Source organism: Azolla caroliniana, unplaced genomic scaffold (assembly GCF_043228905.1).
Source record: "Azolla caroliniana isolate FFs.n. ecotype wild unplaced genomic scaffold, voAzoCaro1.0.p SCAF_11, whole genome shotgun sequence".
In the NCBI taxonomy this organism is placed as follows: domain Eukaryota; kingdom Viridiplantae; phylum Streptophyta; class Polypodiopsida; order Salviniales; family Salviniaceae; genus Azolla; species Azolla caroliniana.
This window is the reverse complement of record NW_028230446.1, coordinates 13,502,319-13,574,407: the sequence shown is the minus strand read 5'-3', so window position 1 is coordinate 13,574,407 and position 72,089 is coordinate 13,502,319. Positions and strand designations below refer to the sequence as shown.

The 72,089-nt window shown below is 46.0% G+C and overlaps 1 protein-coding gene across 2 annotated transcripts; it reads right to left on the bottom strand.

Annotated features, from left to right (window-relative positions):
- Positions 1–19,936: 19,936 nt before the first annotated feature.
- On the bottom strand, positions 19,937–23,039 carry LOC147857843 (uncharacterized). 2 transcript variants are annotated; one of them, XM_087327941.1, is made up of 4 exons: positions 21,490–23,031; positions 21,101–21,322; positions 20,735–20,905; positions 19,937–20,239 (listed from the first exon to the last, which is right to left on the bottom strand). In XM_087327941.1, the coding sequence occupies exons 1-4, from the start codon at positions 22,981–22,983 to the stop codon at positions 20,156–20,158; spliced, it is 1,971 nt and encodes a 656-aa protein (XP_087184067.1). In that variant the 5' UTR covers positions 22,984–23,031; the 3' UTR covers positions 19,937–20,155. The 2 variants fall into 2 exon arrangements, with proteins under 2 accessions (XP_087184067.1, XP_087184068.1); XM_087327942.1 differs by lacking the exon at positions 19,937–20,239 and having other exon boundaries at positions 20,738–20,901; positions 21,490–23,039.
- Positions 23,040–72,089: the final 49,050 nt, after the last annotated feature.

Below are 72,089 nucleotides of genomic sequence, written 5' to 3'. Positions count from 1 at the left end.
GAAAAGGTGACTTGTCCCACACCTTCCCCGTAATGGCACCATCGTACCGAATCCGGACCCCTCACGGTCTCCTCATTATTCAGCATTCGTCGAGAAGGCGGCTTCCTTCTCGACCTCTATTTGCCTCTTCGACCATCCATGCCCGTGCATCTTTGATAACTCCCTCAAAGGACCCCAAACCGTGACCTTCTTGAAGCTCTTTGTCCTCTTCATGCCATACGGCTACCACCACCCGACAAACAATTTAGCCTCGTTGCCTCTCATACATCTCCTCATTGCCTCTCAATCCGAGCATCGTGGGATTTAAAATTTTTGGGACCCCGTCCCCACTTCAATGGTCAACTTCTTCGACTGCACCCTCGACGGCTTCCAAACCATTTCTTGTCCACCCTTCTTCCGTGTATGTTCATCATTGCCTTCGACATTGCCTTCACCATGAAGCCTTCTTAATCCACCTCCATTCTCCCTTGCCATCGTTCACATCGGGTTCACTAAAGATGTCGCGGTTTTCCGCGGGTACGTGTAGGATCTTAGGCGGGACCATGGGGGTCTTGGACTAGGGACACAGATGGTGGAGTCCTTAAGCTTTGTGGGCTTCGGTCCGGGATCGGCTTCCGGCTCCAACGAATGTAGGGTTTCACAAAAAGACAGTTCACCGCAAAATATGGACCCAACTCAAATATGTTACAAGGAAGATAGATATAAGCTAACATGAATATATATAACAATAATTTTACAACAAGACGTTTACATGCCCCGAACCTGGTGGCTATTACAAAACATCAAGAGAAGAATGGGGACCGGCGACGGCGAGTCAAGTGGGCCGCCGAGACCGCGACGTCCACCCTTGGTCATGCCCCGAAGACAGTGGAATGTTCCCGTGCCACTTCGCCCTCCCTTCTTGAACCAACTGCCATGGGAAACACTCTCCATCCCGAACCTCCAAGAGCCGCCACCAGAATGCCAAAAGCCGTTGTTGTTGAATCCCCAAAATAGTCCAAACTCTCACACGAAGAAAGAGACTAACACCTTAAGACCCCAAATGCATAAACCCTAACTCTCACAAACTCTCACAAGAAGAAGAACCTAAACGGAGTACTAACCTCCGTTCAAAGAATGAACCAAACCACGAGACAATGAAGAAGACCAAAGTAAAACCCTAAAACGAAATAGAGTGAAAAGACAAAAGTAGAAACCCTAAGGGAACAAGAATAAGATCAAGAGGAAGAACACTACCAAACCCTAGACCTAAGTGGTATACCTTCCTAACTCAAAATGGGCAACCCCTCTACAAGGGACCCTCCCTTTCATTTGTAGAACAAGGAGAGGGAGGCGTTACAATGTGGGATAAATCCCTTATTACATGGGATTCTCTGTCCCGACTTAACTCCTACTCAACACCATAAAGGCACCCATATTACCTACACCATTTGTACAAGGGTGAGTGGACATGCTCCACCCCGCCTATTCTTCTGATATTCCCCGGTTTCTCACCATGGCCCAGAATCTTCACGATACCGGAATTCCCTGGGCTGTTTCGACCTTCTTGTTGCTTGGAATTAAACTGTTGTGGACGACGTCCACCTCTTCCTCGGCCATTCCTCCTCCGATTTCCACGACCATGATCGTGACCTCAACCGAGATCATCATGTGTATATAGCACCTGCCCATCAGATGTCGTGCTTTTCGACCGTGTATGGCTCCTCAACCATTAGCATGGATTGCAATTCGAAAAAGCTTGGGGGGTTCTCCCTTGTTGTTATGGCGGTTCGTGTCATGATATAGCAAGACTCGAACCCATGACCTTATGTTATATAGGTCGAGCTCTTGACCATTATACCATCTATTGTAATACGTAGAATATTATTTTCATTTAAGTTTTATTATAGGAAATTAATGTATATTCTAGATTTCTCTGGAACATTCTAGAAGCTTCAGGATTACTCCTGAGAACACTATAAAAGAAGGCACTAGGCATTATGTTGAACCAAATTGGTTCAACTCCAGTCTTAAGCCTCTTAGCCGTTTTGTACTTATCCTTCACATAATATATTAGTTGTTATCATCATCTCTCTCTCTCTCTCTCTCTCTCTCTCTATCTATCTATCTATCTATGTCAGGAATCTTACGCGATCCCGTCCTCTTAGTACTAATAGTACTTCTCTTCTTTAGTACTAATTCTCTCTATGCTTTAGTACTATTCTTGACAGTTTGAACCAAATTTCTCCTCCAGTCTACTTGTCGTTCTCCCTCATCCTCCTACCCTTTTCCCTATACTATGGCTACTGTTAGCGCCCAAGAATATCAATCCGTTTTCTCCGAGCTACAGTGCCTAAAAGAAAAATTTGTTGCCCTTGAACAAGAAAACCAACGGCTCATAGGGGATCTGCAACAAATCGCTCTAGAAAAACAACAAACGTAGCAACAACATGGGGAGTTAGCATTACGGGTACAACAACTCGAAGCAGCATTGCAACAACAAGGATCAAGTCTCCAAGGATTTCATAAAGAGTCAAAGATTGGACTTCCTATGAAATTTGATGGAACGCTGTCGTAGTGTGAATCACACACTACGTGAAACGTACCAAAGTCTCGGTGGTTCCCACCCGATTCACACAACGATTCGGAACCGGTAAGGACGACACCGGTGAGAACTGGAAGGAGGAATCGGTAAGGAAGAACCGGTGAGAACCGGATGAAGAGACAAATTTGTAAATAGAAGAAAAGATTGTTACATTCATAGGGCAGGATTCAAACCTTATACCTCCATGTTAACGATTTTTAAGCCTTACCATTATACTAGCATATTATGAATTTCAAAGTTATACTAAACTTTATCCCATGTAAATATTCTAGACATGCATAGTACAAAAAGTTATTCATGCATAGACACTTGAGTTAAAAGAAAAGATGAGATAGAAAGCTAATCATGCACATGTAGTGTGCATGAAACTAAAGATAGGAAAAGCATGATGCTTGCATGTGATAAACTTAGACTCTTCCAACACTATATAAGGAAGAGAGAAAGATGTATAGAGGTTGTTGATTATTTTACAAGGGTTGATTAATATAATATAATCGTGGGATCCACGAGTTTGCTAACTATTTTTCTCTCTTAATTTGAGTACTCACTAATACACTATACTCATGGGATTCACGAGTTTTTCATATCTTTCTTTCTTACAATAATTTCATATTCTTAATTGCCTTAGAATTTTCTTTCCTCCTAGTCCAAAACCCCAGCGGTTCCCACCCGACTCACGCAACGATCCGGAGCCGAAAGGCACAACAACGCGATCGCAATTCAAGGGATTCCTTAATCAGGTACAATTAGTTATCCAAATGCATCCTTCCCGATACCCCACTGATGCATCCCGAGTCGGCCTAATAGGCACGTTGCTTAGCGGCTCAGCCTTAGCATGGTTTGCTCCGCTTCTAGAAAAACAATCGTCCTTGCTTAATAACTTTGAAGATTTTATTAGTGAGTTTAAATCCTGCTTTGGAGACACCGACAGCATCAGGATGATGATCAACAAGATCCAACAATTGCGTCAAGGCGATTGTCCAGCCTCTGCCTATGCAACGGATTTCCGTCTACTCACCTCCGATATTCCCTGGGATGGTCAAGCACTAATGGAGCAGTTTCGCTACGGCCTGCGAAACGATGTAAAAGATTTATTTTTAACCTTCCTCGAAGAACCAAAATCTCTTACGGAGGCAATCAGTCGAGCGGTCCAATGTGACAACCGCCTTTTCGAACAGCATTCCGAACGTCAATTACAAATACCACGCTCTAGGCCGGAGCCCACATACGCCTCAGTCGCGGCTAAAGCGTTCACACGTAACGTACCTCAAGCAAATACTTCGACACTGATGGAGATCGACGCCATGCGTCGATGTGGCCCGTTATCGGAAGAAGAAAAGCAACGACGCCGTGCAAATCGATTATGTCTTTATTGCGGTGGACCAGGGCATATCGCAATCAATTGTCCCCATAGCCCAAGAAGATAGGTAAATCAAATCGTAGCATGTACTAAACCCGAGTCAATTTTTCCCTTAGGAGTATCTGATAGTATTAATAGTACTAATAGAGTGTCTGATAGTATTAATAGTACTAATAGCCCAAGTATCTCAAACAAATTTGAAATCCTTAGTCAATTAGATGAAGAGTTAAACGATTTAGTCCAGTCAAAATAGGAGCCATTTGGTTGGACAGCCCTAGATCTGTACAGCCCATTAGTGGTTCCATTCCCTCCAAGAAAGTTAGCAATGTGTTCCTAGCCCAAGTCATGGTTAGTACTAAAAGTACTCCCCCAGCACAAGTCCTAGCACTTTTAGATTCCGGAGCCAAATCCTGTTTCATGGATCGAAATTTTGCCCAAGCTTCTTAGATATCCTTAAGAAAACTTCCTTGCCCCGCATTTGTAGTAGTCATTGATGGTCATCCCATTGTTTCCGGGAATATTGTAGAAGAGTTCGAACCCATTCAAGTTGTCCTAGGTAGTTTTGTGTGTGTAGTATCATTTAATATAATTAGTAGTCCAGAGCATCCCATTGTCCTAGGATTAACTTGGTTTGAACTACATAATCCAGACATAGATTGGAGAACAAGAGAAGTCTGATATCGACAACCCCAAGAATCTACTCATCGAGTTTCGACCATTTCATTACGTCAACTACGTGAAGAAGGACAGAAGGAGGCAATGTTCCTATTTGCCATATCAGTACATCCTTCCAACAATATTAAGGAGGAATCCTTAGTGCAACTTCCGGCGAAATATCATCCTTATGCCAACGTATTTGACAAGGTAAAAGCCGGTACTCTTCCTCATCATCGTCCCTACAATTGTCCCATCGATTTACAACCAGGAGCAGAGCCACCATGGGGACCAATCTACAACTTGTCACCCACCGAGTTAGAAGTCCTTCGAGCCTACATAGAGGAGAACTTGGCAAGCAGGTTTATTTGTCATTCGAAATCTCCGGCCAGAGCACCCATCTTCTTTGTCAAGAAGAAAGATGGCTCACTTCGTCTTGTCGTTGATTACCGCAGCTTAAATAAGGTCACCATCCGGAATAGGTATGCACTTCCTCTTATATCAAGTCTTTTAGAGCAAGTTAATGGTGCCAAGTTTTTTACAAAAATCGATTTACGAGGAGCGTATAACCTCGTGTGGATCCGACCGGGAGATGAATGGAAGACTGCCTTTCGCACGCGGTATGGGCATTTCGAATATATTGTTATGTCGTTCGGTCTAACCAATGCACCTGCAGTCTTCCAACACATGGCAAATGATATATTCAGAGACCTCTTGGATATCTATTTGATCATCTATCTGGATGATCTATTGATTTATTCGAAGACCCAGGAAGAGCACGATTCTCATGTACTATTAGTACTAAACCGACTCCGCGAGAATGGTCTTTATGCCAAGCTAGAAAAATGTAGCTTTGACTGCAAGCAAGTGGAATTTCTAGGCTACGTTATCTTCTCAAAGGGCATCTCCATGGATCTAGCTAAAGTCCAAATTGTGCTAGAGTGGCAAATTCCACGGTCAGTACGAGATGTACAATGTTTTCTAGGTTTTGCTAACTTCTACTTCAAGTTTATACAGGATTACTCGAAGATTATTTTACCTCTCACACAACTTACGAAGAAGGGACAAGCATTTCTTTGGTCCAATGAAGCGGACATGGCTTTTCGGCATCTTAAGAAAGCCTTTACATTAGCACCTATTCTAGCCCATGTGGATACAAGCAAACCATTCATCATGGAGGCCGACGCATCAGATTTCGCCCTCGGTAGCATCCTTTCTCAACAAGGAGATAAAGAAGAGTTACATCCTGTGGCTTTCCATTCGTGCAAATTCAATGCTACGGAAATAAACTACGAAATACATGACAAGGAGTTATTAGCCATCGTGGATTCATTTGTGCAATGGCGGCATTTTTTGGAGGGCTCTCCACATCAGGTCATCATCTTCAGTGATCACAAGAATCTTTCTTATTTCCAGAACGCTCGTGTGCTAAATCGACGGCAAGCTAGGTGGGCTCAATTCCTCACACGTTTTGATTTCAAAATCGCATATCGAGCAGAGAAGCAGCAAGGAAAGGCAAATGCACTATAACGGCGTTCATATCTTGCACCTCGTCCTGGTGATCCCGTGTTCGATAATCAAAAGCAAGTAATCTTGGGACCAACACGATTGCACACAACGCGGATTTTTCACACCCCAATGGATTCCTAGATTATCGACACCATACGTGCGAATTTGAAGACGGACAATTTTGCTCAAGACATTCTGGCGCACATTGATACCTCTCGGGCATCCTGTTCTCAGTCTCAGCAACCAGGTATGGACTACCGACAATTCGAATATCATGATGGTTTGTTATTCTTTAAAAAGCTTGTATATGTCCCCAATTGCTCCTATCGCCTTCAAATCGTCCAAAGTTGTCACGACACCCATATGTTGGGAATCGAACCTTCTATTCACCTTCTTCAGTCGGCCACAACCGATTAATCGCGGGTCAATGGAGCAGAAAATAGGAACCACACGTAGAAACAAAATAAAACGCGAGTACACAGGGATTAACGTGGAAAACCCTAGACGGGAAAAACCACGGGAGTACAAGACTCCAAACCAAACACTATACAGAGAAGTATACAATGGCGAGCTGCAAGGCGACGACCTTGAGCTCGCTGTCCTCGCCACAGGCGGCGGAAATACACAGAGGCGTCTACCTCTTCGTCTCTCGCGCTCTATCTCTCTCTCTCTCTCTCGCGGCTGCTCTCGCTTCACTCCCCTTGAGTGGAAAAACAGAAAAATAAGCAGCAACTCTAAAACTATTTGCCCTAAGTCATATTTATACTTATATGACTTTGGGCTATTTACAACTATAGCCTCAGGGGCCCATAGCGAACATATTCACGGATATGTCCCTGCATCCGGAACGCTCTCTGGGTACATCCGTCATCCGGCACCGAAGCCGGGGTCTTCATCATCCGGATCCGAAACCGAAACCGGGCTCGTCGGCATTGACATCCGACCATCCCATCCGAAAGGGACCGTAATTCCAACAAACTCCCCCTTCACTTCGGCATGGGATGTCTTTCCAATCCGATCCTCTTCCGGCATGCTTCCAGCTTGTCGGGTGTGAGGACCTTGGTCAGCATATCCGACCCGTTCTCGTCCGTGTGGATCTTTGTCAGCACGAACTCCTTGTCTTCTATCCTTTCCCGGATCCAGTGATATCTTCGCTGGATGTGCTTCGTCCGGGAGTGATAGGCCGCGTTCTTCGCAAGGTGGATTGCACTCTGACTGTCGCAGTAGAGTCGGTACTCCTCCTGCTGGATACCGAGCTCTCTGATGAAGTCCTTCATCCATATTATTTCCTTGCCGGCTTCAACAGCTGCCATGTACTCCGCCTCCGTGGTTGACAATGCAACCGTCTTCTGCAGCCTCGACTGCCACAAAACGGCTCCCCCTACATACGTCATCACATACCCTGATGTGGACCGGCTGGTATCTGCATCAGCCGACATATCCGAATCGGTGAAGCCGTCGAGTTCGGGCTTACCGGAGCCGAATCGGAGGCACACGTTTGCCGTGCCTTTCAGGTATCGGAGTATCCACTTGGCCGCGTTCCAATGCTCTTTGCCGGGATTGCTCATGTACCGGCTCACCACTCCGACTGCATATCCTATGTCCGGTCTCGTACACACCATGGCGTACATCAAGCTCCCGACGGCTGAGGCATACGGCACTTTCATCATATCCTCCTTTTCAGCCTTTGTCTTGGGACTTTGCTTGCTGGACAGCTTGCAGTTTGCCGGGAGGGTCGATCCGACCGGTCTTGCTTCCGACATGTTGAACCGGTGAAGCACCTTTGTCACGTACTTCTCCTGTGACAACCACAACCGCTTCTTCTTCCGGTCCCGGATGATGTGCATCCCTAGTATCTGTCTCGCCGGACCCAAGTCCTTCATTGAGAAGGTTCGGTAAAGAGCCTTCTTCAGCATCCGTATCTTGACCTGGTCCCGTCCGACGATCAACATGTCGTCCACGTACAGGAGGAGTATTAGAAAGTCTCCTCCTTCGAACTTCTTCACAAACACGCAGTGGTCGGACTGCGTTTTGAGGTACCCTTCGTCGGTCATGAAGGAGTCGAACTTCCGGTACCATTGCCGGGGAGCCTGCTTCAGTCCATAAAGGCTCTTCTTCAACCGGCATACCAGGTGCTCCTTCCCTTTCTTCTCGAATCCTTCCGGTTGCTGCATGTAGATCTCTTCATCGAGGTCACCGTGAAGGAATGCCGTCTTCACGTCCATCTGTTCTACCTCGAGGTCCATGCTTGCCGCTATGCTCAGCACCGTCCGGATGGAGGTCATCTTCACTACCGGGGCAAATATCTCGTCGAAGTCGACGCCCTTCTTCTGCTGAAACCCCTTCACCACGATCCTGGCTTTGTATCTCGGGGGGTTTCCGGCATCTCCCGGTTTCAGCTTGAACACCCACTTGTTTCGAAGTGCCCGCTTTCCTTTCGGCAACTCCACAAGTTCATATGTGTGGTTCTCATGCAGGGAATCCATCTCGTCCTGCATGGCACTCAACCACCTGCGGCTCTGGGTGTCATGTTTTGCTTCTTCAAAGCTCTCCGGCTCCCCCTCGTCGGTTAGCAGCACGTGCTCTGGTTCCGGAAATCTCCGGGGGGCCCTTCTCTCTCTTAGAGGATATCTCCGTTCCGGAGCTTCGGTAACCGGTTCTTCTGATTCTTCTTCATCCGAATCCATTTCGGGATCGGGGCCGGTTCCGGTATCATTTTCATCTTCTTCGGCCGGTTCTGTTTCTACACCGTCTTCGGCCGGATCCTCGAGTGCTAACCGGTCCCTTGCCGGTCGGGACTGCTCCTCGTAGAGTTGATCCTCACCGGTCGACTTGGAGCTCTTCATCTTCTTCTCCGACTCCCAGTCGGCGAGTGTCTTGTCCTCCATGAAGATGATGTCTCGACTCCTGAATATCTTCTTGTCGACCGGGTCCCATACTCGGTAGCCGAACTCGTCGTCGCCGTAACCGAGGAATATGCATGGCCGGGTCTTTGGATCTAGCTTTCCTCTCCGGTCCTTTGCCACATGCACGTATGCGAGACACCCGAACACCTTCAGATGCCGGTAGGACACTTCCTTACCGGTCCACACTTTCTGCGGCGTGTCTCCGTCCAGAGGTACTGAGGGTGATCTGTTTATCACGTATGTCGCCGTCGACATTGCCTCAGCCCAAAACCCCTTGGGTAATTTCGCATGCGCCAGCATACTCCGGACCCTCTCCATTATGGTCCGGTTCATCCTCTCGGCCAGCCCGTTCAGTTCCGGCGTCTTCGGCACAGTAAACTCGAGCCGGATTCCCTTCGAGCGACAGTACTCCTGGAACTGCCCCCGGTATTCCCCTCCGTTATCCGCTCGTATCGCTTTCAGCTTCTTGCCGGATTCCCTTTCCACTCTCGCGTGGAGTTCTTTGAAGACAGACAATACTTGGTCCTTTGTCTTCAACGGTGCCGTCCACAGCTTCCGGCTATGGTCATCTATGAATGTTACGAAGTACTGGGCTCCGCCATGTGACTTCGTCTCTACCTGACACACGTCAGTGTGCACCAACTCCAATGGTGCGCTACGTCTCGTCGGTGGCCTTGAGTGGAAGGAGGTTCGGTTCTGCTTACCGGCCAGGCAATCGGTGCACTTCTCCAGGTGCACATGCTTCACTGGGATGAGGTTGTCTTCTGCAAGCCTCTTCATCCCCTTCTCACTCATGTGGCACAGTCTCTTGTGCCACAGCTCACCGACAGTGTCGGTTGCCACATTCAGCTCTTCCGGACATAACCGGGCATTCATCAGGTACAGTGTGTTGTCTTTCCGGGCCCGAGCCACTATCAGGCTCCCCTTGCTGAACTTCATTACGCCGTTCCGGATGCTACCAGTGTAGCCTTCATCGTCTAGCCTCCCGGCCGAAATCAGGTTCAATCGAACCTCCGGAACGTGTCGGACATCCTTCAGCAGCATTTTGCATCCGGTCGGGGTTGTCAACCACACGTCTCCTATGCCGGCAATCCGGCACGTACCTTCATTTCCCATCCGAACACAGCCATGCTCACCGGCTGTGTAGGATGAGAAGTATCTTCTCTCCGGGGTCAGGTGGAACGATGCTCCGGAATCGACCACCCAGGTCGTCTCATCGCCGGCAACGTTTAGCTCACCTTCTTCGGTGATGAGCATGATTTCTTCCTCACTTGCCGCGAGTGCCGTTGTTCCTTTCCGATCCTGCCCTCGCCGATCCGAACCTCTCCGGTCCGTGGCTCCCCGGTATGCACCGTTTCTCTCCGGTGACTTCTTCGAGTCGGTGTCGTCGGCTCCGTTGTCTTTTCGGTAATGCCGGCAATTCTTTCGGAAGTGCCCCGGCTTCCCACAGTGGAAGCATGTAGGCCTTCCTCTTGACTGCGACCGGGTCCCCGACTTCTCCCGTCTTTGCGGACTCCGGTTCCATTGTCTTCCCCGATCCGATTCGGTAAGCAGCGCCTTCGTGTCGGAGGCCGGTTCTTTATCTCTCCGACGCGCTTCTTCGTTCAAAATACTTGTCTTTACCGTTTGTAAGGACAAGTTATCTTCGGTGCACGAGGTGCTGAGAGTCACCACCAAGTTCTCCTAGCTTTCCGGCAATGTACACATCAGGATGATGGCTTGCATTGCATCCTCCAACGGGAACTTAATCGCCGCAAGCTGGTTCACGAATCCCATGAACGTGCTTACGTGTTCCACCATACTCTCGCCATCCCGGTACTTGAGATTCACTATCTTCCTCATCAGGGAGGTCCGGTTCAAGGCATTCTTCCTCTCGTAGAGGCCCGACAGCTTCTTCCACATCTCATATGCGTTGGTGTCGTTCGCCACATGTTGTAGGACACTCACATCGACATATTGTCGGATCGTCGCTACGGCTTTCCGGTTCAGGAGCTTCCACTCCGACTCAAGTACCCCTTTCGGTATTTCCGACCTGTCAATCGGTTCGTACAGGTCCCGAACAATCAGAAGATCCTCCATCTTGATCTTCCAGTCGGCGTAATTCAGCGCATTCAGCACCATCATTCCCGGCTGCCCGCTGCCGCCGCCTTCCATTTTCTGCAACAGCTCGCTCTGATACCAGTTTGTTGGGAATCGAACCTTCTATTCACCTTCTTCAGTCGGCCACAACCGATTAATCGCGGGTCAATGGAGCAGAAAATAGGAACCACACGTAGAAACAAAATAAAACGCGAGTACACAGGGATTAACGTGGAAAACCCTAGACGGGAAAAACCACGGGAGTACAAGACTCCAAACCAAACACTATACAGAGAAGTATACAATGGCGAGCTGCAAGGCGACGACCTTGAGCTCGTTGTCCTCGCCACAGGCGGCGGAAATACACAGAGGCGTCTACCTCTTCGTCTCTCGCGCTCTATCTCTCTCTCTCTCTCTCGCGGCTGCTCTCGCTTCACTCCCCTTGAGTGGAAAAACAGAAAAATAAGCAGCAACTCTAAAACTATTTGCCCTAAGTCATATTTATACTTATATGACTTTGGGCTATTTACAACTATAGCCTCAGGGGCCCATAGCGAACATATTCACGGATATGTCCCTGCATCCGGAACGCTCTCTGGGTACATCCGTCATCCGGCACCGAAGCCGGGGTCTTCATCATCCGGATCCGAAACCGAAACCGGGCTCGTCGGCATTGACATCCGACCATCCCATCCGAAAGGGACCGTAATTCCAACACCATATGGCGGGACATTGCGGTAGTACTAAGACGTTGGATCTAGTTCAACGATCCTTTTGGTGGCCCCATATGCGACGTTTTGTCGACGACTACGTTCGAACCTGTGATGCTTGCTGCCGAGCAAAGATGCCACGACACCATCCATATGGCTTGTTGGAACCCTTACCGATTCCAAGTAAGCCGTGGGAGTCTATTTGTCTTGACTTTATCACAGATCTGCCGGTCTCGAAGGGGTTCGATACTATCTTAACTGTCGTCGATCGATATACAAAGATGGCACATTTTGTGCCGTGTACTAAGGCCATCACTAGCGAGGAAATTGTTGCCCTTGTCATGCGTGAGGTATTTCGGCATCATGGCCTCCTAGACAGTATCATCAGTGACCGAGGACCAAAATTTGTCTCCAAATTTTGGTAGCATCTCTTCAAGATGCTCAAGGTCTCTTGCAACCTCTCCTCCGGCTACCATCCTCAAATCGATGGGCAAGCGGAATGAACAAACCAAACGTTGGAGCAATATCTCCGGTGTTTTTTGAGTTATCAACAAGATGATTGGGCCGAGATTCTCCACTTTCCGGAGTTTGCGTATAATAATGATGTTCACTCCTCGACTTGAGTCTCCCCATTTTACGCTTATACCGGTTCTCATCCTCGTTGGTCGGTGATCAACACCCTAGAGCTACCTACCAATCCTCGTGCCAAGGATCATTTGGAGAGACTACGTAAGATCCAGATGGATCTCTCTACTCATCTTCGTCATGCTCAACAGACACAGAAGACTTACGCAGACCGTCATCGGCTTCCCTCCTCTTTTTCCATCGGAGATCGGGTATGGCTTTTACGTCGTCACATCAAGACTACTTGACCGTGCAACAAGTTGGATTATCGCCGACTCGGTCCTTTCCGTATTACTGGTAAGGTTAATGATGTCACATTCTGCCTTGATCTTCCTCTGCATCTTCGGATACATCCGGTCTTCCATAATTCTCTTCTTGAACCTTATAAAACAAACACTCTTCTCGATCGTGTTACACCACTATCGCCCCCGCTTGAGTTAGACGTTGGCCCAGAGTATGAAGTTGCTGCCATCCTCGACTCCAAATTTGTTCGCAACAAACTTTATTATTTGGTCGATTGGCTTGGCTATAGTCCGAGTGAACGTACTTGGGAACCCGTCGAGCATGTCGCCAATGCTCAAGATCTTCTTGTTGAGTTCCATTGAAAATATCAGGACAAACCCGGTCCGCAATCAATGCCGACTCATTCCACTCGTCACATTAAGGGGGAGATAGTTCATTTAAGTTTTATTATAGGAAATTAATGTATATTCTAGATTTCTCTGGAACATTCTAGAAGCTTCGGGATTACTCCTGAGAACACTATAAAAGAAGGCACTAGGCATTATGTTGAACCAAATTGGTTCAACGCCAGTCTTAAGCCTCTTAGCCATTTTGTACTTATCCTTCACATAATATATTAGTTGTTATCATCATCTCTCTCTCTCTCATACTCGCTATCTCTCTCTCCTCTTCTCTCTCTCTCTCTCTCTCTCTCTCTCTCTCGGGAATCTTACGCAGCCCCGTCCTCTTAGTACTAATAGTACTTCTCTTCTTTAGTACTAATTCTCTTACTACTTTAGTACTATTCCTGACAGTTCGAAATGAGCCATATTTTTGTGCGAGGCTGCCAAGGCAGATATGCACCATCTCGTCATCATCAACTGCGACATTGACAGAGCCAATTGAATCGCATAAGTCTTTGATCCGGAGGGTATAGTCTGTCACAAACATATCCCCCTGCCGAATATTGTTCAACTCCTACCGGAGTTGAAGTTTTCTCAATGTAGTTGAAGCCACGAAAATCTTCTTCAATTTTTTCCACGCTTTTGTTGGGGATTTCGCATCACGAATATAGCTTAACATGTGATCTTGCACACATGTTGCCAAACAATACATCACCCTACTGGCGCCTTGTTGCCATGTGGGGTAGTTGGGATTTGTACTATCGGGGGTTGTTTCTTGAGCTCCCTCGATATAACTCCAATACCCTTGCCCAACTAGGTATTGATGCATCTTATATTCCCAAGATACGTAGTTGTGCTTGTCCAACTTCTTTGTTGGAAGTGCGCTACCCATCTGTGCATTCATATTTCTGATTTAACTTGATTCGTATGATCCTGTTAACGTGAGCCTCTTGCTGTGCAAAACTGCAGCGACGATAGCAGGTTTTAAAACAACGTCTCTAGCTGCTCCCACAGTTTCAATGGTAGAGCTCAGTGAAGGATCTCTAATCCTCACGCTCTGATACCATGTAAAGAATCTAACTCTAGTAGAGTTTAGTATTCAGAAGCATAGTGTGTGTGTGTGAGAGAGAGAGAGCGAGTGAATGTATAAGCAAGAGAAGGAATTACAGAGAATAACCAGAAAAATAAGAAAACACACAATAGGGGGATGACAGCCTATGCACTTAAGAGAGCTATATTAATTATCCAAAGATCATCAACTAAACTAAATGGCCAAAGGGGGTTTTATATACAAGTCCTCAAGTGATTGCCCTATTAAATGTGTTGGTGGAATCTAACCAAGATGTATGATTTTGTCATAAGAATATCTAATATTCTTTGACCACACTAACACTCCACAACTACACGGATTACAATAAAGTGTGCTCACACACTTTTTCACACATCGTCCTTTTCTTCATAAGCACATGTTCACACAACTTGAGCTTGATTCTCAACAACTGGTAATATTGACCATTGGTGTTGTGGTTTCATAATCATGTCAAACAATCACTCACCATGTGGGAACCTAGTTATGAACCACGAAAAAGTATTATATCGTGTGTATCTCCATCATGAAGTATATATGTTGCGCAAATATTCGCATCTACTTCATCAAATTGAGATAAGGATTCTTCATAATATTGTCACGACTCATACTCTTCTTAAATCTCATTGTAGGCATAAGGTTGACCTTTTGCCCCATCCCTTGAACTTGAGTCTCGCGTGAGTTTTGAAACTCCGGCTCAAAAAGTCTTGCTCAAATTTTTGGAGATGGCGGTTGCGTCGAAAAGAATGATAGTAGTAGGAGTCCCATGGGTCTAGGTACTGACATAGGGTACTTGAGTAAAGATATTGGTTTGAACTAAGTCAAACTAGATATATATAGAAGGTTGAAGGATAGAACAAAAGTATATATGCAACAAGATAAATAAAACATAACAAAGATGTATAGCGTAATTGACAAAAGCTTATTCCAAGCACAAAAGGTCAAGGGTCAAAGTTATGTTTGGACTATAGAACATCAAGTGCACCTCAATGGGATGGACATGGGTATTAATATTTTTCTTGCACTATGGGCTCAACGAAAGGAGTGCATGCAAAAATGAAAAGCAAGGTACATACTAAAAAAGAGAGTTGTTATTTTTATTTGCATGAAGTGCTCATGAGGCTTATAAAAGGGAGAATGAAACTCATTGCAAAGGGTCAATTTACGAGCTTGGAGTAGCGAATAAAGAGGGTTCTCAAGTCCACCAAAGACAAGAGGCAATGAAACCATCACATCGCTCCACTGAACTAAAACCCGAGGATATCCCTCTTAAAATCCACCGTCAAATCTTATACCTCTATTTTCATAATCTATTTCCCTTTCAAGTCACTCTATGTAACAGACTTAAGATAAACTCACTTATATATACTCAATTCGTGAAATTTCTAATTCTAATATTTATATTAAATTATTTATTGTGAAACTAATCACGATCAAACGAGGAATGTGTTGGACTATTTGGCTCAAATTTCTGAGCTCGGGATGCAAAGTTACATGATTTTGGAGCTTAATCAACGAAAGATGAAACTCAAATTGTCGTTTAGGAAACCTCATTGTGCCAACATGAAGATTTTGCCTTGAGGGTCTCCAAACCTTCTCCTCCTCCTTTAACCACCAAACAGGGAATAAAATAACAGTATGAGTGTGTAGGCCTAGTGTGCCACATAGAGTATTCATGTAAGGTAAGATTCAAACCTTGCACCTATAGAGTTAGAAGATTTATATTTACAAATAGCATAACTATTATTGAGTGTTGGATCTCTTACAAATAAATCTTAAGAATAAAACAAACCTCTAGCCACTAAACCAAATGTCAATAGGTATCATGAAATCATCAACACAATAGTTCTAATCTGCAACCTGTCCTCTCTAGTTTAAGTCCCTAATGGTCTTGCTTCCGTTCACAAGCATGCACGTAACTTTGCAACACCACCTCATGGGTGTCGAATACGGGCGTATAATGGACGTATTCACACTATCCCATTGGACAAACTAGGTTTAGGACAATTATGTAAATATGTCAAAGGGTAGTTTCCCTAGCCCAATTAGTATATAACTGGCTTTGTAACCTAGTTCTTTAGTAGTGGATAGTGTCATTCTAGTATTGTAATGTTTGAATAATATATTTACTCTGTTCATGCCTCTTGGTGCCTTCTTCTCTCCCTGTCTCTCTCCATTGTTGATCTTGATCTCTATCAGTTGCTTCTTGAATACTTCAATTTGTTTATCCCATTCTTCTGTTAAACAACACCATTTGTGTTTCCTGATACTATGATGTTGTGCTTGTTTCACCTCTAACAGTCTCCACTCCCAACAATGGGCGCTTTTCTACAATTTTGTGGGCGATGTAGGACAAACGCTTTGCAATATTGGGTCCAATGTTTGTTTAAATGAGGACATTTGTGCCTCGTTTGATCCCGATTGCATGTTTAGCGTTTGAATATTTTCTCTTTGTCTCATGTCTTGTTGCTTCATCTTGAGATTCTATACGTATTGTGGACATACACACAACGTTATATCTTCTCGTCAAGCTTCCAATCTTCTAACAATTCTACAACTCACTTGATAGGAGTTTACTCAAAGTCTACTGATTTCTTGGAGGTTAGTCTTAGTCTCAAGGATGTGTGATAACTTCAGAGTTACTTTCAAATACACTTCACAACTACTAAAGTCTTTCATCCACATGATTGTTGGGAAAGCCTAACCCGATGTGTACCTAGTAGCTAAGTATCATGGTCAAAATTTTCCTAAGCCAATTACGGTTATTGAGTTATAAGTTATACTTAATAGTTTTTGAACTCCAGACTAGTTAAAAACTTAAAACTATATATTTGAAACAAGTCAATTTCTACCTTTAATCAACATGTAAACAATCAAGCAATACATGATAACTTGAGACAATTTAGTCCAAGCTCTTGCGATGGGATACTTACTACTTTAAGAGGTTTATAGCAAGAAGATCAAGAATTGTCAAAAAGGGTCAATAGTGAGTCTTTTTATCGTTGTTCTTGGGCTTTTTTTGGTTTTCATATTCTTTGTCCCCTTCTATTTTATGAGTCATGACCTTGGTCACCAACGTCTTTGCCTATGTAATGGAAGTGTGTGTGAGCCACTTGTTTTTTGTGCATATAATAAACTTCTTGTTGTTATGTATCCTTGAATGGACAGGAAGGGTTCCAAATGGCGAAGAATGCCATCAAGAAGGTTGCTTATTGGCATTGGGTCAACAAGATTGGGCATTATTTGGTCAGTGCCATTGACAATTGAAAGATGATAATTTTCCAACATGAGTTACATGGGGATATGGCATGCAATTTCTCTCAAACATTTTGTATGTGCAAAAAGTTGTACCAACCCCTTCTTAACCATGTTTAACCATCAAAACGAACATAGCTTGATGAGTCAAGAATCTCTCTAAGTGGGAGTTGATTACTTTTTTGTCCCAAGACCAAGTGTACTACCCTGTAAAAATTGAGTTCATGTAAAAATTGACTAGTGGTTGTACAAAGATTGACGGGTGTAAAACATTGAGGGGTGCACTTAATGAATCACAACTTTTCATATAATAATTGTTTGGTTAGTTGTGTACTACATGTAGGAACAACTTTGTTGTCTAATTTCTATACAATACACATGCCACTCCATAACACTAACAAACTTTACACATACTTTTGTTGTACAAATTGGGAAGGTGGAAGATTACACTTCATACACTCTATCTTTCCCACATAAAATAGTTCCAAATTCGAGAACCACATAATATTGTGGCATTGACATAATCATTAATTATGTCTTTTAACCATCAATATGTCATTATCACATACCTATGGGAAAGATTCATGATTTCTCAAGATTTCATGGGTACGTGAGAAATCACCTATGGTAGGCTCACATTGTCAGGAATATTGCTTATACAATTGAACAAAACGTAAGCCTCTTCGTGAACATCTCAATTTATACAAAGAATGGAAGTCAAATACAATTATTGAAGCCTCTTCTAGTATTGTAATGTTTGAATAATACATTTATTTTGTTCATGCCTCTTGGTGCCTTCTTCTCTCCCTGTCTCTCTCCATTGTTGATCTTGATCTCTATCAGTTGCTTCTTGAATACTTCAATTTGTTTATCCAATTCTTCTGTTAAACAACACCATTTGTGTTTCCTGATACTATGATGTTGTGCTTGTTTCACCTCTGACAGTCTCCACTCCCAATAATGGGCGCTTTTCTACAATTTTGTGGGTGATGTAGGACAAACGCTTTGCAATATTGGGTCCAATGTTTGTTTAAATGAGGACATTTGTGCCTCGTTTGATCCCGATTGCATGTTTAGCGTTTGAATATTTTCTCTTTGTCTCATGTCTTGTTGCTTCATCTTGAGATTCTATACGTATTGTGGACATATACTCAACATTATATCTTCTTGTCAAGCTTCCAATCTTCTAACAATTCTACAACTCACCTGATAGGAGTTTACTCAAAGTCTACCGATTTCTTGGAGGTTAGTCTTAGTCCCCATCGACATTGGTCAAGGATGTGTGTTAACTTCGGAGTTTATTTCAAATACACTTCACAACTACTAAAGTCTTTCATCCACATGATTGTTGGGAAAGCCTAAACCAATGTGTACCTAGTGGCTAGGTATCATGGTGAAACTTTTCCTAAACCAATTACCGTTATTGAGTTATACGTTATACTTAATAGTTTTTGAACTCCATACTAGTTAAAAACTTAAAACTATATATTTGAAACAAGTCAATTTCTACCTTTAATCAACATGTAAACAATCAAGCAATACATGATAACTTGAGACAATTCAGTCCAAGCTCTTGTGATGGGATACTTACTACTTGTAGGTTTATAGCAAGAAGATCAAGAATTGTCAAAAAGGGTCAATAGTGAGACTTTTTTTCATTGTTCTGGGGCTTTTTTTGGTTTTCATATTCTTTGTCCCCTTCTATTTTATGAGTCATGACCTTGGTCACCAACGTCTTTGCCTATGTAATGGAAGTGGGAGTGAGCCGCTTGTTTCTTGTGCATATAATAAACTTGTTTTTATGTATCCTTGAATGGACATGAAGGGTTCCAAACGGCGAAGAATGCCATCAAGAAGGTTGCTTATTGGCATTGGGTCAACAAGATTGGGCATTATTTGGTCAGTGCCATTGACAATTGAAAGATGATAATTTTCCAACATGAGTTACATGGGGATATGGCATGCAATTTCTCTCAAACATTTTGTATGTGCAAAAAGTTGTACCAACCCCTTGATGAGTCAAGAATCTCTCTAAGTGGGAGTTGATTGCTTTTTTGTCCCTATACCAAGTGTACTACCATGTAAAAATTGAGTTCATGTAACAATTGAGTAGTGGTTGTACAAAGATTGATAGGTGTAAAACATTGAGGGGTGCACTTAATGAATCACAACTTTTCATATAATAATTGTTCGGTTGCTTATGTACTACATTTAGAAACAACTTTGTTGTCTAATTTCTATACAATACACACGTCACTCCATAACAGTAACAAACTTTACACATACTTTTGTTGTACAAATTGGGAAGGTGGAAGATTACACTTCATACACTCTTATCTTTCCCACATAAAATAGTTCCAAATTCGGGAACCACATAATATTGTGGCATTGACGTAATCATTAATTATGTCTTTTAACCATCAATACGTCATTATCACATACCTATGGGAAAGATTCATGATTTCTCAAGATTTCATGGGTACGTGAGAAATCACCTATGGTAGGCTCACATTGTCAGGAATATTGCTTATACAATTGAACAAAACGTAAACCTCTTCGTGAACATCTCAATTTATACAAAGAATGGAAGTCAAATACAATTATTGGGATACAATAATTTCACGTCGGATTGGAGATGGATTCAAGAACCAACTAAGGTTACACACCTTTTGTGTTACGATAGTTTCTAATTTCATCAAAGATGAGATGCTCGTGAACCTTGTTAATTATCAAGGCTCACATTAGAGCTTCACGGGATGTGTCATACATATAATCCAAACATGGGAACGATCCCTAGCACCATCTCCTTCAGCTCTTCAGGCTTCAACACGTCGTCCTTGCTTACCTACACATAATGCAAGATAAATATATATATTATTGGACCTTTTTCCATCTTACGGTTGAATGTACGAGACTACTTTTTGCAACTTAGGGTGGTGTTAAACATAGCATGCTTTAGTGACATTTTGCTCTTTCATTGATGTAGGCCATATGTTAGAAGGTCACTAGTCCTACATAGCTATCCTTGGGCTGTATAATTAGACCAATATAGTGAAAACTATGCAAATACTAAACACTTTAAAATGGCACTCTATTGCCAAGTTGAAAGTAGCTATAATAATATATACCTCGACAGTTGTGTTGAAAATAAGATATGCGTATTTCTATTTTCTTTGAGCGTGAACAACAAGACCATACTAGACAAATGAGCAACGAAGCATAGTGGTCCTAGAATTGGTGAAACCACCATGCGTAAACATTTTTTAACCATGAGGAAAGTAAGAATATGACATATATTTTCACTAGTTATAATATAATGCAATAACTACATGATACATACCTTGATGACAATTGTGTTGAGAATATGATCGCTGATTGCACTAAGATTGGCGTTGACGATCTCAAAATTCAAGGCTTCCAATGCCCTCGTTAGTTGAACTAGCACTCCACGGGCCTTCTTGCAATGTATCATAAGGTGATATGTATTGTTCTCCATGGTACAAACATCTAACTACACACACACATCCGTAAAAATTTAAAGCTAATCAATTTTAAATGATATTAATCAATGTAAAGCAAAGAAATCGCAAGAGATTGATGAATCCAGAGCTATAGTTAGTGCAATTTGATGATTTCCGGACATGCCCTTACTAAATTTATTTGTATCTATAAAGGCTAGTTCCAATGAGTCATATATTAAGATTACCTGCAAAATCTTGTGCTCTACAAAATTCTCACGATGGGAGATATTGACATGATCACAATCTACATTGTTATTCTCCTCACAACTACTTGTAGATTGGTCTTGGACTTCGGGATCTGTCTTTGATGTTTGTAAGTTCCGAATGTCGGTTTGCATATCTACCACTTGCTTTTGGAGTTCTTGGAGGTAGCTAATTGCATCACCCACAATCGAAGCCTTATCCATCTAGCATGAAATAAAATGGAAGTGGACACCATGGATCATATCTCTAAAATAAACAATCCAAGGGGTGTGTGTGTGTGTGTATAGACGATAACACTAGCTAGGCATGGATTCTTATGTACATCACAACATTAGAGCAAATTCATTTACATTTATAATTTTAAGTCTACCTTGCTAATCTTGGGTACAATTGCTCTCAAGGAGTAAAGCCTCTCATTAAGGTTCTTTCGTCTCCGACGTTCCGAGACCAAGTTCTTGGATGTCGAGGTAGTCACGGGGTACTTTGCGGACATACTACTACAATTACTACTACTAGCATTGTTGTTGGTGGTGGTGGTGATGGTGGTGTTAGTGGTGGTGTCATCCGTGTAGTGCAAGTGATTGTCCCAATCATGATCATCATCCTCATGATGTTGGTGATTGGTATCGCTAAGATCGTCGCAAGAGTTGTATTGAGTCCCTTTAGGGATGAGGAGGTCACTACGAGAGCCACACGATTTAACGTTGGGCTTAACTAAGACATGTGCATTATGGCCCAAATGAGCTCTCTCCACCATGGTTTCGGGCAGCCCTACTCCCGTCATCGTAATAGTTCGGGCGTCTTCTTCCGAGCCTCTATTCATGACCGATGATTTCTCGCAACCCGTGAATTTTGAGATAAGGTGACCATCCGAAGGCGGCATTGGCGAAAGAGATGAGCCTGCCATGTCATATTGGAAGGCTGCATTATCGTGATGATGATGATGGTGATGATGATCACCATTATAGGTTACATAATTGTAATTCAGGGAATGATGATCATGACTAGGGATAGTGAGAGAAAGATGACCCATGTGCTCTAGGCTTAGAGGCCTAGTACCAATGTTGCTATCATTGTACCAGCTCAATGTGGTGGTGGCCTTATTGTGATAAGCATCACCCACCTCTACTAATTCTTCTTCCTTATCCTCCACTGCCTTTGCTCGTTGCTCGCTACAAGAAGGATTGTATAGGAATTGCATGTCATGAGGAGGAGGATGGTGATGGTGATGGTGATGATCTGCAGTAGGTGTGCTCATCCCACCATGCCCAATGTTGTGAAGCAGGTTTATATCCTCCAGGGATTGACCAAAGAGGTCAGGATCATTGGCCGGCTTCCAAATGGAGTCCAAATCCATGAGACTCCGGTCTCCTCCGCCTTCGCTATGATCGTTGATGAGGTTGTGTCCATGGGGGCCAGGAGGAGGAGGAGGAGGCAGCAGCAGGGGCAACCGATTCATCCCGGCCTGCAGAGCATGGGCACCCTCCCAATGGGCGGCGGCATTGCAGATGTGGTCCTCCTCGATATTGAACTTGTGGTGGCTGCTCGATTCCGAGGAGAGGTCGGGCATGTGGATGGGGGGGACGAGGAAGAGGTCGCACTCCTGCTCCAGTGTCTGGAGGAGGTCGAGGTCGTCGGAGGAGATGGCGTTAGGGTTAGGGTTAGGGTTAGGGTTAGGGTTAGGAAGATCGTGGTAGATGTAGTGGGGCATGGAATGGATGGTAATAAGGTCGCGATCATGATCGGTGGGGATCGAACCCGGGTGGTCCTGATGAGGCATGGCGCAGTTGTTATTAGCACTAGCAGTAGCAGCAGCAGGGGGAGAGGGAGGGGGAGGGGGAGGGGGTGTATGGGCAGCGGCCATATGGAAGGGGTTTAGTGCGAAGAATAATTACAACAGGCTACACAAGCTTCTTCCTTCCTGTTGGCCATACATAACACACACACACACAATCTCTATGTGTATATATATCGTAAAATTTGTAATTACATGTATTTTGTGTGTGTGTGTGTGTGTGTGTTTTAGTTTTGGTTGTATTGAGAGAGATTTCGATGCTTTTCCCGTTCGCCGCCCGTCCCGTCCGTCCGCCCGCCCGTCGGGGCTCCATCATTGTGGGAAGGCATTCTTTCTTTTGTTTTCTATGTGTGTGTGTGGGCCGGCCCGGGGCGGGGGGGGGGGGGGGGGGCCGACGTGGCAGAACGGGGTCCACGTGGCCCTGTGGGCCCCGCCAGCTGTCGCACCCCCACTGGCCGAAGCCCCCCTCTCCCCCAAGTGTGGTAATTTTTAGAGACGCGCCCAAACAAAAAAAAATAGGAATAGAAAAAGTGTCGCTGTGTGGGAACGCGTCCTTTCTGTCTATGTACTCTCTCGCACGTGGCCACGCGTCAGCCTCCCCTTCGCCACACCTTATCCACCTCTCCCCGAAACAATAAAACAAAAAAGCTTTTAGAAATAAATAAATAAATAAATAACAAAATTTATGTTGTATGTATAGTACTTTTTTTGTTTATTTTTTTATTTTATTCCATTTTTTTATATTATAGATTTCTTTTTCTTTTTCTTTTCTTTCTTGGCTTGTATTATCTGCCTCGTGTCCAAATTCGCAGTGAATTCCTCGAAATGTTTCTTTCTCTTTTTGTTTTAAAGGGAGGGAGGGCTCAATCCCGCAATAATAATATATTTTTTTGGGGGGGGGGCTTTCCTTATTTCCAATGTCTACCCTCGTCCCTGTCCCCTTCCCCAAAACAAAATAAAACAAAAAACAACAAATAAATAAATGCCCAACCAATCTTTCTTCTTTGGGGTCTCTTGTAGTTCTCTTTTGATCACGTGGATTGACAAATCACTCTCACTTCTCGTTCATTCGCCCTCAGGTCATCCACACAAAACATCACTCAAGTCTCGGTTTTTTACTTCTCGTCTCTGCCTCTCTTTTCTACTACATTTAGATCTCGAAATACACCTTTTCTTATGCTCCAGAGTCCATTTGTTATTATCGTAAGCCATATACCATTTCCCCCAAAATGCCCAACTAATCTTTCTTCTTAGGGGTCTCTTCTAGGTCTCTTTTGATCGCGTGGATTGACAAATCACTCTCACTTCTCGTTCATTCGCCCTCAGGTCATCCGCACACAACATCACTCGAGTCTCGGTTTTTTACTTCACGTCTCTACCTCTCTTTTCTACTACATTTAGATCTCGAAAGACACCTTTTCTTATGCTCTAGAGTCCATTTGTTATTACCGTAAGCCATATACCATTTCCCCGATGTTTGGAGCATAGCCACCCCCCCTCCTCTCTCTACATTGCAACTTGCCATGTTCTTTGATGCACGCAAGTTTGTGGTCCAACACGACTCTACCATTCCAAAAGGGCTCACTCGCATCGGAAAAACAAACATTTTCTGCCTCACCACGTCCTATTTTATATATGTATATATCACACATGTGCAATTTATCTCGGGGCCAAAATGTTATTCAACATTATGATTTTATTTATCCTTTGCAAAGCTACGAACAAGAACCATGTATGCAACATCACTATGTCAGTACAACTTTCTTCCAAAAGCTATGAGGTCAGTATAACAAATGGTTGAGATTGGGGTTATTCATTCATTTATTTAAATTCTCTATTTTTATGATGGGCATTGACAAATGCATCATAATATAGTATCATACCATCATTTATTACGTACACATGAACATCACATCTCCTTTTTCGTGCTATTCCTTTCTCGAACTTTCATATGCTTATGGTTGACATCTTCCCTATGTAGATGTCCCATGGGCATTACAAGTGTTAATATTTTGGTTTGATATGTTAATATAGCACTTGCATGATTCTTCCCCTTTAACTTCGACTTCAGTAAGACTAGTTTTTATGTCTTCATCATAAGAGTTACAACTTAGATGGCAAATTTCAAGATTAAAAAATGTCTCAACCAACACCGGCTTTATGGTATCCTTCTATTCAAAACACATGGAAATTGTCAATATATTAATCTATGGACTTGCATTGAGGCTAGCCCACTTGTTAAGAAAAAGAACTTGCAGATTTTCTTAAATGTAATAAAGCTTATCAAGCTTGAAGGGCTTGCTAATATATTTATGATAATAACACCAACACCAATAAGACAATGTATTATAACAAAGCATGAGGTGTTTCCTCGTAATGTTTTCAAATGTACCAATGAATTATATACAAGAAAAGAGGAACATGCCAGAACTTAGCAATACATAAATAAGGGGAAAACCAAGATTACCCCAAATCAATAGAATTGTAATGCGAACTAGCATTTTGATTAATCATCCCCATTATGATGATTGATTTTGTGGGGGAATGATTCGTAAAAGATTAGAGCAAGTTTTTAAGCATCTACTTTGTCCCATATCAAGGGCACAAAGTCATATTTTTGAAAGGACAAATGGTGGCAATAATATCTCCTCTTGTTACGAGGGGGTAACATCATCATTTCCATGGGGTAAAAAAAAAACATAGACGAACTATGTGCAACTAGGAAAGTGTTAAAAAAAACAAACTCAAATGCTATATAAAATTCCCAACTAAGTTTTCACTAAAAAGGCGAGGTTATCTATTTTCCAGAGTGGCATTTAAAGCTAAAGGCTTCTAAAAGCAAATAATACCACTTTATGGGAATAAATACTTAGTAATTTGACTATTGGCAGCACAAATAAGCATAATGTATGTATCGTCCACATAGTATATAGTCATACACAAAAATGTAGGAAATAAAAATTGAGGGGAGAACCATAAATCCCCATGTGCGCATTTGTAGGATGGTTCCAAAATGACAGATATGGACAATAGATTAAGGGTTGGTTGGGTATGGCCCCAACACGAAAAGCGTGATGGTAACAAATTGGCCCCACCTAACGTCACCTACTTCTTCACAACAAGATGCCATAAATTTTATATATGTATTATGAATCTTAGATTCAACTCTTGAATGTCATATTGCAAGGTTTTGATGATTTGCAACATATTGATCTAGAAAATCAGTTCCTTGCCTTGACATTGCACAATTGATTGCACTCCCTTCAAATGGCCGTGGTTCATGACATTCCTAATGTTAAAAAAAACATCCTAGATTACATTCACTAACATTTGTGAAGGTATTCATGCTTAAATTGTTTCACTAGCATTTGGGATATTTTGAAGGCCATCATGATTCCCATTAAAAGCGAGAGAATCATACTTTGTCCGGGTCACATCGAACATTGTTTTTCAGGATCTATATGTTTACACTTGTGTAAATAGCTTTTTTGGGCTTTTTCATGTCAAAATCCATCTAAGTTGATGAATTCTTGCCCTAGCTACAAGAACAAGAATCACATGAAAAACAAAACTCAATTCCCATTCTAATGTGTCTAATTCCAATCCAATCAATAACACTTCAAATTTAAACTACGTGATTGGCATCCTAATTGGAGTGTTAAATTTTGTGGAAGTACAAGAATGCATGAACAATCATGTTATTAAAAACACATTAATTTTTTCTATTTATTATCACGAAGCAACAACAATGGAGAAATTAGTGACAAACTATATTAACCATAGTGCGCTCAAGGCAATTACCGCAAATTGATTGCAAAGGGAGGTGTCACCTCCTATGCTCTTAAGGGAGGAAATTCATTGACTAAAGTGAGGTATCGCACTAGAATTTATTCTAATGTTTCCCATTATACAACAAGGTGTTCATCCCAACAAGCAAGGTGTCTATTATACTTAAGGTGGGTTGTTTGCACTTAACCATACTGTTGAGCGGCAAGCTCAACCGGATCCAGATCGGCTGAATAAGCCTGAGCTAGTGAGCGAGACGGATTGGTGAGCCGGTGAGCTAGGTTAGAGCGGTAACTGGAAGCCTAGTAGTAGCCTAGACTACTAGGTAATCATTGTCTCGTAGTTAGTGTCAGACGCTCATGTGAGCATTGAAGTACACTATACTTCTGTCAGTCCTTCTAAGGACTTGTATAAATAGTGCTTTTGAGCACGTTGTATGCACAGAGAATTTTTTGTAATAGAAGAACCGTTGTCTGCTCTCTCCGTGTCTCTCCTGTGTACTCATTGTTAATCTATCTCTCTCTCTCTCACACACTCTCTCTTGCTATCCGGATGAGCCGGTATTGATCAAACGCTTCCACACTTTGATGTTTTCATGGTATTAGAGCACGAGGGTTGAGAACCTCTGCAACCGACAGACGCCTTTGAAGACGAACCCTAGCACCTGGTAACAATAGATAGAGAGAAGATATGGACAGAAGAATGGCAAGTTCACTTCCAACGGAGAAGTTGGACCGGAGCAACTACGCGTCCTGGTCATATAAAATGCACCAGTACCTGTTGAGGCATGGATATTGGAGCTTCGTGGAAGGAACAAATGAAGTAGCACCGGAGCCGTCACACAAGGATTTCCCGATATGGGAGTAAGGAGCGAGCCAAGTATTGTGCTGCCTCGCGTCCTGTGTGCACGACTAGATGCTCAGCTACATCAAGCATGCAAAGACGTCGAAGGAGGCCTGGGAAAATCTACGAAAGATTTTCACCGCGAGTACCACAACCCGTAAGTTGTAGCTCCGACAAGAGCTAAACAACATCCGACAAAGAGACATGTCGGTTACGGATTACACCACCAAGATAAAGGAGATCTGCGACGTGCTCGGGTCCATCAATGTGATGGTGGATGAAGACGAGATGGCACAAATCTGCCTCGGTGGTCTAGCGCAAAGGTTTAGGGTTTAGGGGAGAAACCACTGTCTTTCTTCGACTTGCAGTCGATGCTGATGGTCAAAGAAAACCATGGGAGTGGGTCAAGGACCACTCAATCGGACGACCGGATGCTGTACACGGAGACAGATCGGCCCCATGGACGTGGTGGACGAGGTGGGTCGGCACGCAATGGAGGCGGCTGGCAAGAGCAGGACCGGAGGCACAGAGGTGGTGCCGACAACAGTTCCAAACCCTCCACAAGCAGGGGGAGTCAAAGCGGCGACGAGAACCGGCAAGGAAAGGCCGACACAGAATGCTGGTATTGTGGCAAAAAGGGCCACAGGGAAAGCGAGTGCTGGAACAAGCGCGCCGATTTGGACAAATCCGGATCCGGCAAAACTAGTCGGGAGAACCGGCAAAGCTCTCACTACGCGGAAGGATTGGAAGGATCCGGAATCGGGAAAACCGGTAAAGGGCTAGCCTTCGTGATGAAGCACAAGGCTAACTCGATGAAGAAGACTACTTCCAAATTGGAGGAAGTATGGTACGTTGATTTCGGAGCGTCCAACCACATGACGAGCCATGAAGAGTGGTTCTCTTTTTTGGAGAAGCCGGAACAACCGGGGATTGTCGAAACCGGAGACGACACCCCTCACCCAATTGTGCATGTTGGAGAAATCCCTTTAAGCCATGTTAGACAAAAGGGGAAGCTAATGAACGTACTACACATTCCGACAATCACAAAGAGCCTGGTGTCAGTTGGAAAAATCGTCGACCAGGGGATGCAGGTGCAGTTTACGCACCTAGGGTGCTTCATCGAGGAAGAAGACCGGATAATTGCACAAGGGCGCAGAGAAAGGAGGATGTTCATCGTCAACACCAATGACGTCGGCACCGCCATGTTTGCCAAAGGACAGAAGATTGAATCGAACATCAATCTTTGGCACAAGTGGATCGGCCACGTCAATTACCGGAGGCTTCAAGACCTGCAATCGAAACAAGTTGTGTTCAGATTGCCGAAATTCAGTGGTCGGAAGGTCCAAATATGTGAAGCTTGCCAACTCGGGAAGAAATACCGGCTTCCATTCCCCACCAAACAAAACTAGAGCCATAACAAGCTTGATTTAATCCATTCGGATGTATGGGGACCGACACAAAACGTTAGTCTTAGTGGGAGTCGGTATTTCGTCTCCTTCATCGATGACTATAGCCGACACACGTGGATCTACCTCATCGAGAGGAAGAGCGAAGTCTTTGAGTGTTTCCAGAACCTTCAAAGCTTGGTTGAATGGGAAACGGAGAGGAAGATCAAGTGCCTGCGGTCGGATGGCGGGAAAGAATACTTTTCTAGCCAATTCAACAATTATCTGCAGCATAATGGAATTCGGAGAGAATTCAGCTGCAGATACACGCCGGAGCAAAACGGTGTGGCTGAAAGGAAGAACCGGTCGATTGTCAACGCGGCAAGGGCAATGCAGGAGGAGAAGAGCATACCCCATTTCTACTCGGCTGAGGCGGTCCAGATGACTGTCTACATCCAAAACCAGATCGGTGACAAGGTGTCAGCACACGAGCTATATTTTGGGCACAAGCCGAATTTGAGACACCTTTAGATATTCGGCAACATAGCATATGTGCATGTACCAGATGAGAAGCGGAGGAAGCTGGATTTGAAGTCGGAGAAGTGCATCCTAGTCGGCTACTCGCATGAGCAAAAGGGGTATAAGTGCTATAATCCCCAAACTAAGCAGGTCCTAGTAAGCCGAGATGTTCAGTTCGATGAGACAACATCATGGTACTCCTTATCGACTCCAACTCCCAACGAAGACCCGATTCTGGAAGATGAGGCTAGTGAGCCCGAGGAGGTCCATATAGAAGACGAAGAGCTGGAGACTCTAGAAGAGAGTCCAGAATCGTTTCGGTTGAGCGGACCGAACGAGCGACTAGGTCAAAGTGACTAGTCGGATGAAGAACCGACGAGTAGTGGAGACTCTGCCGTGCTCTCCCCGCGCAAGGAACCAAAGAGACGGTTCACGCGCAAAGAGAAGGGGAAGAAGAAGATGCCGGAATACGAAGCCGGCAATGTTGAGTTGGATTGGAGTGCATCCGACTCTGAAAAGGATGAAGGCGGATCTTCGGGAATGAAGTCCGAACCAGCCAAGAAGGGCCCCAAACCGGGTGATGACAAGTTACGCCGGTCTTCCCGCCAGAAGAACCCCATTACGCGGTATGGGTACAATGAGTACATTGCGCATCATTATGCGTACATGACCAAAGCGGCGAAAGTGCGTGAGCCGGAGAGCTATGTAGAAGCGGCAAAGGACGCAAATTGGCGTGCCGCTATGGAGGAAGAAATGCAGGCACTCGATGCCGACGACACATGGGACCTCGTTGACCCTCCCCGACACTGTAAACCGATTGGTTGCAAATGGGGGTACAAGGTAAAGTACAATGCCGACGGTTTGGTTAACTGGTACATGGCCCAATTAGTGGCGAAGGGATACGCACAGACCCATGGAATCGACTATGATGAGACCTTCGCTCTGGTAGCGAAGATGACGACGGTTCGTGTGGTACTGGCGGTTGCTGCAAAAAGGGGGTGGCATCTTCACCAGATGGACGTGAAGAATGCGTTTCTTCAAGGTGACCTTGATGAACGGGTCTATATGATCCAACCTCCCGGTTTTCAGTTGGAGATGAACAAGTCGGCGGTGTGCCGGCTCAAGAAGTCGCTTTACGATTTGAAACAAGCCCCCCGAGCTTGGAATGCGAAGATCACGCATCGATTGTGTAAGATGGGGTTTGTGACCTCTAAATCCGACTCATCCTTGTTCATCCGGCAAGGTTCGGACAATCCGGTTTGCATTTTGTTTTATGTAGATGATTTGGTCATCACCGGACTTGGACTCAATGAAATCGGCCGAGTAAAGTCCTAGTTGTCGGACGCATTTGAAATGAAGGACCTGGGGGACCTTCATTATTTTCTTGGGATCGAGGTGATCCGAACCCTTGACGACATATTGCTCTCACAATGACACTATGTGTTGAATATGCTGTACAAGTTCGGCATGACGAAATGCCGACTTGTGTCCACACCCCTAGACCAAAACCAGAAGTTCTGTCCCAACTCTGGACCGTCTTGCGATGAGAAACGGTTCTGACAAATTGTCGAAAGCCTCATATACCTGACAATCACTCGACCCGACCTCTGTTACCCGGTCGGAGTGATCAACCAGTTCATGCAGAAGCCAATCGTGGAGCACCTTCAATGCGTGTATCGAGTATTGCGGTATGTGAGTGGCACGAAGGAACGAGGACTGTTATACCGACATGGTATAACCGAAGAGCTAGTTGGATATACAGATGCCGATTGGGCCGGTGATGCATTCAGCTCGCCAAGAACTCCGTATTCCATGCTCGAACGAAGCACATAGAAGTGCATTATCACTTCGTGCGTGAGTGGGTCATGAGTGGTGAAGTCGAACTTCGGTATGTTCAGACGGATCGGCAAGTTGCCAATATCTTCACCAAACCACTCGGATCGGACAAGTTGCAACACTTCACCGAAATGCTTGGTGTTCAACATCTCGACGTGCCACACTTGAGGGGGAGAAAAGGAAAGGGAACGGATGGCATCAGACAAGGAGCCGGAGAGGAAGAAAGAACCAACAAAGGGGGAGACAGAGGGAAAAAGGAAGCTGAGTCGATGAAGGAAGTCGGCACATCCGAACAAGTTGGAACGAGCGGCAACGGCGACAGAGTCAAGAAGGACAAAGCTGACCGGTATGAGAAGGCCAAGACCTGGACATGGTCTGATGTGGTGAAGGGCCTGAAACCGCAAGACGAGTTGGAGAACATCGACTCTGACAAGAGTTGGAACAAATCGGGAGCAACTGATTCAGACAAGAGCGGGAACGGATCGGAGACAGCCGATTTGGTTCAACAGTTGGATTCGGACGAACCAAATCAACTAAAGGCCAAGCGGACACCTAGACTACTAGGTAACCGGGTCAGAGCGGTAACCGGAAGCCTAGTAGTAGCCTAGACTACTAGGTAATCATTGTCTCGTAGTTAGTGTTAGACGTTCGTGTGAGCATTGAAGTACACTGTACTTCTGTCAATCCTTCTAAGGACTTGTATAAATAGTGCTGTTGAGCACATTGTATGCACAAAGAAATTTTTGTAATGCTAAGCATTGTTAAGATTTAGCCGTTGTAGGGCAAGGATAATCACCGCAATTCTCACTAATTACGATCATCCTATGGGACATGAAATGGCCGTTGGTGCCAAATAAAATTCAAATTTCCCGCTCAAAGTTCAACAAGAGACCATCTTTCTACACAAGATCATCCTTCGTTGAAAGATCAGAGTTCGATAAGGGAAACATCCTTCGACGAAAGATCAAAGTTCGCCAAACCCACATCCTTTGATGAAAGATTAAAGTTTTCAACAAAAGATCAAAGTTTGCCAAACCCACATCTTTGACAAACTCGTAAAATTTGACAAGAGAATATCTTTCGATGAAAGAGCATCCTTCATCGAAAGATTAGAGTTCGATAAGAGAAGCATCCTTCGACGAAAGATCAAAGTTTGCCAAACCCACATCTTTCGAAAAACTCATAAAACTTGACAAGAGAATATGTTTCAACAGAAGATCATCCTTCATCGAAAGATCAAAGTTCGATAAGGGGAGCACCCGTCGACGAAAGATCAAAGTTTGCCGAACCCACATCCTTGGACAAAAGATCAAAGTTTGCCAAACCCATATCTTTTGACGAAAGATTAAAGTCTGCCAAACCCACATCTTTCGACGAAAGATTAAAGTTTGCCAAACCCACAAAGTTCGACGAAAGATCATCTTTCGCGAACCCACAAAGCTTGAAAAGAGAACATGGTTGGATTCTCATGGACGGGGATGTTCAAAACACAACCCACACACCAGGAGTAGTTCACACAAACCAACCAAACACATGGTGCTGACCCATCTAACCTGACTCGATACCACGGAGGGTGGTTAACCCTAGGGATGCTACCAAACATGAACCTCCCATTCAGCCCGGCAACCAAAGCACCTCTCAACACACCCCCACTACAGGAGAGCCCAATGGCAGACCCGCTCAATGTAGAGCGACACATACGGGATGCTGTGCAAGAATTACATGTGATAGAACAAGAAATGAATATATGGCCGATGCAACTCGCGAAAGGGGGACAACCGAAAATCATCACCCGAGATATTGAAGTCACTTTGGCAGAAAGGAAAGACATGTTCACGTGAGTGCAACAAAAACTTAACCTCCTAGAAGCGTCATCACATATGCACCATCGAGACCGTGAGCCCAGCCCCGCACCGCATTCGAGCACAACGGGCAATAACCCAAATGAAGTGTAGAAAGTAGCGTGCGGAAGCAGGTATGAAGACCGAACAGAAGGAAGGAAACTTAGGTTCAATGGAGGGCTTGAGCTTACACGGTATACGCAGGAGAGACAGAGAGAGTGAGAGAAGACACAAAAAATATATTCAACAATAATACTCAGTCTGTACATAAGACGTGTTGCAAACGGTGCTCGGCCACAACCACGGAATAGGATCAACTCACAGAAAATAGGAAATACAAAGTACACGAAGACTATAGAGAGAAGAGTACACAGGATATTTTACGTGGAAAACCCTAAATGGGAAAAACCACGGGAGTCCTCAAACTCCAACTATCACTATGAACAGGGATGTACAATGGTGAAGCTTCAAGGCAACAACCTTGAGCTCACTATCTTCGCCACAGGCGGCGGCAATACACAGAGGCAACGACCTCTTCGTCTCTCTCTCTCTCTCTCTCCGGCTGCTCACTTCACTCTCTCTAAGTGAAAACAGAAAAATAAGCAACAACGACTGAACTGTTTGCCCTAAGTCATATTTATACACATATGACTTTTCGGGCTATTTACAAATGTAGCCACAAGGGCCCTTGGCAAACATATTCACAACTATGTCCCCGCATCCGGATCTCTCTCCGGGTACATTCATCATCCGGCTCCGTAGCCGGGTCTTCTCTTCGTCATCCGGCTCCGTAGCCGGGGTCTTCATCCGGCTTCATGCCGGGTACTCTTCATCCTCCGGTTCCGTAACAGCCTCCGGACTTTCCGTCATTCATCTCCGGACATCCCATCCGGAGGGACCGAAATCCCAACAAACTCCCCCTTCACTTCGGCATGGGATGTCTCTCCAACCCGATCCTCTTCCGGCATGCTTCCAGCTTGTCGGGTGTAAGCACCTTGGTCAGCATATCCGACCCGTTCTCGTCCGTGTGGATCTTCGTCAGCACGAACTCCTTGTCTTCTATCCTTTCCCGGATCCAGTGATATCTGCGCTGGATGTGTTTTGTCCAGGAATGGTAGGCCGCGTTCTTCGCAAGGTGGATGGCACTCTGACTATCGCAGTAGAGCTGGTACTCCTCCTGCCGGATACCGAGCTCTCTAATGAAGTTCTTCATCCATATTATTTCCTTACCGGCTTCAACAGCCGCCATGTACTCCGCCTCCGTGGTTGACAACGCAACCGTCTTCTGCAGCCTCGACTGCCACGAAACGGCTCCCCCTGCATACGTCATCACATACCCTGATGTGGACCGGCTGGTATCTGCATCAGCCGACATATCCGAATCGGTGAAGCCGTCGAGTTCGGGCTTACCGGAGCCGAATCGGAGGCACACGTTTGCCGTGCCCTTCAGGTATCGGAGTATCCACTTGGCCGCGTTCCAATGCTCTTTGCCGGGATTGCTCATGTACCGGCTCACCACTCCGACTGCATATCCGATGTCCGGTCTCGTACACACCATGGCGTACATCAAGCTCCCGACGGCTGAGGCATACGGCACTTTCATCATATCCTCCTTTTCAGCCTTTGTCTTGGGACTTTGCTTGCTGGACAGCTTGCAGTTTGCCGGGAGGGTCGATCCGACCGGTCTTGCTTCCGACATGTTGAACCGGTGAAGCACCTTCGTCACGTACTTCTCTTGTGACAGCCACAACTGCTTCTTCTTCCGGTTCCGGATGATGTGCATCCCTAGTATTTGCCTCGCCGGACCCAGGTCCTTCATTGAGAAGGTTCGGTGAAGAGCCTTCTTCAGCATCCGTATCTTGACCTGGTCCCGTCCGACGATCAACATGTCGTCCACGTACAGGAGGAGTATTAGGAAGTCTCCTCCTTCGAACTTCTTCACAAACACGCAGTGGTCGGACTGCGTTTTGAGGTACCCTTCGTCGGTCATGAAGGAGTCGAACTTCCAGTACCATTGCCGGGGAGCCTGCTTCAGTCCGTAAAGGCTCTTCTTCAATCGGCATACCAGGTGCTCCTTCCCTTTCTTCTCGAATCCTTCCGGTTGCTGCATGTAGATCTCTTCATCGAGGTCACCGTGAAGGAATGCCGTCTTCACGTCCATCTGTTCTATCTCGAGGTCCATGCTTGCCGCTATGCTCAGCACCGTCCGGATGGAGGTCATCTTCACTACCGGGGCAAATATCTCGTCGAAGTCGACGCCCTTCTTCTGCTGAAACCCCTTCACCACGATCCTGGCTTTGTATCTCGGGGGGTTTCCGGCATCTCCCGGTTTCAGCTTGAACACCCACTTGTTACGGAGTGCCCGTTTTCCTTTCGGCAGCTCCACAAGTTCATATGTGTGATTCTCATGCAGGGAATCCATCTCGTCCTGCATGGCACTCAACCACCTGCGGCTCTGGGTGTCATGTTTTGCTTCTTCAAAGCTCTCCGGCTCCCCCTCGTCGGTTAGCAGCACGTGCTCTGGTTCCGGAAATCTCCGGGGGGCCCTTCTCTCTCTTAGAGGATATCTCCGTTCCGGAGCTTCGGTAACCGGTTCTTCCGATTCTTCTTCATCCGAATCCATTTCGGGATCGGGGCCGGTTCCGGTATCGTTTTCATCTTCTTCGGCCGGTTCGGTTTCTTCATCGTCTTCGGCCGGATCCTCGAGTGTTAACCGGTCCCTTGCCGGTCGGGACTGCTCCTTGTAGAGTTGATCCTCACCGGTCGACTTGGAGCTCTTCACCTTCTTCTCCGACTCCCAGTCGGCGAGTGTCTTGTCCTCCATGAAGATGATGTCTCGACTCCTAAATATCTTCTTGTCGACCGGGTCCCATACTCGGTAGCCGAACTCGTCGTCGCCGTAACCGAGGAATATGCATGGCCGGGTCTTCGGATCTAGCTTTCCTCTCCGGTCCTTCGCCACATGCACGTATGCGAGACACCCGAACACCTTCAGATGCCGGTAGGACACTTCCTTACCGGTCCACACTTTCTGCGGCGTGTCTCCGTCCAAAGGTACTGAGGGTGATCTATTTATCACATATGTCGCCGTCGACATCGCCTCAGCCCAAAACCCCTTGGGTAATTTCGCATGCGCCGGCATACTCCGGACCCTCTCCATTATGGTCCGGTTCATCCTCTCGGCCAGCCCGTTCAGTTCCGGCGTCTTCGGCACAGTGAACTCGAGCCGGATTCCCTTCGAGCGACAGTACTCCTCGAACTGCCCCCGGTATTCCCCTCCGTTATCCGCTCGTATCGCTTTCAGCTTCTTGCCGGATTCTCTTTCCACTCTCGCGTGGAGTTCTTTGAAGACGGACAACACTTGGTCCTTTGTCTTCAACGGCGCCGTCCACAGCTTCCGGCTGTGGTCATCAATGAATGTCACGAAGTACTGGGCTCCGCCATGTGACTTCGTTTCTACTTGACACACATCAGTGTGCACCAACTCCAATGGTGCGCTACGTCTCGTCGGTGGCCTTGAGTGGAAGGAGGTTCGGTTCTGCTTACCGGCCAGGCAATCAGTGCACTTCTCCAGGTGCACATGCTTCACTGGAATGAGGTTGTCTTCTGCAAGCCTCTTCATCCCCTTCTCACTCATGTGGCACAGTCTTTTGTGCCACAGCTCACCGGCAGTGTCGGCTGCCACATTCAGCTCTCCCGGACATAGCCGGGAATTCATCAGGTACAGTGTGTTGACCTTCCGGGCCCGAGCCACTATCAGGCTCCCCTTGCTGAACTTCATGACACCGTTCCGGATGCTACCCGTGTAGCCTTCATCGTCTAGCCTCCCGGCCGAAATCAGGTTCAGTCGAACCTCCGGAACGTGTCGGACATCCTTCAGCAGCATCTTGCATCCGGTTGATGTCATCAGCCACACGTCTCCTATGCCGGCAATCCGGCATGTACCTTCATTTCCCATCCGGACACAGCCATGCTCACCGGCTGTGTAGGATGAGAAGTATTTCTTCTCCGGGGTCAGGTGGAACGACGCTCCGGAATCGACCACCCAGGTCATCTCTTCACCGGCAAGGTTCAGCTCCCTCTCTTCGGTAATGAGCATTATCTCCTCTTCACTTGCCGCGAGTGCCGTCGTTCCTTTCCGGTCCTGCCCTCGCCGATCCGGACCTCTCCGGTCCGTAGCTCCCCGGTATGCACCGTTTCTCTCCGGTGACTTCTTCGAATCGGTGTCGTCGCCTCCGTTGTCTTTTTGGTAATGCCGGCAATTCTTCCGGAAGTGCCCCGGCTTCCCACAGTGGAAACATGTGGGTCTTCCTCTTGACTGCGACCGGGTCCCCGACTTCTCCCGTCTTTGCGGACTCCGGTTCCATTGTCTTCCCCGTTCCGATTCGGTAAGCAGCGCCTTCGAGTCGGAGGCCGGTTCTTTGTCTCTCCGACGCGCTTCTTCGTTCAAAATACTTGTCTTTACCGTTTGTAGGGACAAGTTATCTTCTGTACAGGAAGTGCTGAGAGTCACCACCAAGTTCTCCCAGCTGTCCGGCAATGTACACATCAGGATGATGGCTTGCATTGCATCCTCCAACGGGAACTTGATCGCCGCAAGCTGATTCACGAATCCCATGAACGTGCTTACGTGTTCGACCATACTCTCGCCGTCCCGGTACTTGAGGTTCACTATCTTCCTCATCAGGGAGGTCCGGTTCAACGCATTCTTCCTCTCGTAGAGGCCCGACAGCTTCTTCCACATCTCATATGCGTTGGTGTCGTTCGCCACATGTTGTAGGACGCTTACATCGACATATTGTCGGATCGTCGCTACGGCTTTCCGGTTCAGGAGCTTCCACTCCGACTCAAGTACCCCTTTCGGTATTTCCGACCTGTCAATCGGTTCATACAGGTCCCGAACAATGAGCAGATCCTCCATCTTTATCTTCCAGTCGGCGTAGTTCTGCGCATTCAGCACCATCATCCCCGGCTGCCCGCTGCTGCCGCCTTCCATTTTCTGTGTTACCGTCGCTCTGATACCACTTTGTTGCAAACGGTGCTCGGCCACAACCACGGAATAGGATCAACTCACAGAAAATAGGAAATACAAAGTACACGAAGACTATAGAGAGAAGAGTACACAGGATATTTTACGTGGAAAACCCTAAATGGGAAAAACCACGGGAGTCCTCAAACTCCAACTATCACTATGAACAGGGATGTACAATGGTGAAGCTTCAAGGCAACAACCTTGAGCTCACTATCTTCGCCACAGGCGGCGGCAATACACAGAGGCAACGACCTCTTCGTCTCTCTCTCTCTCTCTCTCCGGCTGCTCACTTCACTCTCTCTAAGTGAAAACAGAAAAATAAGCAACAACGACTGAACTGTTTGCCCTAAGTCATATTTATACACATATGACTTTTCGGGCTATTTACAAATGTAGCCACAAGGGCCCTTGGCAAACATATTCACAACTATGTCCCCGCATCCGGATCTCTCTCCGGGTACATTCATCATCCGGCTCCGTAGCCGGGTCTTCTCTTCGTCATCCGGCTCCGTAGCCGGGGTCTTCATCCGGCTTCATGCCGGGTACTCTTCATCCTCCGGTTCCGTAACAGCCTCCGGACTTTCCGTCATTCATCTCCGGACATCCCATCCGGAGGGACCGAAATCCCAACAAGACGTGCTCAGTGAACACTTTTATACAAGTCCCAGAAGGACTGACCGAAGTACTGACAATACTTCAATGCTCATCAAGAGCTCCTACACTAACTCCCAAATATATTCCTCACGGAATATCTTTCCTAACGACCTCCCGGTTTACGCACTCGGCCTAACCGATCGGTCCCAACCGATCCGGTCCTCGGCTTCTTCAGCCGATCTGGCCGATGTTGAGCTTGTCTCTCAACACTCCCCCTCAAGCTCAACTTGAGGCTCTTCGGGATCTTCACAGCACCGGTTCCTCCTGGCTTCTCGCCTCGCTTGCGCTCCTCGACCTATTCGACTCCGCACGCTTCGACCCTTCCGGTCGGCTTGTTTGCTCATGTGGCCCTTATCAGCTCTTCTATTGTTGTGGTGTTGACGCTTTTCCTGCTGCCTTTTCTTCCGCTTGGGCCTCGGTTGATTCAGCGTATCTAAATCAAACATCCGAACCGACTCGGCTACCTCCGATCGGTTTTCGCTCTCATCCGAGTTGGCTGTCTCCAACTCGTCTTCGGTCTTCTCGCCCTCGATGGCGTCATCTCCCCCATGCATGGTTGGCTTCGGCTCTCTCCTTCGGCTGCTCCCCTTTTGTCCTCTTCCGAACTTTTCCGCGGGTCCGCCCTCGGCTTCTTCAGCCAATCCAAAGTAGTCGAACTCGACAAACGAGTCAACCGACTCGGTGGTGTCGCGGTCTCCGCTCCTTTCCTGCTGCCTTGCTTGGTCGTTCGGGACTGTTCTCCCCCTCAAGTTTGGCACGTCGAGGTGACGCAATCCGAGCGCACCGGAGAATTGCCGCAACTTGTCCAGACCAAGAGGCTTGGTGAAGATGTCGTCAATCTGCCGATCTGTCGGCACGTACTGAAGGTCGACTTCACCGGAAAGGACACGCTCACAGACGAAATGGTAGTGCACCTCAATGTGCTTGGTCCGTGCGTGGAAAACGGGGTTTTTCGCGAGCTGGATGCTGTTGAGGTTGTCACAGTAGATCGTCGTCGGATCTGACACCTCCTCTTGCAGGTCCTTAAGTAGCCGCTTCAAACATATGGCTTCGCATGTCGCGACAACCGCTCCTCGGTACTCAGCTTCGGTGCTCGACAGTGCAACTGTCGGCTGCTTCTTACTGCTCCACGCGATCGCGGCACTCCTGAGGGAGAACGCGTATCAAGACGTGGATTGGCGATCGGCGGCGTTGCCAGCCCAATCAACATCGGTGTAGCCGACTAACTGCGCGGCTGCACCAGTCCGATATAGCAGTCCCCGGTCCTTAGTGTTGTTGACATACCGAAGTATGCGTTGCACACACTGAAGGTGCTCCTCGGTAGGTCGCGCCATGAACTGACTGATCACCCCAACCGGATAACTGAGGTCGGGTCGGGTGATGGTCTAGTATATGAGGCTTCCGACAATTTGGCGGAACCTCGTCGGGTCGCATACCTTTCCCGTATCGGGACGAAGCTTGATGGTTCTGTCCAGAGGAGTCGAGACGGACTTACAGTCGGCCATCCCGAGTTTGAAGAGCATACCCAGCACGTAATGTCGTTGGCTGATCAATATGCCTTCGGGGGTATGGATCACTTCGATCCCGAGGAAGTAATGAAGGTCCCCCAGATCCTTCATGTCGAACGATGCCGCAAGCTGGAGCTTCACGCGGTCGATTTCACCTAGGTCCGCGCCGGTGATGACCAAGTCATCAACATATAGTAAAATACTAACCGGTCCGAGTCGACCTTTCCGGATGAACAAGGAAGAGTCTGATTTTGTCGTGATGAAGCCCATCCGACGCAGTTGTTGCGTGATCTTCGCGTTCCAGGCACACGGGGCTTGTTTGAGTCCGTAAAGGGACTTCTTCAGTCGGCATACTGCCGAGGAGTTCGTTCCGGAGTGAAATCCGGGGGGCTGTACCATGTACACCTGTTCCTCAAGGTCACCTTGCAGGAACGCATTCTTTACATCCATCTAATGTAAGTGCCACCCCTTTGCCACAGCAATTGCGAGCAAAACACGGACGGTCGTCATTTTCGCGACCGGCAAACGTCTCATCGTAGTCGATACCGTGTTTCTCCGCGTAGCCCTTTGCCACTAGCCGAGCCTTGTACCGGTTAAAGGAGCCATCGGTGTTGTACTTGACCTTATACACCCACCTACACCCGATCGGTTTTACCCCTGTTGGTGTGTCAACCAGGTCCCAGGTCTCGTTCTCCACCAATGCGTGCATCTCTTCCTCCATCGCGACACGCCAATTCGCGTCTTTAGCCGCTTCTACGTAGCTCTCCGGCTCACGGACTTCCGCTACACGGGTCATGTACGCATAATGATGTGCCATGTACTCGTTGTATCCGAACCGCAAAACAGGGTTCTTCTGGCGGGTAGATCGGCGTAATCTCACATTAGCCGATGTCGAGGCCTTCTCGGTCAACGCGGTCTTCACCTTTAAAGACCCGTCACCGGTTCCCTCGGAGTCGACTCGTGTCGGTTTGACTCGTTCCTATCCGTGCCGGAATCCGACACCTTCTTCTTCCCTTTCTCTTTGCGCGTAAGCCGTCTCCTCGGCTTCCTGCGTGGGGAATGCACGACCGAGTCTCCACTACTCGCCGGCTCTTCATCGGACTGGTTGTACCGACTCAGTCGTCCAATCGGTCCACTTAACCAGAGTGAAATCGGGCTCTCGTCGCGGGTCTCGATTTCGGGCTCATCCGGAGCCATCTCGGCCTCTCTGACCTCATCGTCAGAGCTCGGATTGGAGTCGGGGGCTGGTACCAAGAACGGACTCGTCAAACACAACATCGCGGCTGACACGCGCTTGTTTGGTGCGAGGGTTATAGCACTTATAACCCTTCTGCTCGTTCGAGTAACTGACCAAGATGCATTTCTCGGCCTTTGCGTCCAACTTCCTCCTTTTCTCCTTCGGTACATGCACATATGCAATGCTACCGAACACCCTCAAGTGTCGCAAGTTCGGCTTCGTTCCAAAATATAGCTCGTGCGCCAACACTTTGTCTCCGATCTGGTTTTGGATGTATACCGCGGTTCTTACCGCCTCGGCCCAGTAGAACTTGGGCAAGCTCTTCTCCTCCAGCATTGCCCGTGTTGCTTCCACAATTGACCGGTTCTTTCTCTTGGCCACGCCGTTCTGCTCCGGCGTGTATCTACAACTGAATTCGCGCCGAATTCCCATTTGTTGTAGATAATCGTTGAATTGACCGGAGAAGTACTCTTTCCCGCCATCCGACCGCAGGCACTTGATCTTTCGTCCCGTTTCCGTTTCCACGAACCCTTTGAGGTCCCGAAAGCAGTCGAAGACTTCGCTCTTCCTCTCAATGAGGTAGATCCACGTGTGCCGCGTGTGGTCGTCGATGAAGGAGACGAAATATTAGCTCCCGCCAAGACTAACGTTTTGTGTCAGCCCCCATACATCGGAGTGTATAAGGTCGAGCTTATTCCGGCTCCGGTTTTGCTCGTTTGGGAAAGGAAGTCGGTGTTGCTTCCCGAGCTGGCAGGCTTCACAAATTTGTGCCTTTCGGCCACTAAATTTGGGCAATCCGAATACTACTTGTTTCGATTGCAGATCTTGAAGCCGTTGGTGGTTGATGTGGCCTATCCGCTTGTGCCACAAGTCGATGTCTGACTCGGTCTTTTGTCCCTTCGCGAACATTGCGGTGCCGCCGTCAGTGGAGTCGAGGATGAACATCCTCCCGTCTCTGCGCCCTTGCGCAATCACTCGGCCTTCTTCCTGAATGAAGCACCCGATGTGTGTAAACCGAACCTCCATCCCTTAGTCCACGATCTGTCCGATCGAGACCAAGTTTTTCGTGATTGTCGGGACGTGCAGCATGTTCATGAGTTTCCCTTTCTTCCCGACATGGCTAAGGGGAACTTCTCCGACATTCGCGATTGGATGCGGAGTGTCGTCTCCAGTTGTGACTACTCCAAGTTGTATCGGTTTTTCAAGGTACGAGAACCACTCCTTATGGCTCGTTATGTGGTTTGACGCGCCGGAGTCTACGTACAACACCTCGTCCGATCTCGGGGTGGTCTGTTTCATTGAGTTTGCTTCGTGTCTCCTCACGAAGGCAGTCCCTTCTCCGGCTCTCCCGGAGTCTTCGGTGTAGTGCGATCGCTGCCGATTTCCCTTGTCGGTATGTTTGGAGCCGTTCCCGGAACCAGTTCTCTCCGAATCGGCGCGCTTCTTCCAGCACTCACTTTCCCTGTGGCCTTTCTTGCCACAGTACCAACACTCCGCGATGGACTTCCCTTGCCGGTTCTCATCGCTTCGACTCCCCCTGTTTCCGAAGGGTCCGGAGTTGCTGTCGGCATCACTTCGGTGCCTTCTTCCCTAATCTCGTCGGCCGCCTCCATTGCGTGCCAACTCGCCTCGTCCTCCACGTCCACGGGGCCTATCTCCCTCCGTGTACAACATTCTGCTATTGGTGTGCGTGCTTGTAGATGCACCCGCGTGGTTCTCCTCTACTAGGAGCATTGACTGTAAGTCAAAGAAGGACAACGTATTCTCCCAGGTACACACAGCCGTTCGGAACGCTCCAAACTTCGACGCCAAACCTCCGAGACAGATCTGGACCATCTCGCTCTCCTCGATGTTCACCTCTATGGAGGCGAGGGAGTCGCAGATATCCTTGATCTTCGAGGTATAGTCCGCCACCGACAAGTCGTGTTGTCGTAGGTTGCTCAACTCCTGTCGGAGTTGAAGCTTCCTGGCTGTGGTGCTCGCGGCGAAAATCTTCTTTAGATTTTCCCACACACCCTTTGGCATCTTTGCATCCTGAACATAGCTCAATAGTTGTTCGCCCACAACGACGCGAAGCAGTACAATACCCTGCTCGCCGATTGCTCCCACGACGGGAAGTCTCTGTGTGTCGATTCGGGTGCCGCGTCATTAGCTCCTTCGACATAACTCCAGTAGCCGTGCCCGAGCAGGTACTGGTGCATCTTGTAGGACCAAGACGCGTAGTTGGTTCTGTCGAGCTTCTCTGTTGGAAGTGAGCTTGCCATGCCTCTATCCATTGCTGAGCTCCTGCCTGAGCTGCAACTTCTTGGCTGTTGTGCTTGTGGCGAAAACCTTCTTCAGGTTTCCCCAAGCTTCTTTTGGCGTCTTGGCATCTTGGATATGGCTTAGCAGCTGGTCTCCGACACTGGACGCGAAGAAGTACATCACTCTGCTTGCCGCTTGTTCCCACACTGGGAAGTCCTTGTGTGTCGCATCAGGTGTTGTGTCGTTAGTTCCGTCGACATAGCTCTAGTACCTAGGTACTGGTGCATCTTGTATGACCAAGATGTGTAGTTGGATCTATCGAGCTTCTCCACCAGGAGCGAGCTAGCCATTCCTTTGTCCATCGGTTTTACCTGTTCTTCTTGGTTTGTTTTCCTTTCAAGCTATGTTGGTTGCAGAGGTTCTCAACCCTCGCGCTCTGATACCATGTAAAAGAATACGTTGTGCAGAAGCAATAGAAAACCGAAAACCGAAAACGCAGGTTTAATGGAGAGCTTAGAGTATACACAATATGTGGGAGAGACAGAGAGAGAGAGAGCACACAGAAACTCAATCTAAAATATTACTTAGTCTGTACATTGTTTGTGTTCAATGAACACTTTTATACAAGTCCATACGGACTGACAGAAGTACGGTGTACTTCAATGCTCACACGAGCATCTGACACTAACTATGAGACATTAACTACCTAGTAGCCTAGGCTATCACTAAGCTTCCGATTATTGTTGGATCCGGCTAACCGGCTCCCCAACTCACTGGCCCACTTGCTCACCGTCTCACTGATCTAGCTCATCCTTCCGAATGCCGATCCGGCTCAGGGTTATTCAGCCGATCTGGATCCGGTTGAGCTTGTTGCTCAACAAGTTTACACTTGAAGAGCTGCTCAAACTGGACATCCAACCATGGCATGACATCCTTCGCCGCCTCAATGGAGGCTTGTCAGTAGGTTATGGAGAAAAGATACACACCCACATCCCTCATATGACCACAATCCCCAAAAAACCCGAAGGAACACTGGTAAATATATGCGAAGCTCACTTCGAGAGAGACGATACTAATTTCACTCTCCCCGTCTGCGTCAACGGCACGATGTGTGACACGATCATCGACACCGGAGCAGGGGTAAGTATAGTTAGCTATGAATGTTGGTGTAAGTGGGGGAGCCCAAAAATGTTTCCTTCGGACATCAAACTCCGAATGGCAAATGGGTCTATCCAACGGCCAAAAGGCATGATCCCTACACACCACTTCACTATCCACGAGGTCAAGTTCAATCTCACCTTCGTCATCACAAGATCATCCAATCATGTGGCTTACGAGTGTTTACTAGGGAGACCATTCCTACGTGTAAGCCTCTTTGTGATGGATTTTGGGAATGATACAATCTATATGCGTAAAAACAACAAAACCTTCCGCATCAAAGCATACACACAAAAAGTGCACGAACAAGAAGGCAACCCTCTCATGGACGACTGGTCAGAAACCACCGAGTTCGAGACCAACCTCCTAGCATGTAACCCCACAAAGACAATTCAAATCTTGGCAAGGGGTCAACCGTTTCCCCAAAAATCAACTAATCCTAGGGCAAAGAATGCGAGAGAAGACCAATCCGTAGCTTTTGATGCGTCAGAGATGAATTGGGTGCACGCTCTCTCCACGAACGATGCAATATAAACACCAGGTCATTTGAAACAGGTAATATGTCGCATTCTCTTTTTCATTTCTTAGTGAGATGTTAAAAAATGCCTTATTTAAGCAGAATTTCAACAAGGCACGACGCATGTGTATGTGGTTTATGAAAACATAGCGAAAAAAAGAACTAACTAATATCATGTCAACAAAATCATCCGACGTATATTCTATCTACCATGTTTTTTTCCAAATCTTAGACAGGGGTGTATTTGTCAACACAAGTATAATAGTAACATGGGTCCTTGTGCATATTCTAAAAAGCATGCCCCATTGAATAAGTGACTTCTTCTAATTATGTGTGTATATTTAAATATAATACATCTTAAAGCAAATTGTGAACCTTGCAATTAAGAGATACTACTATGTCAAGAGAAAATTTCCATTGACACGTGATACATGACACTGTCAATGTATAAATAAACTAGTCTACAATAACATTCCAATCATACGAGTAAATGATAGAGTATAAACTTATCTCCGATATACCCCAAATGATAAAGGAGAGTTTAGATAACATGTACACATACAAGTATACTTAATTTCTAAGTTCAATGATTGATACACGAAAATTATAAGTAAGCTCAACTTATATATTACGTCAAAATTTAACAATTCATATTGTTCAAAATTTACAATAAGCCATAACCATTCAATAGAATAATAAGTCTGGTAAAGCCGTCTACTCAGGATTAGCTCTTTCATCAGGATTTTCCTCATTGGCTTCGTCAGTACACTAAGTTGAATTGTTAGTATGTTCAGACTCTGAAACGTCTTCTAATTCAACAAGTTGCCCTACGTCTTCATCTATAGTTCCACAAGTTTTCTAAAAGTCATCTGGAACATCTAAGTTTTATTGATATGCTTTGCCCCAACTTCTTGGTCTTGATCAGGACAACCCCAGATACCTTGGATCCTCATTTTGATGACATTAACTTGCTCAAGGGTCCTTCTCTAATGCAACAGAGTTCCTGATAATCTTTAAGGCGTATGTTTTAGTAGTACATGACAGTAGAATGAAATTGCACAGGTAACATCAAACTGAAGAATAGAATATAACATTAATCTAAATTGATGTAAGTTTTATATTATATACCTGTGTCAGAAAACTAATCTAAAACCCATTGAAAATTTGAAACAATAAAATTTGAAAAAATAAAAAATCTTGGATTTTTAATTGGAATCCAATGCGATGCACTAGATTTCAGTTGAAAATCCAAGTTTTTTTTTTTGTAATTTTTAAATTTTTTTCCATTAAAAAATAAAAAATGGATTTTTAGCTAAAATACTATGCACTACATTATATTTTAGTATATATAGCTAGAATCTAATGCAATGCGTTGGATTAGAGTCGAAAATCCATTTTTCTTTTTTCTTTTTCCAATGTTATTTATTTATTTATTTTCCATATAAAAAAGTAATAAACGGCTTTTCAATTGAAATCCGATACACTACATCAGATCGTAGTCTATACAGCTAGACACATTGATGCATTGCATCAGATTTTAGCTGGCAATCCTCTTTCTTTTCAATTGTTTTTCATTTTTTCAAAAAATAAATAAAAATATATTAAAAAAGTGGATTTCCAACCGAAATCTAATGCACTACATCGAATTTGAATTACAAATCCAAATTTCTTTTAGGTTTTTCATAAAACAATGAGATAATAAAAAAATATTACATTTTCAACAAAATCTGAACCATTGAGTCGGATTTCAATTGCAAATTAATGTTTTATGAAAAAACATAAGAAAAATATTGGACTTTCAACGGAAATCCGATGCAGTGCATCGGATTTCTGTTGAAACTCAGTGATTTTGAATGGAAATCCGATGCAGTGCATCGGATTTCCATTGAAAATCCTGTTGAAAATGATCTGTTTTCAACCACATCATTTTAAATGGAGAAAATCACAATTTGTTTATTTTTAACACTTTTTTAGAGAAAAATATAAACAAATAAGAAAATTTGTAAACAAACAAGAAAAAGTGGACTTTCAATGGAAATCCGATGCAGTGCATCGGATTTCCGTTGAAAATCCATTTGTTTCAATTCCTATATATTTATTTATGATAAAAACAAAAACAATTCAAAATATCTGAAAAATTGGAAACAAATAAGACAAAATGGATTTTTAATAGAAATCCGATGTAGTGCATCAGATTTCTGTTGAAAACCCATTTTTTGCAATTTTTATTTATTTATTTATGGGAAAAAATGAAAAAAAATGAAAAAAATACAAAAAAATATTTTAAAATATGAAAATTTGGTAACAAATAGCAAAAAGTGGACTTTCAATAGAAATCCGATGCATTGAATCCGATGCAATGCATCGGATTTCCTTTGAAAATTGATTTTTTCAATTTCTATATAGTTTTTTATGAGAAAATAGACAAACAAAATACCAAAAAAATTCTAAAAACTCTGAAAATTTGGAAAAAAATAAGAAAAAGTGGATTTTCTACGGAAATCCGATGCAGTGCATTGGATTTCCGTTTAAAATCCATTTTTTCAATTTTTATTTATTTATTTATGGGAAAAATAAAAACAAATTCAAAAACAATTCAAAAAATAATAAAATTTTCAAACAAATAAGAGAAATTGGATTTTCAATTGAATCCGATGCACGAAATTGGATTTCCATTGAAATCTAATTTTTCAATTTTTATTTATTTATTTACGAGTAAAATAAAAAATGTTTATTTATTTATTTATGGGAAAATGTTTTATTTTTTCAATTTGTATTTATTTATGTATTTTCGGGAAATCCATGCAATGTATCATATTTTAGTCTATGTAGCTAGAATTCAATGCAATGCATTAAAATGCAACAGTATTTTTTTAATGGAAATTTTAAAAAAAATTCCAAGACTTACAGGAATTTGATGCATTATATCCAATTCTAGATGTATAGAGTAAAATTCGACATGTTGCGTCAAATCTAGATGGAATGAATCAGATTTCTGTATGACATCAAAGGCTTACTATGAGAATCTAAGAAAAATGGAAAACATCTTTAAGACATTTTTTAGATTCTAATGATTTTGGTAGAAAGCTTCTCTCACATAATCTAATCTTGTAAATGGAAAGTACATAATGAAATATCATAACCAAAAAGTGAGGAGGAAAGATGCATCAAGCACATCTACTCTTACATTGGATAATGTTTATATATTAGTGTATGACTTATCTTTGACCAAAACAAGTTATCTGTGACAGACCACAATGAAGATACTAAAAGAGGATCTGGAATGTGGCTTCAGACACAACACAAAGACAAACAAGAAGCATGACTCATAAACGCGATGAGGTTGGATTGCAATTGGATCAACACAATGCATTAGTTGCCATTGATGATGAGGATGAGACCTCATAAACTCGTACTAGTTCATCTAATGGGTATGAAGATGATGACATAAACTTGAAAAATGATTGTCCTGATACGTTAACTATAAATATTGTATTGCACATCAAGATTTGGATTTAGAATTTCTATAAATATTGGGGTTAGTCATTTTGGACATTCATTTGTAAGTTTGGCATGTCCATTATTTAGGCATTTTTTTGAACACCTAAATTTCCGTACATGTTAAAAATCAATATATTTTTGGGTCATTTTTAAAATTCCTTTACGCATGCGACACCCCTTTTTGTGAATCACCCTAATTTGTGTTATTTTTTGATGGACAGTTCTCAAAATGCGACATATTACCTGTTTCAAATGACTCGGTGTTTATACTCCATTGGTACAAAGTGTCGCGATGAGGATGGAGACACGATCTCGTGTTTTAATGTCACCAGTCTCGTACCCCAGCGAAAACAGGTGGACGTAAAAGACGAGGACCTAGCACAACAAATCACACGCTAAGAAGAGGATGCGATCACTCGGAAGACCTCGACAGAGGTAGACTTCCCAGAGCAATTCAAACTCTATGAAAAAGGGAGTAGGGAGGTGGCTTGTAAGAGATCACAACACACCCCTAACATCCTAGGCGAGGCATGTGACGGACCGGCGAGAGTTAAAGAAATCAATCTCGGAAATGGGGTGGACCCCAAACCAGTGTTCATCGCCACGGATCTACAGTTGGACGAGGAGACGTCGTTGATCGACCTCCTTACAGAATTTAGAGATGTGTTCGCATGGTCGTATGTAGATATGAAAGGTGTACCGGCTGAACTCGTCACCCATTGCATCCCCATGCGAGCCGACAACCGCCCAATCTGACAAAGACCGCGCCTAATGAACCATAACTACGCTCAACAAGTAAATGTCGAAATCAATAAAATGTTGGACGCGGGCATCATCTACCCGATTGAACGAACAACTTGGGTCCCCCTGATCATAGTCATCCCGAAGAAGAATGGCCAAATCCGCACATGTGTAGCCTACCGCCAAGTCAACAAAGCCACCATCAAAGACAACTACCTGGTACCCTAGATCGAACACTTACTCGAAAGAATTGCGGGAGCAAACGCCTATAACTTCATCGATGGGTTCTCGGGGTACAACCAAATCTCGGTGGTGCCCAAGGATCAACAAAAGACGGCCTTTGCCACCGAATTTGGTACGTTCGCATATAAACAGATGTCTTTCAGGCTCACAAGTGCCCTGAGCACCTATCAAAGGGCAGTGAACCACATCTTTGTGGCAAGGTTACGACAAGGGGTGGAGTCCTATGTCGACGATTTATGCTGCCATTTGAAATGGCATGACCACTTGGCACTATTCCACTTGCCGTTCGAAAAGTGCAGGGACTATCAACTCTCCCTCAACCCCTTCAAGTGTTAATTCGGGGTCAAACACGGACTCACATTAGGTCATGTTGTGTCCCAACATGGGATCTCGACTGATGAGGCAAAAGTAAAGCTCATCCTTGACATGCCACCTCCTGTGAATGAGAAACAACTATAAGGGTTCATGGGGTACGCGGGTTACTATAGATGCTTCATTAAGATGTTCGCAGACAAGGCAAGACCACCCTACGCCTTACTAAAGCAGTACACCTGGACGGAAGAGTGCCCCCGCTCGTTCAAGCTCTTGAAGGAGTGCTTAACTAAGGCCCCCATCCTCCGATCCCCAGACTGGAACAAAGAATTCCACGTTCACACCGATGCTTCCGCCTTCGTGATTGGTGTGGTACTCGCTCAACCTGGCGAAGGAGCACTCGACCTATTGATCACCTTTGCCAGTTGTTAGCTGAACTTTACGGAACAAAATTACTCCACAACGGAATGAGAAGCTTTAGCAATGGTTTACAGTGTGAAAAAGTTCCGATATTATCTCTTGGCATCACGTTTCTCGTTTTTCGTAGATCATCAAGCCCTCCTCTACTTGGTAAACAAGACTCACGCCAGGGGACACATATCACGATGCATCGTAACTATACTCGAGTTTGACTTCAAGGTGGTGGTGAGAAAAGGAAAAGACCATGTACTCGCCGATCATTTCTCATGAATGCTAAATGGAGAAGAAGCTACTGGAGTCGACGATGAAACGCCAGATGCAACATTATTCACGATCGACACCGTACCATCATGGGCATTAGGCATCGTTCGTGTCTTAACCGAAGGAGCATCCTTCCTAAAACAACTAAGTCGGGCATAAGCACATGTCTTGTTAAGAAAATGTGGCCCCTTCACGATGCTCAGAGGAAACTTGTATCAAAGAGGCAACAACGATGTACTTCAGAGGCGTGTAACAGACCATGATGTTGTCGCCGTCCTCGAACAAGCTCATTGCAGAGGCGGAAGTGGTCATTTCAATCACGAGGTCACCGCACGCAAGATCCTCCAATCCGGCCTATGGTGGCCAACACTAATTAAAGACACATACGAATATGTACGCCGGTGTGACGAGTGCCAGCGTTTTAAACACCCGTTAAAGGCGGATTTCATCCCATTAAACCCGGTAGTGGCTTGGCAACCGTTCGAGAAATGGGGTAACGACTTTATCGGCCCAATTAGCCCAACTTTCAACTTCAATCGATACATAATCACTGCCACTGACTATGCTACCAAGTGGACGGAAGCCAAAGCTTGCGTTAATGCTAATGCATGTAGCACCGCCAAATTCCTATACAAAAATGTCATCACACGGTTTGGATGTCCGCTCGAGATCATTTGCGACCAAGGCTCCCATTTCCTCAACGAAGTGATAACACACCTACTAGGCGAGTTTATGGTGACGCACCGCAAGAGCTCCCCTTATTACCCCTAGTGCAACAGACAAGCGTAAAACACTAATAAGGTGTTATGTGCAGTACTCACGAAAATAATTGCAGCTTCGCGGTCCGATTGGAGCACCAAACTCCAAGCCACATTGTCGGCCTTCTGCACCTCCTAGAAAGTAGCAACTCACCACACACCATCCAAACTAGTATATGGACAAGAAGCGGTACTGCCCATCAAGTTCCTCGTCCCTAGCCTCAGGATAGCCATCCAAGAACGATGGGATGGGAACCCCCTCCCATCACACCTACACAACCTAGAACGGTTGACCGAAACTCATCTTCTCGCATTCCAAGCACTCTTGATAGAGAAAGCCAATAGAAAAGCATGGCATGACAAAAAAGTAAGAGATAAAGACCAAGTTGAAGGGGACATGGCTCTCAAATTCTCCTCTCAACGACACAAAAGAAGCTGAAATTACGAGGCGAAGGCCCCTATGTAGTCTCAAAGATAACCAAGACAGGAGCATGTCGAATATGCACGCTTGAAGGACTCGACATCCCAGGATTCATCAATGGGAGCAAGCTCAAACGTTACTACGGACCCCTCACCCTCGAAGCCCTAGTCACGGCTCGACAACGAGAAGTGGAAGCCAAACTTAAGGCATCCGAAGGCTGAATGGCCCGACTAGAAACCGACCTTCGCAATGTGCAAGCGAAACTGAAAAGACAAGGGGACACCCACCTTGCGGCTATGGCTAAGTTGATAGACTCTAATGACGTGATGACGCACCTACCATGCTTCGCTGATGATGTACCTTTAATGGCAGTAATCGGCACCGGAGCATCACTAAACCTTTTCTCCTTCGAAACATGGGGACATCTAGGTTTCCCGGACCTCGAAGTGTGCAATGATAACTTCCTTGGTTTCGATGGTTCCACATCATGCTGCCTCAGAACCTTTGTGTGTAATATCAAGACAAAATACAACAACCACTCAATTCGAGTTCAGGTCCTCCCACTGAAAGTGTTGTACACCCCATGCCTCCTCGGTTTGGATTGGTGTCACATAAGCGAATGTCTCCTGTCACCAAGCAAGAACATTGTCTCATTCCAAATTGCAAATGGTGTGAGGTTCGAGAAACTCGTTGCAACAACACTTGAACCACGTCCCACCAATCTCGACGAACTCCAGAGCGTGAAACCACCCAACCAAAAGGAACTCACACAACCACCGGCCACCCAAGGCTAGAGTAACGCTAACATCAGAACAAGGACATCCATGCCACGCAAATGGGTGAATGTCCTAGCGATTGTCGCCGAAGGACCACGCCACGGAGAACATGCTACTTGGCGAGTAAGAAAAGAACTCACAAACGCCCAAGGCTGACACAAAGGTGCCACTCACTTCTGGGTCCCGAAACGAAGCCGACTTCCCACCTGCAACCATACCACGACTGCACGGGACACTCGACAAATGCACACATCGGCCAAATACCCCGCCTAGGTTAAGGCCATAGACCTCGATTGGACTCAACTATTGGGAGGTCGAATTCCCCATAGAACTACCTCACAGGCCCCCCTTTTCCCCCTTGAAAGGACGTCACGGGTTTGGGTCCTTAACCCCACACTTGCCACCTTAACCCCACACAAAAACGCACCCCAACACTCGAACAACGCACCCCCCACACTCGCCACCTTAACCCCACACAAAAACCCCTAAATTTCCCAAACTCTCATGAAACCCTCGGTGGATTCCTGTCCAACTCTACCGTCCGCACATAAACCTTGGCCCACCCCACACCCTTTTAACCCGTCACCATACCTTATGTCACTTCGCTCATCAACTACTCGGCCTGTCTTCTCCCCTGACCTTTGTTACCGTCCCCATTAGACAATAATTTATTTATTCATTACTCGTACCATCCTTGCCCGCAAATTTGTCTTTTTCGGTATATTTATTAGTATTTACAATATAAGAGTTACCCTTTATTTTTAGGGACCCCTCGGCCGATTATTTCTACTCGTGGTCTATCTATTTTTGTTCGTCTCGTTCTTTTACATATTATTTTTCATGGTATTTTTAGGTCCTCTCTCTTTTGACCTCCTTTCCCCACTCCTCTTCCCCCTTCATGACTCTTTCTTTTTCCCTCCTTTCCCCACTCCTCTTTCCCCCTCACGACTCTTTCTTCTCCCTCACCGCTCTTCCTCCTCCCTCTGTGACTGTGCTCCAGCCCCTCTCGTGTTGCACTCTACCCTCATTTTGTGTTTCATCGCTCTCCTCCTTGCCTTCCAAGCGTTGCTTCTCGCCACCGCCTCCTCCTCGGGTACGTCAAAAAATCTGTTTTTTTTGCTCTTTCTTCCTGCGCTCTCTCACTCCCCCCCACCCCCCCCCCCCCCACCAACGCCACAAGCGTACCCACCTCATGTGGCGGCCATGACGACTACAACGTCATTTTTGCCGCCCTCTTGTCGCTGGCGGTCACATCTGGCTGTTTCACTCACGGCCTCATTGCATCCCCTCACGGTACTCTTCGAACCACCCCCCCCGCTGTCTACATCGAGTATTCCAGACGTGAAGGTTGGCGTTTCACCGAAATCCCCCCTCACCTCCACGATCGTTGTAGCGCCATCGCTCAGATCAGTGACACCACCTCCACAGATGCCATCGCCCATATCACCAGTGAGTTCCTCATGTGGGCACGCGATCCTCAACCGGTCCAGTGGGACCACGAACTTGTTCGACGAGTGAAGGAATGGTAGACACGCCCCAAATTGGTAGCCAATTTCGCATGGTTCCTCATGCGTTACATGTGCAGAAAGTTCAACATTGTCCCTCCAGCTCCTCCTTACATACGCTACTAGGAATGACACCGCAAGATAACCGTACCAGGTCAACCCGAGCATCTCCGCATTCACGAACATGACTTCTTAAGGCAAGTCCACCAAGGCGAATGTGAACGCCCACCAACGCACAAACAACCCCAAATCACCCATGTGGTGGCCGAGGATACCCTCGATACACCCGAGGAAATCACCCATCACGTAAAAGAATTCCAGACACGTGAATTCACCCCCGCGGAAATCCAAGAATTGTCTACCACATTCTATTACGTGTCCCATCAGACCATGACCACGATCCCTCGTACTCGCAGTTGCACCATCGAATCGATCCTTCGCGACCTGCGGAACCCGGTGGCCCCACCCCTTCCACCCTCGCTAACCTCTCTCCTCGGTGAAACCCTGCCAGCGTCCCCTTGCACAACCACCCAACCACCACCCCCCATGCTTATCGACGATACCCCGCAACGTCGACCCTTCGTGACCTATGGAACCCGGTAGCCCTTCCACCCTCGCCAACCTCTCTCCTCGGTGAAACCCTGCTAGCCTCCCCTTGCATGACCACCCAACCACCACCCCCCATGCTTATCGACAACACCCCGCAATGTTGACCCTGTAAACTAGCCCGCCACAACCCACCACCCATCGACGCCCTAGAGGTCGAAACCCCCTTCCCCCTCTTGAGAACCCTAACCCACCACCATCTCCAAGCCTGGTTATTCCCTCCCAATCCAACCCTGATACCACCATGATGACCACCCCACCAGAACCCCTACCAGCCCTTGTTCTCAGCCCTACGCCAACCACTACTACAACCGCCCGCCCTCCCCCAACACCCTCCACCACCCCCAAACCCTTAGCTGACATGGTGACAGACATCCTCAAGATGACTTTCGTCGTGAATCGACGCCTACTCCAAGTCAATGCACAAGCCCAACAGACTGCCAACGACCAGCAAGAGGCCTCCACAAGGAACGAGGTCTTGGCCACCGAAGTGAGGTACGCCCACCATACCAACGCATGCCAAGCCGCCGCTTACGACCTCCTCAAGAAGGAACTGCTCGTTGAACAAACCCGATGCCACAAACTCACCGACAAGTTCCATAGAGCCCAAACAACATGGCGCCACGACCAAGAATGAGCAGTGCAAACACACACCGAACTCTCTGCCGAGTACGTACGCCTCACCAGACAACACCAACAGACGAAAACACAACTCACCGCGATGACTATTGACCTCTCTACATAGTTTGAGGTCCTGGCCAACTCCACGGTTGCAAATCACATACCCATGAACTAGATCACAACGCTCAAAGCTGAACATGATGCTATGGTCCAACAAGTGGAGGTCGCAAACAAGCGGAATCGATGCCTCCTCATCAAACACTGCCGCCGGTGCGCCGAACTCGAGAAGGACATCACCCAACTCCGTACAACCAAAGCTGTCCTCAAGCACGCCCTCAGCCCGGGCACGACTGGCGCCTCCACCGTGTAGACCCCCCCCTACTCCGCATGTTACTCTGAATATGATTTAGGCGCTCTCGGTGTATGTGACCTCGACATCCCAACTCTCCGAACTCTTCACTATACCATGTACACCACGCAACCTTCTTGCCCAGGTCACGTGTATACTTCAGTCGTTAGCCGCTACACGTCGCGTGTTCTTTGACGAGACGACCCACCCGATCGGACGACGTTCGTTCAAGTACTTGCAAAAGACAACCATGCCCTCACACTCTTTATGTTGTACCCGGAAGTCACCGACGAACCCCCACCACCGGCAAACGACCTCTTCCCCCAACACCTCCCTGTTTTGTTTCTCGAAGGCATGGCCTACCTCCATACCGCCATCACCCCAGACTTAGACATCCCTGACACGATGTGTTTCGCTTACCCTTCCGATGTCATGATGCAAGTCAACGACGACTAGTTGGCCCAAATCTTCACCACATTGGTTCGCTTACACTGAACCGCCGACACCCTCACCCCCGGCCTGCTAGAGAGCGCTACTGCCTACGTTCCCCCTTTAGGGTTTCATTGGTTCATACCCACATATTCAGTATCGAATGTGCAACATTCAACTAGCCCACCGATCTCGAGGTTGACGACATACGAGAGTTAGACCTCTACCTCGACGTCTCTCGCGAGTACCAAGTTATGACCCCCCAACCCCGCCCGCTATTGTGAAGATTTTCGGCAATGGTGTGAAAATTGCATGGAATGTACAAAATTGAGTGTGGTTCTTCACACAAGACATGAAACAATAACAGTGAAGATAGTATTTTAGATTAGCTTAATATCTGTTGGGAATTTGTCCCTTCAGTGGGAGGAAGATCCGATTGTTCGGAAAGGCCGACGGTCGAAAAACAGGAGCCGATTTGATGAGGGCTATGTGTATATAGCCAACTCGGGAGACTATATTTGTAAATAGCCTTAGTGTGCGCCTCATGAGGGCTACGTATGTAAATAACCAGAAAGTTGCGTAAGTATATATGCAACTAGGGCAAACATGTTATGAGAGATGTAGGAACAGAAGTAGTTGAAAACTTTGTGCAGAGAGTGTGTGAGAGAGAGAAGTGTGAGCCGCGCCATAGCTGTGTGAGTAACAGCAGACACGAAGAGCCCTATGCGGTTGATACACTCGACAGAGTATTGTATTCATCTTTGTATTGTATATCCACTTCGTATAGGGAAGAAATTCTGTTCACCCGTGGTTTTCCCCGTTTTAGGGTTTCCACGTAAATCTATGTTTATAGTCGTCTATGTTGTCTTTCTCGCATTTGGGTCTGATTCGTATTTCAGCATTGTCTGTTCATTGTGATTTATATTCCGCAACGATTTCTCGACCAACTAGTATCAGAGCTTGAGGTGCAAGCATGGAAGGAGGTGTTAGCGGTTTCCCAGGTATGATAGTTCTGAAGTCACAGAACTATGCAGACTAGAAGATAAAGATGGAAGATCTTCTTATATTTAAAGACCTGTACGAGCCAGTCGATAGAGCAAAAATACCCAGGGGGGTATTGGAGTCGGACTGGAAGCTTCTGAATAGGAAGGCAGTGGCCACAATCCGACAATGTGTCAATGTAAGTGTCCTTCAGCATGTGGCGAATGACACGAATGCCCACGAGATGTGGCAGAAGTTGTCGGGTCTGTACGAGAGGAAGAACGTGCTAAACAAAACCTCGCTAATGTGTAAAATCATACGACTGAAATACAGAGACGGTGAGAGCATCGTCAAACACATCAACACATTTATGGGGTATGTAAATCAACTTGCTACGACCAAGTTTCCCCTGGATGATGCAATGTAGGCCATCTTGCTTATGTGTATGCTGCCGGAAAGCTGGGAGAACTTGGTGGTTACTCTCAGCACCTCCTGTCAAGAAGAGAAGTTTTCTTTACAGACGGTAAAGACAAGCATCCTAAACGAGGAGGCAAGGAGGAAAGACAAAGGAGTCTTGTCCCAAACGGAGTCGAATCTTGTTGAGAGACAAGCTCAACATTCGTGCGTAATACGATGTGTAAACCAGTGCGTAGATTGGGTGCGTAAATTGGTACACATAACATTTCCGTATCGGTGCGTAAACCGTGAGGCCATTGGGAAGATATTCCTCATAAGGAATAATTTTGGGAGTTAGTGTAGTAGGCTCATTTATGAGCGGTCAAGTACTGTCAGTACTTGTGTCAGCCCTATTGTTAGGGCTTGTATAAAAGGTGCTCACTGAGGACGGTGTATGTACAGATTGAGTATTATTTTGAATTGAGTTTCTGTGTGTTCTCTCTCTCTCTCTCTGTCTCTCCCGCATATTGTGTGTATATCCTAAGCTCTCCATTAAACCTGCTATTTTCTATGTTCGGTTTTCTATTGTTTCTGCACGTATTCTTTTACATGGTATCAGAGCACGAGGGTTGAGAACCTCTGCAACCGACATAGCTTGAAAAGAAAACTAACCAAGAAGAACAGGAAAAACAAAATGGAGAGAGGCATGGCTAGCTCACTTCCTACTGAGATGTTCAATAGAAACAACTACGTGTCTTGGTCCTACAAGATGCACAAGTACCTGCTCGGGCACGGTTACTGGAGCTCGGTCGACGGAGCAAATGATACAGCTCCCGAATCGACACACAGAGATTTTCCGGCGTGGGAACAGTCGGCGAGCAGACTTTTGTACTGCTTCGCGTCTTGGGTGGGCGAACAACTCCTGAGCTATATTCGAGATGTGAAAACGCCAAAGGATGCTTGGGGAAATCTGAAGAAGATCTTTGCCGCAAGCACCACAGCCAGGAAGCTTCAACTCCAATAGGAGCTGAGCAACTTACGACAGGAGCTGAGTAACTTACGACAGGAACTGAGCAACTTACGACAGGAGTTGAGCAACTTACGACAATGCGACTTCGGAAACAGGGGGAGTCGAGGCAATGAGAACTGGCAAGGGAAATCTGCCATGGAATGCTGGTATTGTGCCAAGAAAGGACATAGAGAGAGTGAGTGCTGGAAAAAGCGCGCCGATTCGGAGAGGACCGGACCCGGATCAGGTTTCAGACAGATCGACAAAGGAAACCGACAACGATTGCACTACGCCGAAGGATCCGAAAAAGGGTCAGTCTTCGTGACGAGACACGAAGCAAATTCGATGAAGAAGATCACCCCGAAGTCGGACGAGGTGTGGTATGTCGACTCCGGTGCATCAAACCACATGACGTGCCACAAGGAGTGGTTCTCGTACTTGGAAAAACCGATGCAACTGGGAGTAGTGCAACCGGATACGACACTCTGCATCCGATCACGAATGTCAGTGAAGTTCCCTTGAGCCATGTCAGGCAGAAAGGGAAACTTATGAACGTGTTACACGTCCCGACAATCACGAAGAATATGGTGTCGGTCAGGCAGATCGTCGACCAGGGGATGCAAGTCCGGTTCACGCATCTCAGATTCTTCATCGAGGAAGAAGGCCGAGTTATTGCACAAGGGCGCAGAGACGGGAGGATGTTTATCCTCGACTCTAGTAACGGTGGCACCGCAATGTTCGCGAAAGGAAAAAAAGTCAAGTCGGATAATGACTTATGGCACAAGCGGATAGGCCACGTCAACTATCAACGGCTTCAGGACCTGCAATCGAAACAGGTGGTGTTCGGATTGCCCAAATTTAGTGGCCGGAAGGCATAAATTTGTGAAGCCTGCCATCTAGGGAAGCAACACCGACTTCCTTTCCCAAACAAGCGTAACCGGAGCCGGAACAAGCTCGACTTGTTACATTCCGATGTATGGGGCCCATCATAGAATGTTAGTCTTGGCGGGAGTCGATATTTCGTCTCCTTCATCGACGTCTATACGTAGCACACGTGGATCTACCTCATCGAGAAGAAGAGTGAAGTCTTCAACTATTTCCGGAACCTCAAAGGGTTCGTGGAAACGGAAATAGGACGAAAGATCAAGTGCTTGCGGTGGGATGACAGAAAAGAGTACTTTTCCGGTCAATTCAACGACTATTAGCAATAGATGGGAATTCGGCGCGAATTCAGTTGTAGATACATGCCGGAGCAAAACGGTGTGGCCGAGAGGAAGAACCGGTCAATTGTAGAAGCGGTGTGGGCAATGCTGGAAGAAAAGAGCTTGATCAAGTTCTATTGGGCCAAGGCGGTACGAACCGCGGTATACATCTAGAATCGGATCGGAGAAAAAGTGTCGGCGCATGAGCTATACTTCAGAATGAAGCCGAATTTGCGACACGGCAAGCAAAACCGGAATCGGGCCGACAAGCAAAACCGGAACCGGGCCGGTAAACAAAACCAGAAACCAGACCGACAAGCAAAATCGGAAACCGGCTGGAAAGCAAAACCAGAAACCGGCCGGTAAGCAAACAGGATCTGGCGAGGCGGCGACAATCGGCGACCGGACGGAACCGGCAACCAGACGAGAATTGGGGACTCTTCTCGAAGATGATACTAAAGTAAAGGTCATGTGGACGGTCACATGCAACTAAAAATAGATGCAACTAAAAGAAGAAGCTATGCAACTAAAAGTAGACATGCATATGATCAACGGGGAACTCCATATATATTCCATTTTTTTTCCATATATAATCCTAATTTTCCATACGGAAGCCATATCTCTCAAACCCCTAATTTTTCTTTTCTATTAATCTCTATAACCTAAAACTTTTGAATCCCAATCTTGGGACATATTGTAATTACTTTCCCTTTATTAATGAAATTTGTGAATCTTTCTCATTTTGTATTAATTGTTTAATATAATCATACGAATCTAATATCTTCCGGTCGGAGGCCCCGAGGTCCTGCCTCAAGTTCACGTATCCTCGTCGTATTTTCGCGACACCAGCGCCGACCTTGGTGAAATTGACCGCGTAAAGCTCCAGCTCGTGGCATCATTTGACATGAAGGATCTGGGGAACCTTCATTACTTCCTCGAGATTGAAGTGATCCATACCTCCGAAGGCATATTGATAAGCCAACTTCATTATGCGCTAAATATGCTCTTCAAGTTCGGGATGACCAACTGTAAGTCCGTCTCGATTCCTCTGGATGGAACCGTCAAGCTTCGCCCCGATTCCGGAAAGGTATGCGACCCGACGAGGTTCCGACAAATAGTTGGAAGCCTTATATACTTGACCATCACTCGACTAGATCTCAGCTACCCGATCAAGGTGATTAGTCAGTTCATGGCGCGATCGACCAAGGAGCACCTTCAGTGCGCACAATGCGTACTCTGGTACGTCAGTGGCACTAGGGACCGGGGGCTACTATATCGGACCGATACTGCCGCACAGTTGGTCGGTTACACCGATGCTGATTGGGCCGGAAACGCCATCGATCGCCGATCCACGTCTGGTTTCGCGTTCTCTTTTGGGAGTGTTGCGATCACGTGGAGTAGCAAGAAGTAGTTGAAAATTGCGCTGTCGAGAACCGAAGCCAAGTATAGAGGAGCGCCGGTCGCAACATGCGAAGCCATATGGTTGAAGCGGCTACTTAAGGATCTGTAGGTGGAGGTATCTGATCCAATGATAATCCACTACGACAACCTCAGCAGCATCCAGCTAGCTAAGAACCTTTTCTCCCTCGCCCGGACTAAGCACATTGAGGTGCACTACCATTTTGTCCGTGAGCGTGTCTTCTTCAGTGAAGTCGAACTTCAGTATGTTTCGTCGGATCGGCAGAATGCCAACATCTTCACCAAGCTGCTTGGTCTGGACAAGTTGCGGCAATTCTCGGGTGCGCTTGGGTTGCGTCACCTCGACATGCCGAACTTGAGGGGGAGATACTTCCCAGATGACTACGGAAGGGAGTAGAAAAGGAGCGGAAAAGACCGTGACGCCGAGTCGGATGACGAATTCGATTTCGGATTGGCTAAAGAAGCCAAGGGCGGATCCGTGGAAGAGTCCAAAAGCAAACATAAGGGGAGCAGCTGGAAGAAAGAGTCAAAGCCAGCCAAGCATGGGGGAGATGAAGCCATCAAGGGCGAGAAGACCGAAGATGAGTTGGAGACAGCCAACTCGGATGAGAGCGAAAAACGATCGGAGGAAGCCGAGTCGGTTCGGATGTTTGATTCGGATATGTTGAATCAACCAAGGGCCAAGCGGAAGAGAAGGCAACAAAAGAGGTGCCAACACCATGACAGCAAGGAAGTTGAGAAGGACCGTGTAAGCAAACAAGCCGACCGAAAGGGTCGAGGCGCGCGGAATCGAACGGGTCGGGGAGCGTGAGCGAGGCGTGCAGCCAGAAGGAACCGGATCATAGATCTGGCGGAGCAGGTGGAACCTCAAGTTGAGCTTGAGGGGGAGTGTTGAGAGACAAGCTCAACATTCGTGCGTAATACGATGCGTAAACCAGTGTGTAGACTGGGTGCGTAAATCGGTACGCATAACATGGCCGTATCGGTGCGTAAACCGCGAGGCCGTTGGGAAGATATTCCTCGTAAGGAATAATTTTGGGAGTTAGTGTAGTAGGCTCATTTATGAGTGGTCAAGTATTATCAGTACTTGTGTCAGCCCTATTGTCAAGGCTTGTATAAAAGGTGCTCACTGAGCACGGTGTATGTACAAATTGAGTATTATTTTGAATTGAGTTTCTGTGTGTTCTCTCTTTGTCTCTCTCGTGTACTGTGTGTATATCCTAAGCTCTCCATTAAACCTGCGTATTTTCTGTGTTCGGTTTTCTATTGCTTCCGCACGTATTCTTTTACAAATCTGACTCAACATATGGACAAAGGAAGGGACCGGCGAAGGAGTCCGTAGCGAACGAACAAATACCACACCAGATCGAAGTCTAGAGGTAAGCTTGTGTGCTACTATTGCAGAAAACCTGGACACTTCTAGAAGGACTGCCGACACATGAAGAAAGACAAGAGTGTCGGAAATAATGTCGAACTACGGAAAATTCCGGATGAAAAGAACACTTCGGCCATTGCTACGAGCAATGAGGAACTCCTGTTCATTTGTGAACAAACAAGTGTAAACCTTGCAAGCGAAGAGTGCACTTGGGTGATTGATTTCGGCGCATCCTTCCATATTATTCTGTCGAGAGAGTATTTCTTGACTTACATAGCTGGGGATCATGGCTATGTAAAGATGGGTGATAGTGGAGAGTGCAAGATAACTGGAGTCGGAAGTGTCTACTTGATGACGTCGACAGGGTGTCGACTTACGTTGAAGGATGTTCGACACGTCCCCAATATCAGATTGAATCTGATATCAACTGGAAGGCTTGAAGACGAAGGCTACAATGGTAGCTTTCGAGATGGCAAGTGGAAGTTCTGTCGAGGAAATCTCATTGTGGCCCGAGCACAGAGAGGAGGCACATTGTACATGATGCATGCCCGACTGTGCAAATCGGAAGTAAACGTGGCAGCCAACTCGGCAGGGGAGATATGGCATAAGAGGCTAGGTCACATGAGTGAGAAGGGAATGCACCTGCTAGCTGACTAGAAACTTCTACCAGAAGTCAAGGGAGGGCACCTAGAGAAGTGTGTCGACTGCTTAGCCGGAAAGCAGAACAGGATGACATTCCACTCGAGACCACCGAGGAGAAGAGAAGCTGCACTGGAACTAGTACACACGGACATGTGTTATGTGGATGCTCCATCACATCGAGGTGGACAATACTTCGTAACGTTTATTGACGACTATAGTCGGAAAACATGGGCCTTCGTACTGAAGTCGAAGGATCAAGTACTGTTGGTTTTCAAGGAGTTCCAGGCAAGAACCGAAAGAGAGTCGGGTTAGAAACTGAAGGTTGTCTGAACCGACAATGGTGGCGAGTATAGAGGGCAGTTTGAGGAATACTGCAAGTGCCAAGGTATTTGGATCGAATACACAATGCCAAAGACCCCAGAGTTGAACGGGCTTGCAGAGAGGATGAATCGAACGATCATGAAGAGAGTAAGGAGCATGCTCTCTCATGCAAAATTGCCGAAATCCTATTGGGCTGAGGGGTTGTACACAACTGTTTATCTGATCAACAGGTCTCCCTCAATGCCATTAAAGGGTGATGTCCCACAAAGGGTGTGGACGGGGAAGGATGTCTTCTACCAACACCTGAGGGTGTTTGGATGTTTGGCGTATATGCATGTACCAAAGGATTAGAGGTCAAATCTCGATAGCAAGTGGAAAGCATGCATATTCATGGGATACTCGGAAGATGAGTTCGGCTATAGGCTATGGGACCTAGTCGACAAAAAGGTAGTGAGAAGTTGGGATGTAGTCTTTCTAGAAGACAAGACAATTGAAGACTGGAAGCAACAGAAGTCGGAACCGACTCCCTAGTCAACCTCGACTACCATCGACTTAAGGCCAAGTGAGTCGTCACCGACAGTTGTAAGGAGACAGATGGCCGACAGAGCCGAATCCGAGTCGGTCGACTCGGAAAGACTGACATACTATCAGTCAGAGTCGGTAGAGTTACTGAAGTCAATTGATGAATATTAGTTGGAGTTATCCAACCTAGAGATGCTGATTGACGAGCAAAATCCCAAGCAGAGAGAAGAGTTGGTAGAGACATCCGGACTGGAGCCAACAACGAGTGGACGAAGATACCCACTCAAAGAAAGGAGGGCACCGATTACATATGCCAATCAATACGTCCTCTTGACTGATGACGGTGAACCAAAGTGCTCTGAAGAAGCCATTGCCGACGAAAGCAGAGAAAAATGGTTGAACGTGATGCAAGAGGAGATAGAATCCTTGCACGCGAATTGCACCTACGACCTAGTAGAGCTGCCGAAAGGTAAGAGAGCACTTAGGAATAAATGGGTCTACAAGGTCAAGACTGGAGAAGTCGACAACAAGCCTAGGTATAAAGCCCACATAGTGGTGAAGGGTTTCCAACAGAGGAAGGGCGTCGACTTTGACGAAATATTCGCACCAGTCATGAAGATGACATCCATACGAACTGTTCTGAGCATAGCGGCCATCATGGATTTGGAGATCGAACAGTTAGATGTCAAAACCGCATTTCTGCACGGGGAGCTAGAAGAAGAAATTTACATGCAACAACCCGAAGGCTTTGAGGAGAAAGGGAAAGAGAATCTAGTGTGTCGACTGAGGAAAACCTGGTACGGACTGAAACAAGCTCCATGCCAATGGCACCAGAAATTCGTGTCCTTCATGATGGAACATCGGTTCTAGAAAACATAGGCCGATCACTGTGTGTTCGTCAAAAGGTACAAGGAAGGAGATTTCTTGATTCTCTTGCTATATGTTGATGATATGTTGATAGTCGGCCAAGATAAAAGGAAGATTGGAAGCTTGTAGAAAGCTCTCGGCAAATCATTTTGCCATGAAAGACCTTGGACCGGCAAAGCAAATCCTAGGAATGCACATAACCCGAGACAGAGCTCGAAAGGTGCTATGGTTGTCACAACAGAAGTATGTGATGAAGATCCTAGAGAGGTTCAACATGTCGAACGCAAAGCCGGTCGGCTCAGTGTTGCCGACAAATTGCAGATTGAATGCGAAGCAGTGTCCGAAAGGGCAGAAGGAAAAGGCTGAGATGAAGAAGGTACCATATGCCTCGGCCGTTGGTAGTCTAATGTATGCTATGGTATGTACAAGACCGGACATAGCATTTGATGTGAGAGCAGTAAGCCGATATATGAGTCATCCAGGGAGAGAACATTGGGCAGCGGTGAAGTGGATACTCAGGTACTTGAAAGGCACCTCGGAGGTGTGCCTAAGGTATGGTGTCGAAAAACCTGTGTTGGAAGGTTTTACCAATTCGGACATGTTTGGAGATACCGACTCAAGCCGATCCACCTCAGGGTACATGATGACCTATGCATGGGGAGCAGTGTCGTAGCAGTCATGACTGCAGAAGTCTGTAGCCTTGTCGACTACAGAGGCAAAGTATATGGCAGCGGTAGAGGCCAGAAAAGAGCCGATCTGGATGAGAAATTTTCTCACCGAACTAGGCATGGAGCAAAAGGAGCTCTTGCTTCACTATGACAGTCAAAGCGCCATACACCTAGCCAAGAACGTGGCATACCACTCCCGGACCAAGCACATACAAAGAAGGTATCACTGGCTATGGGAGAGAGTCGAAGAAGGAGAATTTTCCCTTGTAAAGATCCATACCGACGACAATGGATTTGACATGCTGACGAAGTACCTACCTATGGACAGACTTAGAGTCTGTCAACAAAATACAGGACTGACAGATTTCCTCCCACAGGAGTGAAGGGGGAGTTTGTTGGGAATTTGTCCCTCCAGTGGGAGGAAGATCTGACTATTCGGAAAGGCCGACAGTCGAAAAACAAGAGCTGAGTTGATGAGGGACTCGGCCGAAACCGGAATCATGTATATAACCAACTCGGGAGACTATATTTGTAAATAGCGTTAATGTGCGCCCCATGAGGCTACGTATGTAAATAACCAGAAAGTTGCGTAAGTATATATGCAACTAGGGCAAACATGTTATGAGAGATGTAGGAACAGAAGTAGTTGAAAACTCTGTGTAGAGAGTGTGTGAGAGAGAGAAGTGTGAGTCGCGCCATAGCTGTATGAGTAACAACAGACGCAAAGAGCCTTGTGCGGCTGATACACTTGACATCGTGTTGTATTCATCTCTGTATTGTATATGCACTTCGTATAGTGAAGAAATTCTGTTCACTCGTGGTTTTCCCCGTTTTAGGGTTTCCACGTAAATCTCTCTGTATAGTTGTCTATCTTATCTTTCTCACATTCGGGTCTGATTCGTATTTTAGCATTGTCTGTTCATTGTGATTTATATTCCGCAACGATTTCTCGACCAACAATATCTTGGTACGGGAAGATGGAGGTCTTCAAGAGCTTACGAATGTACTTTACTACATTTGAAACAGACAACTAAATGTCAAGTTATGTGAATGTGAAGTTTGAGAAGAAGAAGAGAAAAACAAAACTATGAGATATCCCACATAGATAGGACAAATCAGGATCCCATAGTATATAAGCACAACCAGAACTTATTACTTTTTGTCTATGTGTGGAGCACAGAATGTTCTTGGGCTAAATTGTGGCTTAACTACTCGTAATGATTTTGGAGGACTGGACCGGACGGATGGCGATGGAACTAGAACCGAAATCAGAACCAGAACCGGAACCGGATGGCGATGGAACCGAAACCGAAATGGGAACCAGACGGCGACGGAGCCGGAACCAGAACGAACAATCGGCGATGGAGCCAGAACCAAACTGGTAGATGGTGCCAAACCGGAACCGGACGGGGACAGGGACCGGCACCAAAACCGGACCGGATCACCGAGTCGGATGCGGACTGGATGGACCAGATAGACGGATCGATCGGATAGGTTGATTGCGACGATTTTGGTGTAAAACGAAAAAAATCATCTAAACTAGAAAAAGCCTAGTAAAAATTTGTATAGAAAAGGATGCAAGCGAGGCTTGAACCTTGCACCTCCAAGATAGTAGGTGGTAAACTTACCACTAAGCCAAGTCCTTTCTCTAAAAATATTTTTTCTATCATTATAGTTTTACATGTAAATTCTCATATTAGAGCTTGAAAGTGTGACATGGTTATCATGCATCACATGTAATGCATGAGCACCAAATAGCAACCATGCATCACATGCATGTCTTGTACCCTCACATGCATCATATGCATGGGGGCATCTATAAAAGAGTGGATGAAAAAGATCAAAAGGAGAGTGAGGTATGAAAAATGGTTATCCAATTAACGATATATTTTGTTCCTCAAATCTAAAGTCAAGGGTTCAATCTTAATCTCTCTCTCCATTTCAATCTCTCTCAATCTAAAGTCAAGCGTTCTATCTTATCTCAATCTCTCTCTTTTAATCTATCTTAAATACTTTCTCGCTAAAGCTAGTACAAACTTCAAATCCTTTCAGTCCAGAACCTCGACGGTTCCGCCTCACGATCCGCACGTAGTGACGGATCTTCACGACATAATAAAGTGGTGAACCCGATGTGAAAGTGGCGGTAGGAAGGATTAAGTCGAGGATCAACCAATACTTGGAGATGGTGTCCTGAAGCAATCAAGCAGGAGCGTTCGAAAGGATGATGCTAATCATTGAACAAATGATGAGATCTCAGGACAATGATGCGAGCGTGGAGAAGGCCGTCGACCGTGTCGTAGAGCTCGAGGGTCAATTCTATGGAAGGAACATTACGAAGTTCCTTGATGCATACAAAAAGGAGATGAATCAAAGGGACGTGTCCGAAGCATGTCAAATTATAAGTTTCAAGAGAGTGGTCGCCAACAACATACAAAGACGCGTCATCGAGCTTCAAGAAGGCAAGACAACATGATCCAAGTTCGAGAGAGCAATATTACCAGAGTTCGCGACGGAAGATTTATCGAGGATGACTCGACATGCCTTGATGAAGTGGATAGAAAAGAAAAATAAGAAGATGAGCACCTCAAGGGTGTACGACGAATTCGACTAGATGTTTGGTTGTCTCCCCAACATGGACCAAGTGCTACTTGAGGAGGACAAGACTTTGTACTTCTTGAAAGCTGTGGATATGAAGGATAAACAAGAATTGGGGACTCTTCTTGAAGACGATACCCAAGCAAATGGGCTTGTGGCAGACTGGATTGCGGTGAAGCAGGCGTGCAATAGGCTCGACAAGCGTCGTCAGTGGGTTGATGACACCAATTTGGCAGGATCGACTGTCATGGAGAAAACAAGACAACCAAAAGTAGTTGAGCCGCCCAAACAAAGTTAACCGGAAGAAAAGAAGATTGATGATGACATCATCAAAGAACTGGCGAAGAAGTTCGAGACGGTCACGTTAGCCAACATGAATCGTTGGGCCCCAAAGTATGGTGCGATAGCATGGACCACATGAGAAGGGATTGCGCGACCCTTCGAGAGGCCATCCGACAAAATATCGTATACATGGATGACAACATGATCTGCTCAAGTGAAACTCGAAGACCCCTACGGGTGAATCTCAAAAGAGGGGGAATGAAGAAAGCCGTGGAATGTGTTGAGACGACTCATGTGGATGCGATGCACTATGCTGCATTGGCCGGAATAAGAGTCGGGAAAGACAAAACTGAAGCTACTAGAGCAAGAGCAAAGTTTTGGTCTACCGTTCTTGAGTATGAGAACAAGGGAAAGGTCACTTCAAACGAGGTAGAGCTTGCGGACCGAATTGTGCAAAATATAACCAGATGGTCGGATTTGGTGAATGACAACACCATACTCGCGGAAGTGATGTGCGACAACCACGAGATGTTCGTGGATGAAAAGAGAAAAAGAATGGAAGAGCAAGGCCCATTAAAAAGACATGAAACAAGGAACGCGAAAAAGAAAGAAGATGTAGAAACGAGTCAAGCTTTACAAATGGAGGAAGGAGACTCAAGCCGAAAAGGGGAGTCGACCAAACGAGTCGAAGAAACGATACGGCCCGTGAAGGTTCGTGTCGAAGCCCCCGCTCGGAAGACAAGGACTATGCCTACCTATAAGCTAAGGTCAGACATAGAGCAAACAACATATCTGAAGAAGATTCTCGAGGAACGTGTTCTCGGCAACCATGTGACCTTGTCCTCAAGAGGGAATTGTTCGGCATTACGAAGAAGGAGTTCCATGATACGATCGTGAACCTTGTAAAGAGAAAAAGACAACAATCAGACAAGGAAGAAGAGAAGCCACTAAAAGCAAAAACAAATGCCATAACGATGGCAAGGGACGAAGTCGATGAAGAGATGGTGGACAACCACTATACTCGACCTCATTGTGCACGAGCGACAACGGAGATGCCGGTGAAGATCGGGGAGAAGAAAGAGACCGTGGTAGCCTTGATCGACCATGGCTCGGAGATCAACCTCATGTCAACCGAGTTCTACAAAAAAGGAAGATGGCCAATCAATACAAACCATGGATGGAAGATTCGAGCGGCAACAAAGGCCACAGAGGACTTGTATGGAGCTTGTCCCAATGTTAAAGTCACAATTGGGGATGTGGAGATGGATCAACACTTCTTCGTGCAAGAACCAGCTTCGCATCCTGTCATCCTAGGACAACCATATATCACATCATCTTGGATGGAGACCAAGGTGTTTGATAATGGAGCAGCCTTTGCGCGGATCAAGAGTCTTGACAACCAAAGATCTGTTCAATTCCTAACGGTGCGAGCTAATCATGAAAGAAATCGAGATAACCTTGGAGGCGACTACTCGGATTTTTAGAGCGGACTATTGAAGCATGGGGCACAAATAGTATGAGCAATCACAAGTCCCCACAAGAAAGTAGAGCGCGTGGATTGCTAGGAGAAGCAACATGTGTCACACCTAGTGGCGCATGTAAACTAGTACTATCCAACAAGAAGGAAAAGCGTCAGATACAAGACTTCAAGAAGATGCTGAAAGAAGAAAACATAATCTAAGAAGAAGAATTCATGACTCATATTATGGAAGAGGCCTCATTTAACGACACCATCGACGAAATCGAGGAAGTCGTAGACTTGAGCTATCTTCACGATCAACACATGATTTCGGTTAACTTTGTCAACATGTACGCTATCATCGATGAATACCATTGACGCATCTTGATGAAGGAAGCTGAAGTCAACACAAAATATAAAACGGTGGATAGAAAGATCAAGCCAATTGTGGTTCCGCTACCAAAAGATAGCTAGCAAACGATGAAGGAAGTTGCTAATGATCCAAGCCTAAGGGATCCGAAGGCAATAGGTCATGTCTTCACTAAAGAGATGAAAGGAAAGCTACGAGTTGAGAAGGGGGATTTCCTCATCCCTGAAGAGGAGCGAATTTTCCGCGGAATGCTTGAAAGACATGGGAAGGCTTTCACATTTTTCCCACAAGAAATCTGATGTGTTTATCCAAGGACGATAGAACCGATGGTGATCTTCACGGTGCCGCACGTGCCTTGGAATTTGAAACCGAAACCGGTTCCGAGAGCACACCTACCGAAGCTGATCGAGCTCTTAAAGGAGAAGGTGGATATGGGAATTTTGGAACCGGCGAATGCTCCCTATTCTAATAGGTGGTTCACGGTGCCGAAGAAGAATGGATCATTGCGATTCATCCAAGATCTTCAACCCGTCAACAAGGTGACAATTCGGAATGTTGGAATCGGTCCGAGTGTGGATGAATTTGCCGAAGCGTTTACGGGCTGGTCTATCTACTCCATTGGCGATCTCTACTTTGGATACGATCAATTCCAGTTGGCGGTCGACAATCGTGACATTACAACTATGAGGACTCTGATTGGGGTTGTGCGGATGTGTACCTTACCTCAAGGTGCAACGAACTCGGTGGCTCATATGGTGAATGCCATGAACAAGGTCTTGAAGGATTGCATCCTGGGCATCACGATACCATTCTTGGATGATATTCCGATAAAATGATGTTCGGATGAGGAGAAGGATGAATTGAAAGATAAGGAAGCGTGCAGAAAGTTCATCGTGGATCATATGAAAGATTGCGAGAAGGTGCTCCAAAGACTCGAAGATGAGAATTTGACATTTTCGGGAGAAAAATCAGCATTCGGGTAACCGGAGATCTTGGTGGTAAGTCACTTGTGTGGAGCATACGGCCGGAAGCCTTCGCCATCCAAGGTGAACGCGATCCAAGACATGAAAAAAGAATGTGTAACCCAAATAGAGGTTTGAAGATTCCTTGGAGCATGCACGTTTTATCATGTCTGGATTCCGCACTACGCTCATGTCGCCAAGCCATTATATGGATTGCTAAAGAAAAGAGTGAAGTTCGAATGGCGAGACCGGCATACAAACGCGATGCGAAGATTGAAGAAACTACTTCTTGAAGCTCCAGCACTAAGGAAGGCCAACTATACCGAAGGAAAGCCGATTTATGTGACTGTAGATACGAGCCCAACCAGAATCGGGTGGGTCATCAACCAAGAAGGAGAAGATAATGCATGGTATTCCATCCGGTTTAGAGCAAAGATTCTCAGCGAACGAAAACAAAGATACGCCCAAGTCAAGCGAGAACTTTGGAGTATTGTGTCTGCAGTGAAGATGGACAAAGACTACCTGATTGGGTCGGAAGTGATAATTGAGACAGATTGTCTCCCAATCCTCGGGATGATCTCAGGATGTGCGACACCAGTTCT

Coding starts and splice junctions, on each gene's coding strand:
- LOC147857843 (XM_087327941.1), bottom strand. CDS start 22,983: ATGGCCGCTGCCCATACACCCCCTCCCCCTCCCCCTCCCTCTCCCCCT. Junction 20,906..21,100: donor TAGAGCACAAGATTTTGCAG/GTAATCTTAATA, acceptor GTGTGTGTGTAG/TTAGATGTTTGTACCATGGA. Junction 20,240..20,734: donor TCAACACAATTGTCATCAAG/GTATGTATCATG, acceptor CATTATGTGTAG/GTAAGCAAGGACGACGTGTT.